General features: G+C 40.2%; 4 protein-coding genes across 6 annotated transcripts; 3 read left to right on the top strand and 1 right to left on the bottom strand.

Annotated features, from left to right (window-relative positions):
- The first annotated feature begins 802 nt into the window (after positions 1–802).
- Positions 803–20,497, top strand: LOC308148363 (arf-GAP with dual PH domain-containing protein 1). The gene is made up of 11 exons (XM_080520273.1): positions 803–1,227; positions 3,006–3,136; positions 4,384–4,475; positions 8,153–8,235; positions 8,305–8,417; positions 11,155–11,301; positions 11,952–12,035; positions 12,131–12,193; positions 15,822–15,893; positions 18,290–18,521; positions 19,481–20,497. The coding sequence occupies exons 1-11, from the start codon at positions 1,140–1,142 to the stop codon at positions 19,507–19,509; spliced, it is 1,134 nt and encodes a 377-aa protein (XP_080376399.1). The 5' UTR covers positions 803–1,139; the 3' UTR covers positions 19,510–20,497.
- A 2,104-nt stretch (positions 20,498–22,601) lies between these two features.
- uts2r4 (urotensin-2 receptor 4) lies at positions 22,602–23,675 on the top strand (the record flags this gene model as incomplete). The annotated part of the gene is made up of 1 exon (XM_080518728.1): positions 22,602–23,675. The coding sequence occupies one exon, from the start codon at positions 22,602–22,604 to the stop codon at positions 23,673–23,675; it is 1,074 nt and encodes a 357-aa protein (XP_080374854.1).
- A 4,718-nt stretch (positions 23,676–28,393) lies between these two features.
- On the bottom strand, positions 28,394–29,861 carry lgals2b (lectin, galactoside-binding, soluble, 2b; the record flags this gene model as incomplete). Its single annotated transcript, XM_080515860.1, has 4 exons — positions 28,394–28,540; positions 29,220–29,391; positions 29,477–29,550; positions 29,793–29,861. 4 exons carry the CDS (start codon positions 29,859–29,861, stop codon positions 28,394–28,396), a joined length of 462 nt encoding a protein of 153 aa, XP_080371986.1.
- A 2,807-nt stretch (positions 29,862–32,668) lies between these two features.
- On the top strand, positions 32,669–46,012 carry gtpbp1l (GTP binding protein 1, like). 3 transcript variants are annotated; one of them, XM_080520504.1, is made up of 15 exons: positions 32,669–32,706; positions 32,936–33,105; positions 33,923–34,034; positions 35,719–35,899; positions 36,441–36,624; positions 38,288–38,452; positions 38,527–38,650; positions 39,166–39,280; positions 40,579–40,723; positions 41,296–41,478; positions 41,720–41,855; positions 41,941–42,119; positions 42,941–43,069; positions 43,424–43,459; positions 45,299–46,012. In XM_080520504.1, the coding sequence occupies exons 2-15, from the start codon at positions 32,938–32,940 to the stop codon at positions 45,416–45,418; spliced, it is 1,977 nt and encodes a 658-aa protein (XP_080376630.1). In that variant the 5' UTR covers positions 32,669–32,706; positions 32,936–32,937; the 3' UTR covers positions 45,419–46,012. The 3 variants fall into 3 exon arrangements, with proteins under 3 accessions (XP_080376630.1, XP_080376632.1, XP_080376631.1); XM_080520506.1 differs by having other exon boundaries at positions 43,419–43,459; positions 45,299–45,428; XM_080520505.1 differs by lacking the exon at positions 43,424–43,459.
- The last annotated feature ends 14,936 nt before the right edge of the window (positions 46,013–60,948 follow it).

Here is a 60,948-nt window from a genome sequence, read left to right as displayed (position 1 = left end):
CAGTTCGACACTGGAACCATATGTTCCAAAGCGTGTGTGTGTGTGTGTGTGTGTGTGTGTGTGTGTGTGTGTGTGTGTGTGTGTGTGTGTGTGTGTGTGTGTGTGTGTGTGTGTGTGTGTGTGTGTGTTTGTGTGTGTGTGTTGCACGGGTTGTTGACCTCAGCTTTAACTTTTCACACCCTCGGAGGAGTGAAATCATAAAAGACGTGAGAAATCATGCAAATGATGAAATACATTTCTTTGTCGTCTGAGTTTTGATGTTTTTAAACAAAGAAAAATGCTAGTGAACAATGACTTTTAAAAGATGCCATTTCAAAACGGAACGTTCATGTTGTAAAATAAGGATTTGATTTAAAAAAAAAAAAGAGCGCATAGTTATTTGCATGAGGGCATCTCACAAAATCCGAATACAACTGAAAAGTTCACATTTTACAGAAATAATTATGTAAAACTGTGAAATTCATTAATGCCAGATAGCCACACAGACATATATATGTATTTATGTTGTAAAGAATTTTCAATTGTTAATTTGTTCAAAATATGTCAAAACCATGGTGTTTGAACACATAAAAAAGGAAAACAAATTACTGACACGAATGCTAGTTATCATGCTCTACTCTGGGAATAATAAAGTCTTCTACTCTATTCCGTATTAAATGTAAGACTATGCTATTCTCATGTTGACCTGCAGGCTCCGCGACTTCTTGCATGTCAATCTAACCTCCACTTATGCGGAAAAGCAAGTTGGAACAACGTGTGGACTCCACTTCCTCCTGTGTGCCTTTGACTGTGGGTGTTTTCTGCCCCTGCGCTGCGTAACGCAGATCGGCACCAGGACCGCAGTGATCAGGCTGAAGAACAACAGAAGCCTCCTCACATACTGTCTGATCGCAAAAAGGACCAACCCGGATGGACTGTTGTTGGAAAACTTTCTAAAAAGGTCTTGATTCTGGGGTTTTTGGAGGGTTATTTTGAGAGCGCGTACCTGTGCGGACTTGCCCGCAGGTGGACCTGCGCAGCCCCGGTCGACACACCCTTTTTTTCACGCTGAGCCCCCACCCACGAAGACTTTTCTTCCTGTCTGTATCTCTCCTTGTTTTTGCCCGAGAAACGGAGGAACACGCGACCTGCACGCTGACATGTCTGCAAACGAGAGATCCACGCGCGCGCTCCGAGAGATCCTGCAGCAGCCTGGGAATGACGCGTGCGCAGACTGCGGCGCGCCTGGTAAGTTCAGTTTCAGTGGCGGACAAAGTCAGACTTTGTAAGACTTCCAGTGTTTCTGTTATTGTCGAATGTAGATTACTAGAGGCGACATGGCCATTAAACCACACCTTCCTGGTTCATCATTCAACACGTGTAACTTGAAATCCTTGATGATACTTTGGAAATGTTTGTAGATTTATGAGGCTCAGTGGGAGGAGTTTCCAGCTCAGGTGAAACTCTGCAGGAGTATGATCGAAGGCTACCAGGAGAAGAAAACTTCATAGCTGAGCAGGTCCTGACTTGTACACATCTTCATCCTTCTGAGCACAGTGGAGGTCCTGTTGACGTGCCTGGAAAATATGGGAACATCTAGGAGGGAAAAGGTGTCATGCAAGCTGAGAAATTAAGATGATAAGTTTGTTGATTAATTTTGTTGGTGTAGTGATAAACACCATTACCTCAGATCCAGAGGTACCCTGTCTCGAGCTCCCTACAAGTCTTAATTAAAGCAGTACTTTTTCATTGTCGAAGTAAGAGATTGTAAGAGTGGTGTTGGAGTAGTAAAACAGTGGAATGTTATCAATTAGCATGAGGGAGATGCTCCACAATCTGGGTATTAACAGGATTAGACAATATAACATGTGGGATAAACAGACAGAGAGGCTTCTGTATGGCTGCTAAAATTCCTGAACTCTAATTTGTTACGATTAAAAGTAACATTACATTTAAATGGAACTAAGCAATTCCCAGTACTTTAAAATGGGTATAAACATGTAATGGATACATTGATGCTGGCAATAAGGAAATTATTTATGATGGGGGAAACCGGTACAACAAAGCAACACCTAATGACTTCATTCCAACCCCCTCTACAAATGTATTTGTAACGGTGTTGAGGCGGCCCTGTGTTCATTCAGGGAACCACCGTTATGCTCGGATGACCAAGGAAAATTTGATTCAACCTTTTTCCTCAATTTTATTGTTATTACAAGCTTCTTGTCTTTTAAAAGACATTTCTTTGACTAAACATGGTAAACTAAGCATAGTAAAGATTGTTGTCACTGCAATGTTGATTTTCTTGTTGTTCAAGCCCCTCATGTGCCTTTTAGTTGATCAAATCAGGACCAGATGTCAAACACACAGAAGATCAGTGGTTTGTCTAAAGTCCTCAGTGAAAGATGTTGGACGGCATTCTCTTTAGGTTTGTCATTGTTGAGCATTTACAGAAGTGACCTTGTGTGCCCACTGGCATGTCTAAATCACTGCATTGTCATCCTCTCTAATGCTACCAATGAATTTAGGCATGAGCTGCAACCAGCCGTGCACATCAGAATCTGCCTTTTACGGTTTGGGAAATTCACAAAAGCACTGAGATTTGAAGTGATAAAGCAGACTCTCTGTCTGCCGCACACATAAACATGATGACTGTCTTCCTGGTACGCTGTTTAGGAGGTCACCAGGAAGATAAGACAGGTGTGGTTAAAGCCTCAACCACGTTTTTTGTACTGGAGGACGAAGGAGACGGATAAGTTAACCTGGAAGATTTGTGACAGTGATCCCGGTGAAGCCTGGAGCTTTGCACATAAGGCTTATATTGATTGGGGTTAATTGCTTTTTCTCTCTCGAGTAATTACTTTGAGTTGCCATTATCCAAAGTACAGCATTGTAAAATGTTCCCACGCAGGTGCAGGCTTTGAATGCGTTGATCTCGAAGATGTCGAATTGTCTTTATGTCCACATTGTAGTCTTCCCCCACTGTTTTGTCACTCGCTTAATCTCTCAATCCATTCCCTCTGCAGATCCCGACTGGGGTTCCTGCACCTTGGGGGTCTTCATCTGTCTGGCCTGTTCTGGGATCCACCGTAACATCCCCAATGTCAGCAAGGTCAAGTCCTTGAGCCTGTCCCGCTGGGAGGACCACGAGATCCAGGTGAGAAGTCAGAACCAGCACCAACACCTTCTACCAAGATTTAACGTCCTTCCCTTTCAAGTGTCAGGATCTGTTGTGTGGCTCTGTCCAAATTAGAGTAGATCAAACTTTATCATCCAAATCACAGAGACCCAGAATCAATTACAAAACCCACATCAACTGACCTTTTTGGCCTCAGAGATTACAGCGATAACAGTTTCTTTCTTGGTTACAAGAACTCCTTTAACTTTAAGTAACTGTGTGTTCTGTTCTATACTGAGACACCACTGTCAAAATCTTGATAGAACAAAAATACGATTAAGGCCTCGTTTTTAGTTTGAGTTATGAGTGGTTTTTGTGCTTTCATTTCAGAAAAGTGTCGTTAGGAAAACGATGTTCATCTGTACGGAAATGACAGAGATGCTGAAAATGATGTCGTTAGGGTACCAAGCCACGAATTGACTGCTGTTGGTTGTTTTTGTGACGAGACCACACACACACACATGCACGCAGAGAACAATATGCTTACAAACATCAACAACATGGCGAGTACACAGACATCAGTTTGGACAGACGATGAAGTTGGATTGTTGTGACAGTGACTTAGCTATAAAACTACCAAGTCCCAGGAGAGTATGGACTGGGAGTCATGACACGCTGGAGGCCGCCATTGTTTTTTTAATTGTTTTATCTACCTGCACATGTGAAGAAGGAATATTTACTGCGGCTGTGGTGCGTATGCACAGTAGCAGCGTTTCAGAAAAGTTTTCTCCCATTTCCATGTTGATGGAGCATTTTCAAAAAGTTTCAACATTTCCACGGAAATGGAGTGGAAGCAACTTTTGTGTGACACTCATGAAGAAATAGTGCTTACAGTGGAACATTTTAACTGCAGACAGAAGAATATTAAAACCTTTTAAGGCGTGAACTCTCAGTATTTCAGTGGAGGGAAATTTTGAATTAAGAAATCCTTCCTGATCAAAGGCCTAAAAATGACAGAATTTTTCCTCTGAGGGAAACATATTTGAAACATTAGGCCAGCTCATCCGTGCCTGGTACTTTACTCTCCCACCTTAGGAGACATGGAAATCAGATGATACGTGATATGGGTTCTTTGCACACCTTTGTCTTCAAATATTTGTTGTGTATTTATTATCTTGACTCAAGATTTCTTTCTCCAAATTCTCTCCTCCGCATGAAGAAATTCCACCGTAAAGCTGTCCTCCACTGAGCCAAGGTGTAATGTTTGATTTCATGTGTTACATTAGTTCATGGCTGATAACGGAAACGAGCTGATGAAGAGTAAATTCGAGGCTGCTGTTCCATTCTACTACTACAAACCAACCCACAAAGACTGCCAGTGAGTAATCATATCTTCTTACATGGCCAGGTTTTATGTACCCACTCCAATATTTTGCAAAGTCTACCTGTTTATTGCATGCATTGTTGTTACCTGAAAAGTAAACTGTTTCAGATATTTCACATAATTCAAGGTTTTTGCAATGCAGCATTGAAGTCGGGTTGAATATCAAACTCTCCAATCCAAAATATGAGCATTCTGAATGATTATCCTTTCATGAAACCATAATTTAAAATCATTGTAATAGTGCAGGAATTCCAGATGGGTCCAAGATTACACTTGTATGAGGTATTAAACAGTGTGCTATGTCACACGAGTGCTCGTGTATTTTTCAGTGAAGTCATTTTTTGTATCGTTTGCCTGTCTGTTGTGTGGTCAGGCAGACTGAGGGAAGTTGCTGGGGAGTGCTGTTGACGAAGGCTGCACAATATATGGTAAATTGATCAACATGCCCAATATGAATATCACGAAAGACTGACTGAACTGCGAGAAATAGTGTTTTCCGTGGACTCTGTACGAGAGAATCACGAGAGAATAAAAAGTTTCCCACTGTCATGTATGCCTCAATACAGGCCCTGTCTGAAAACTTGTTCTAAATTATCACTGCAGTTATTTAATGGTTCATTTACTGGAAGTGAAGCCTAATCATTTCACCTGACCTCTTGCTGATCCTTGGGGATTTAGTGTTTGATTGGAGTTTGTGGAATACCTCCAAGGTGAGCAGGCTGAAAGCTTCTTCTGCTCACCGATTCAAAAGGCTCCACCATGAAAAACACGCGCATTCAGTCCCCGTCACGCCTTTGGCAGGACTTCACTTGTGTTTCTTTTCAGCTGCGCCACCTGGCAGGTTCTGCTCAAGCTAGGTCAAGTCAATAAGGGCGTGTCTGTGATAGAGGGGATGTCAAGCCTGGGCTTTGAGCTTTTGATTTCTGGCTCCGAAGTGATTTCTGCTGGGTTAAGTGTTAATTGCTCTGCATTCTGTTGCATCATATATTCATATCTGTAGTTTAATCATTTACTCTTGAATGATTCAATGAATGGGGGAAAAAACACACACACACATTATACCCATGTCATTGCCCTTAGTTGTATTTATAACAGAAGCTTGGTGTGTGAATGTTTTTAATTTGTGTTTATTGTTTTACTCACCACTGAAATAACATGATGGATTAAAAAAAAAAAAAAAAGAAGATTGTATCAGTCTCCCTGGGGAAACTACTTCCTGTATTCAAAGTTAACCGTATATGCTGGCAGCAGTGGGCTGACACAGTGCAGTTCCTGGGGAGTTGTTGTGGGTCAAGGGTCATACTCAACGACTCCCAGTGGAAAACAAGGAGATACTGAGTGGACTATAAAATAATGAAGAAAGACTGTTTAAATGCACTTTGCTTGCCTGCAGCTATAGTTGGTTTTATTACATTAAAACAGCTCCCACTGCTGGACATACAGGAAAACTATATTGTTTTCCACATTTCTGCTATTTCCATACAAACGGACATTGTTTTTAAAATGTTGCAGTGTAAATGCGCCACTTTTCTGAAACAAAAAACCAAAACTGATGAGCTTTCACTGTAAACATCATGCTGCTGGGCCGAAGCCTCTGACTTTCTAAGGTCTCAAACCCTAAATTCCTCCCCATGCTGCTCCTCAGCTGTCGAGTTTGTTTGCTCCTTTTCAAGTTAGAATACACTTTAATTGGTCAGTCAGTGGTGCATCAGGTAATGGTAGTGAATTTGTAGACTGCCCTCTGGTGCATCACAATGCAAACTACATCAGATTGTCTGTAGCAAAGTGAGTGATTGCCGACTTCTTTCAGACTTTGGACACAGCTGTTTCGTTCCATAGTGAGTCCTGTTTGATTTTGTAAATGTTGATTTTTTTTTTCTCCTCCCCCTCAAAGCACTGTTTTAAAATGTTTTAAAATCCATTTTTGCAGAGAGATCATCCTGAAAGCTCTGAAGGTTGAAAATTGATGATGCAAAAATTTTCTGACATGATGCTTTTTTCATAATTTAGCTATTGATGAGTTGTTGTTTTTTTTAAACTCTTCAATCTATTCAATGTAAAATTTTAAGTTTGTGTCAAAGATTTTTTTTTAAAGGAGAGCAGCACACACTTCTTGTATCCCAGTCTGTGGTAATGTGCCAGGTCGCTTCCGCACAAGAACGCAAAGAATGTTAAGAATGTGAGGAAAGAAATATTCCATGAAGAGAGAGTCATCTTGGGTTGCGCAGAAAATGAAGTAGGACCTTTTAAATGCTTTTGTTGAGAAACCGGGATACCGCTCACGCTCCTGTTGTAGTCAAACAGAAGAACAACAAATGTCACAAATATAAAATGCTTACTCTTTCTTCAGTCTTTACCCAGGTGGTTTCTGGCCTCTTTTCCTCCTTCTCGTTCTTTCTCTCCATTTCATGGCAACATTTGGGATCCTGTCATTCAGCATCCTTAAAAAGCCATGAAGTCATCGCAGCCTGTGATTCTTAATTTCAAGAGACATATTCATACGGTCCGTCTTTTTATACGGCTCCTCATTTGTGATCTTGTTTTGCCAGTAGATATCGCAGAACTTAAGGACTTATGAAAGACGTTGACCTTTCTCTCAAGATCCTAATTGGGGTGAAAAGGGATTTAAAAGCTCAGTTCGGATTGATAATGAAACCTGCAAGCATGATAAGTGGATTAAACAGTTAACACTCAGTGAACAAAGATAAAGTATTGAAATGTCAAAAACTGTCAAACTGATGGCAAACACATGATAAAATAAATTTGAAACACATACGAATTATGATAAGAGAATAATATCAGAAAGGATAAGTACAAATTATATTTGAAAACAAAATTCAGCACACTAATACAATGATGAAAGTGGAAGTAGTTTGATGAAATTATAATATAGCTAAAACTAAAAATAAGATGACTGAAAAATGAAAAAAGTAAAGAAAAATAAATACATTTACATAAATTAATAAACATGTTCTAGCATCTTTGCAGTATATTTATATTTCGTATGTAAAACATTAACATGACTTTAGGGACGTTCACATTTTTGGACAATATTAAGTATGCAAATAAATTAAGAATAATTGTTTTTGTTTAAATCCTGGTTGCTAATGGCTAAACCTCAAAAGCAAAGTGATGTTTTTCCTTTCTTTCTCTTTTTTTCTGTTTTATTTTATTATTAATTTGACACTTTTTGAAATAGAAGCGTAATAAGTTTAGAGTGCTGGTTGTGTAATTTATTTAACATGATCCAGATTTTATCTGACAAACGTTTGGATCAAACAAATCTGAAAACTTTTGTTCAACTGTTTGTATAGAGAGAGGAGTAATTAAGAATTAGGCTTTACCATGAGTCGTAAATAACAGCAGCGATCGATATCCTTTGAGGCTGCATAATAAATGACAAATTATCAACATGAGTAGTCTACAAATTGTAAAAGATTGACAGAACTGCAATACGGTTCCATTCTCTGCTAGTTCAAAAGAGCAGAATTTTTAATGTTGAAATGAAGGAAATAGCTGCAAAGCCGCTTCAGCAGAGGTGTTTCCTGCTCAAATTCCATCCTAATTAATCACCTTTTACTGCATGCACGGCCCAGCCTCTCTCAAAGTCAACACTTGTAGCATCTTACCCCACTGCTCTGTTGACATTTCAACTACCTGTGTGTGTTCAGGGTTTTGCGAGAGCAGTGGATCAGAGCAAAGTACGAGAGGAAGGAGTTCTCCGAGCTCGGGAAGCGCTTCACATATGAGGAAGGTGAGCACGCACACACGCACGCACGCACACACGCATGCGGCGAACTAACACTTCTACCCTATCCTGCAGGAACTCGAGACGGCATGTTGCTGAAGAGGGGGCGGGACAATGGGCAGTTCCTGAGCAGGCGGTTCGTCCTCTCGGAGAGGGAGGGGACCCTGAAGTATTTCACCAAATATGACGTGAGCGGCATTTAAATTGACTTTTCATGCATCTCAATGCACACTTAAGTGACATGACACTCAGGAGGCCACCATTATTGTTTTTGATCATCTACTTTCAGATAAACTATTTACTACATCATTGTTGCACATGTGCAGTAGAAACTTTGCAGAAGAGCTGCATTTTACCCTGTTTCCATGGAGATGGAGTTTTAGCATTTTTGAAAAGTTTCTTTTTCCCCCTTGTTGTTTTCCCCAACAAAAGTTGTGTTCTCCCCCATTTCCATGGTAACATGAGTGGTCATTTTCAAAAAGTTGCGCTTTCCCCTGGTTCCAAGGAGACACAAGTGCCTGTGTTTTCATAAAGTGTTTTTTCCACTGTATCCATTGAGATGGAATCATAGCATTTTTTGAAAGTTCCGTTTTCCCCTTAGCACTGTTATTGTTTAAATGGACCCCTATAACACAACGCAAATTTGTCTGTTTTCACTTGTGAACAATGTTGTGTAAACAAGGTTTTAATCAAAGTGCGCTGAAGACTTTACGCATGTACACAGAAACTGAGCTTTGTAATCAACGTACCTGCCAAGAGACAACAGAGTAAATGCTTGCTCCCCGTGCAGCGCTCGAGCGTGCTCAGACAAGCTTAACCAGCAGTCTGTTCTGTGGATTCACTCGGAGCCCCACCACCCAAACCAATTAGGCCTGGAAGTGCTGGGAGTGCTTTGTTAGTCACAGTAAAACCAGCTCAGGGAAACTGGGAATAGCATATTTAAAGAAAAACTCTGTCACTCTGCTTTGTGAAATATGCATTTTCGAAGCGTTTCCCCTCACAGGTGAATGTTTCTCTTTCTACTTTGTATTCTCCGCATGATTCTTCCAGCAAACAGGCAAAAACAGAACCAAACCTGCATGCCAGTGTCGTCAGGGCTGTGATAAAAGTGACAAAACATAAACAGTGTCACCCGCTGCCGCTCGGGTGCTCCAGGCTCTCGAAGCCTCTCGAAGCCTCTGAGTTCGCTGGATTCAGAAGAGCCAGGATGCGCGTGAAGTACCGGGTACAAGTCAAAGCCAGAGCCGAACCCCGTCAGCCAGAATCGGCTTCAGCATTGACAGACACGAGTAACTATAATCAGACGTGAAATTTCTTGCAAATTGCCAAATCTGTGGGTGTTTTTCTCTTAAAACTGAGAAAAAGAAGCAACACACAGACATGTACTCAGCTTCCATAGTGGCCCATTCCAATTCAAGTCAGACCGGCTCAAAGCGTGGCAGTTCGCTGGGATTAGTGTCGCTTCTCAGAAATGATGGCTATCGCTGATGTGCAGATAAAAGCCCCTGATGTTATTTTCATGGCTACTGAGCTGGATTTTCTGTGGCTGGAAGCTGCAGTGGCTGAAGAATCAATCACTGTTTTATTAAAATGTAATTTTTATTGCCGTGACTCTCGAAGAAGTGATGACGGAGAGAAATACTTATTGACGTCGAAGTCCCCGTGAGAGAAGTGTACAGTATATTACTTCAGCTTTGAGTGTGAGAGACCTCCACTCTGAAGGCCTTGTTTACACATTTTCAGTTACAAACACAGATTTTTTTTGTTGTGTTTTGAGTGCTAATTACACGGCAACAGTATTCAGAGCCACTGAAAACGCAACCTTTTGAAAGCGCTCTGACTCCACCTCCATGTAAACTGGGGAAAACGCAACTTTGAAATTGCCGAGGCTCCATCTCTGTGTGGACAACAGAAGTGCACATGGTTGTCGCGGTTCTAATGAATTGTTCCGAAAAGATGAAATTAGAACATTAACGACAATGGCGGCCTCCAGATTGGCATGAATCCGAGACCATATTCTCCTGGGATATCACGCATTTCCTTGTGGATCACAAGGGAAATCAATATCCCAATGTTATCACATGTTAAAAGACAAATGATGAAAGGATGATCAAGAAATTGTAAATCATCAGTTATTATTGATCATATGGCTACAGACTGAATGTCAGGTATATCATCTCCTACAACAATTCCCAACTGTGTTAACTTTTAACAAGACCTGCTTCTATTCATGTAAGAAAACCTTTGTACGGAGGAAGAAAGGTCAAAAATACAAACAACCCTAAATAACTTGGTGAAATGGATTTCAGATAACCCCAAGTCAGTCCTGCTGTTGGTCCACACAACCAAGTGAACATAGCGTAGTGGACTTCAACATACTTAAAGCATCATTAGTTCTCAGGACTCTTGTGGTCCCAGTTTACACAACAACGCTTTCACGTTAAAACGAAAAAACTATTTTCCTGTGCGCTTACGCGGAAATTCAATTCAATCATCTTGAAAATAGTTCCCAAGGTGGAACTTTTTGAAAATGCTCCACCTCCATCTCTGTGGACACTGAATCGCTGCTACTGCACATGTGCAGCACGGTCCACAACTTTGTCGTCTGTCCATGCAAATATCCGTTTACTCGCCATTGTTTATCTTTATAGCGCGCTGTTTGTTATCTGTGCATGTGTGTGTGTGCACGCCATACGAAATCCGTGCTGTCTTTGGCCTCTTCACAAGTTGTTGAGATTGTCTGAAAGCACTGTGTTTATGTTCATCCTGTGGAAATGTTTTGCCAATCTGATTGACCACTAAGGCCAGTTTGGGTTTTTTTTGCAGTGAGTCTTAAAATGCTTGCATGTATTTCTCCACAAGTGGATATAAATAGATGGAGATATTTCACTTGACCTTTCCTTTTCCTCATCCATTTTCTTTCAGGCTAAGGAACCCAAAGCCGTGATGAAGTTGAACACCATCAATGCAACTTTCCAGCCGGAGAAGATCGGAAACCCCAACGGCCTGCAGATCACCTACCTCAAAGACTACAGCACCCGGAACATCTTTGTCTATCACGACAGCGGCAAGGTCGGCCTCTCTGTCAGGTTGTCAGTGTTTGCAAGACTAATTCTTTGCTGTTTGAACCGACGCTGTGTGGGACTGCGAGATTGAATTCAGACGCTCAGGTCGTTTTATAGGACTAGTCACCTTCTTCTTCACAGGTAACTAATTTAAACAGCTTTAGTTGCCGTCCCCATCAGATACTGCCACTGATTAAAAATACAGCAGAGCTTGTTGTTGTGGGCGAGTCTGAAAACCTTTGCAAAACCATCTGTGCCTGCCGGTAGAATCCATTAGCAGATGACATTGATGCACAACACCCATCACTCTGTGTCACTTGTAAACATGCTGAAATATATGAAGCAGTTCAGTGTTGCCATCAGGGGGAAGGATTTATTTGTGCCGTTCTGACTTCTGAGACTTGAGAGTCTGTTGGGAAAAATTGAGTCACAGTCATAGAATAGTATCTCATTTGGGAGGTTGCTTTTCTGAAAGAAATATTTTATACTTTTCTTTCTTAAAAAGTTTGCACTTTGGATCATAAGAAGGAAGAAACTCGGTTGTTTGTTAAAAGCATATAAATGTTAAATCAAACTGCTAATAATGTATAAATCCTGTCTAAATGACTAGAAGTCACCAAAACATGAAGAAAACACTGTCTTTTTTTCCCACCTCAGGAGATCGTAGACTGGTTTAATTCAATCCGAGCAGTTCAGCTTCACTATCTGAAAGTTGCCTTTCCTGGGGCAACCGATGTCGAGGTAAACAAACACTCAGTGTTTCTATTTGTTTTTTCCCAAACAGATGCTTCTCAGATATCAAAAAGTGACCTCATTTTATTGCTCGTTGTTTTCAGCTGGTACCCAAACTTACCAGGAATTTTCTCAAGGAAGGATACATGGAAAAGACAGGACCGAGGGTAGGTAAACCTTCATCTAAAGATAGACCATATACATCAGTGGTGTCAAGCACATTTTAGTTCAGAAGCTATATATAGCCAAATTGCATCTTGAGTGGACCGAACTGTAGGGTGGTCCTTATGCAATGGGAAAAAATAAAAATTGGAAACTTCTTGCTCTGACCCCCCCAGATTATCCAATTATTCCAATTCCAATTATCCTTTTGATAAAAAAAATGAGGTCTGCAAAGTTTCACACAAATCTATGCATATTTAGAGGTAGCTCAAAGGCCTTCAAGTATATCTCATTGTTGCTGTCAGTCATCAAATGATTGCAAAAGACCAAATATACTGCCAATACTTAGTAACATCTTTGCAGCATGTACAAAACCACCAGTCACATGCATTTCTTGTGAAAGTATTCTTTAGAAAAGAGCCATGTACTATTTGACAGAAAAATATTTTATTGATATCAGTTATCATGTGTACTACACATTGCACCGAGGACATCCAGGGATAGGTTCATCAGAGTCAGAATCTCCAGCTTCAGAGGAACAACTGTTACTTTCTAGAGTGACCTTTTCATTTAACAGCGCAACATTGGCTTCTGACTTTTGCTGACGTTGCATTTCCTTCATCTGGTCTTCCTCTCGCTTCCTTTCTTTTCTATCCAAGACCTTATCAACACTAATCATTGAACCTCGTCGCCCCTTTTCTCTTTGAGCAAGCAGGAATTCTCTATCTTCAGGAATTTCAATAAGAGTCATTGCATCTCTGTGTGCAATATCAAAAAGATCATTGAAGTCGGAGGTGAAATTTTCCTCTTTTAAGATTTGTGTTTTCGATCTTCGTTTTGCATTTTTCTTCAATGCTTGCCACTCTGCATAAAGCTTTTCAACCTTCTTGATCACATCTTGATTATGTCTTGTGGGTATTCTTGCCCTGTTCCAAAATTCTTCAATTTTCAATACAGTAAGAGTTGCTGCTTGCCTTACAGTCTCCTTGCGCTGAAGGTGATAGTAGAGAAAGTGACCCAAAACGTGCTGTTTCGAGGGTAATTTGGCACCACAAATGTCATCTTGTGTTGACAGCAAAAACAGTTTTCTTGTTGTTGAGGTCATTTTGGCCAGAGACACTGAAGAACAGCCAAATGAGTGAAGCTTGTCACTGAGAGAAGTCTCTGACAACCTGATTCATTGATCGTGCGCTCATCGATGGTACATGCTTACTGCATCAAATCCATCTCTGTACTTAAGAAATTTATCTCAGCACAGCCAATATTAGTTTTGATTGCAGTTGTTCTGATACAGGAAGACAAATATGTGACTGAAGCTCCTTGACAAGGCCATGTATGGTGTATGCACATTAGGAGCAAATGATACATCCGGCAGATAACGCCTAAATTGCTTCAACTAAGCAAACTTCAAGTCCATTGAGCTACCTCTAAATATTAATATATTTTGATGAAACTTTGCAGATCACATTTTTTGGTCAATTGGAGGATTTTAGGGGGGTCAGACCATAAGTTTTCAAAACTTCATAAATAAGGACCACCCTACCGAACTGGTAAAATAGTGCCCTTCGAGCTTTTGAATTTAAACTTTGAAGTTTTTCGTGGTTGTGGGGTGATGAAAATGTCTACAATTTTACAAAAACCATTACTTCAGGAAATGACTACAATTTCAACATGGAGCCAATTTTTATGAAACTTTCTGGTGGAAAAATACAGTCAAATGTTCAAAAAATGTATATATCTGTTGCATTACAGCATTATGCAATGTCGGTTATTAAAGGGTGGCTTTTCTTCAGCATTTTATCTAGCCGTGGCTACCCGCTGACTTGACGAATATAAACGTTGAACCCATCTGATTTACAAATGGCCTCTGTATTTCATTTGAAATCTCCAGGTTGCGTTGCTCCGCGTTGTGGATCACAAGGCAGAGCCCCTGCAGCCGGGAGCATTACAGTTTAAAGCATTACAGTTCAGCTTCGTTCAGCTGCAGCATTCACATATGCATTTTTGTCCTGAAACGCAAACCTCTCGCTATTAAAATTTTTTTGTGTGAGCAAAGGACCGCTATGCTATGCCAACAATGAGAGACAGTTCTTGCGGCCAATCAACACGCACCAAACATCTGCCTAACAAGTTTGCATGTGCTCTTGTGAGAGAATCTTGCGGTATGAAAAAGGGTCAGAAAAAAGTCTGTATTAGATTTTTTAAGCCCACCTGTCAGTTTTATTAATTGATTATTGGCCTTTACTCTTTTGTGTGTGTGTGTGTGTGTGTGTGTGTGTGTGTGATCAATGAGCACTACGTGCAGTATCGGGCCAGATGCGTGATACTAGTATCTGTGCATCCCTACTTGAGGTTCTTGTATTTCCAATTCTCAAGTTTCAAAGGCAAACACACAAAGACACAGTCATTCAAAGGCACACTGGTATTTTGGTATCAGCTTACATATAGGAGAACCGTCACAGGTTCTGCATTCAGACACACACGGATTGCTGGTTTAATCTCTCTGTCAGGCTGAGAGATGAGAGATCTCACAACCTTTCTTGAAGGACTCGTCTGCTAAATGGGTGTCGTAATTCATTTCCTTTACATACGAGTGAGACATATTTGTGGAAGGGGCGAACTGGCAAAATGAGAAAAGCAACAGTCAGTCGTTCCGTCTTATGGTATAATGAGAGTATCAGACACTTTCATGAGGACGATTTGGCAGCAGTCGGGGACCTGAGCGTCCTCATTATTTGACTCAGCGAGGAGCTCAAGCTGCTTTGTGCAACTACAGTAAATTCTCTGAAGGCACCGTGTCACTTTCTTGGATAGTTGCTGTTGCGGTGGGTTTTGAAATGCCATGCTGTTGGAAACTTTTCACTGTGACAAGTTTCCAAATGATATGCCTGTATTATAAAAATGAAGCAATAAACATTTAAAAGAGGGCTCCCAAATCGAAAATAATGTGACAGCATTGTGTACTGACATAAGAATAGTCTTACTGACAGACGAGATGAAGTGAAAATCTTTCAATAGTTTGCAAGTTATGATCTATAGCAGGTGTGTTAAACTCATTTTAGTTCAGAAGCTACATAAAGCCCAATTTCTCGAGTGGTCTGGACTGGCAAAATAGTGTCATAATAACCTTCAAATATCAACTTTTAAGTTTCTCTTCTTGGTGGCGTGGAGTATACTTGATGAAAGAAGTTGTAATACTAGACATGTATAAATACAATGAAACCTTTTTACCATGAGGGTATGAACAAGTCGCTATTGTCAGGAGCACCTTGGAAGGCGTCACCACCAGTACATGGAAATGTACCATCAGGTACAATGACGCCCCCTATTTTCTGAGTGTCGGATCAGATTTATTGTACCTTCATTGTGATCTCACAGAGCATAAGTAAGAAAAGGTACGATCTGCCCCCTTACATTTGACAGTCTCAGATGAGCTGTCAGTAAATTGATGTGTGAATTTCTGACGCACATCATTAACCTCAGCAAAACATGACTCACTTCTTGATGAAAACCCCAGATGTACACCATGTTTCACACAGGCACAATGGCGCTCTGTGTTTCACTGTACAGATTCTCTCTCTCCCTGTGTCTCACTGGCCACACCTCTGACTGTGTTTCCTTCTCTCTACGCAGCAAACGGAAGGTTTCAAGAAGCGCTGGTTCACCCTGGACCACAGACGACTCATGTACTTCAAAGACCCGTTGGTAGGGCTTCTTTTTACGCATGTCTGCACACATCAGAGAGACTTTGATGTTTCAGGCCTGTAGTTTCTGTGTTGAATGTCTTAACCACACATTACCAAACGGGGATTTCGAAAGTGCCTTGATGGGATGCTTGTGCTCTAAACAGATCTAAATGAGCACCACACAGAGTGGGGGAGGGTGTTTTTTCATCAAGTGAATTAGATTAAGCAGGCGATGTCGGGAACATGAAGTCGTGACTCAGAAGGGAGAAGAAATATATGGTCCTTTCATTCCTGGTTTAACTTAATTACACATATGGCATTTATTGCCATGGCCTCACAGAATATATTTTCTTAGAGTAAAGAAGAATTGCCAACCATATGTGCAACCTTAATTTCATCTATACTCTCTGCTGTTGAGAGCTTCCTGCCAGAAAAGGATTCTTCCCATTTCCTGAAATGATTACCATGTAGACTTCGCCAGAGGCTCGAACAATGAGGAGACACAGATTGCCTAATTATGGGATAGACACACATCAGATTAGCTCATTGTTTCGGCTGATGTAAAAGTTTAATAATAAATGCAATGATCAAAGGTGCTGAGTGACTGAAATGTCCAACTTTTCCCGAGAGTGTCAGGAGGATGAAAGGGAGAGGAAGTGTTGATATACAGTGTGGATTGGGAGTGTGTAGAGGAGGTCACTCAAAGCTGTGGGATAATAACTAATTTATGCGTCTGTCTGTCTGTCTGTCTGTCTGTCTGTCTGTCTGTCTGTGTCATTAAAATACGTACATAAACACAAAATCTCTAAGTATAGGCCTATCTATTCAAACATATTTACTTGCGCATTTACATCTCAGCGGCTGTGGCCCTGTTGGTCCGATTCCACTTCTCCACCTGTCTACATGTCAAAGTGTCCTTTGACACTGATCCCCATATGGCTCTCAATGGATGGATTAGACGCTTTGCATGACAGCTGCCTCCATTGTGTGTGCGTGTGATTAAAATATGCTCTTTAGGACCATTCAAGCAGTTGAAAAGTGCTATTGAAGTAAAACCATTTACATACAGATATTTAGTACTTAAATCCAGTTCAACATGTCTGGAAAGGGGTAGGAAGAAATAAAACTGCAAAACTTTTTTGAAACATAACTGCGAAATGATGCATTTTGTTTTTGTCGTGTAAACATGTCGTCATGTAAACGGGCCCTACCAATCCATTAGGTGATCACACACAAAGACACACAAAGGTCCATGCACACATTGAACACATGTGGCCAACCCAGAGGCACTAAATCAAACTAGCATGTCTTTGTTTTGAGAGGGAAGCACAGAAACCAATAAAGGAACAGGAAGAACAATCACACATGTCTCAAAACGGATCTTTTTTCTTTGTTAAAGAACTACACCACTGTGCTGAGGTCATTGACCTGATATCATAGACTAATTTGGGAATTATTGCTTCTTGTCAAACACCGATGAAAAATGTAACACATCTAATACTTTCATACACTCTGGGTCATAAATTTTCAGACAATGTGGTTTTACAATAATTTATTGCAGTTCAAGTTGTTAAAGTCCAATGAATAGCTTGAAATAGTACAAAGGTAAATGGTGAACTGCCAGAGGTTACTCAAAAGTGAAATTTAATAAACTTTTTAGGCCATTGAAAGCTTTTCTGTGGCAGTGAAGGTTGATCAAACCATGAAAGTTAGTGCTATTAATTCCTACAGATGTTCCAACATTTCAGGATTACTTACAGCCTACATAGAAGAAGCACAGCAACACACTATGGCACCATATCCTCGTGAGAATCAGTTGATCAGTATTGTACTGCAGAAAGTTGTGTGTTGCTGTAAAATTGGAAAGAAAAAAGCAACAGAAGACAGACCATCATTACTCTTAAAAATGTCAGTCTTTTCTCTGGGGAAAGTTCAAAGAAAGTGAAGGCGTCAATGAATACAGTTTCACAATCAAAAAACACTCGAACTGAAACTGTGACAGGAAGAGGTATGGCCGGCCCGAAGCCACAATGGAATCGACAGACGACAGCCTGGGTTGATAGGTAACTCACAGGATAACAGCTTCAAGCACAACAAAGCAGTGTTTGTATTGAGCACTTCTCGGTTACAAACTCCAGATGAAAACTTTGTAAACGGGGCCTAACTTCTAAGTCGCCCAGAGATTTTGTTTTGGTGCATTTTCTTTTGTTTTTGTTTTTTGTCTGAGACATTATTATAATCCTCTGTATTCACTGTAATCTGTCTTCTCTCTCTCTTTTTTTTTTTTTTTTAACTCTACTGTGATGTAACTAAAGCATGACTATAGCAATGCAAAATTTGAACTTTGATACGATAGCTTTCTTTATCTCCAAAAGAAGAGGTGACATCTGTCCTTCATGTCCTCCATGTTTGAAGGACGCCTTTGCAAAAGGTGAAGCTTTCTTGGGGAACCGAGATCACGGTTACAATGCCTCTCCCGGGTTGCCCGCTGGCACCCACTGCAACGGAGCCTGGCTGTACGGCATCACCATACAGACGCCCGAGCGCTACTTCCTGTTCACCTGCGAGTCAGAGAGCGACCAGCAGGACTGGCTGAAACATTTCAATGATGTCATGAGTGCTCCGATGTCCCCTCAGGAGTACACAAGTAAGAATTTAGAACTTTTGAATGAATGAATTTTGAATATTTTATATTTCACACCATCTCTTCAGATCCGTGTTTTCGAGGGAAACGCTGAACCAGACGCCGAGGCTAATATTCCATCGTATAGTGGAAATTTATGAGAGCTCTCCCTGAGGCATGAACTCGATTCTATTAAATTTCCACCAATGCAAAACTGGTTCTGGTCCGTAAAACCCAAGTAGGGATCGTTACTTGTCTTTTCCCAAAACAAAAAGAAAGTCTCAAAAAACTTTCTTCTGTTAGAAACTCACAATCCTCATGACCCGAAGAACGAATTCAGATCCACAGATGTACCTCGAGCACCAATGACGGGATCAAAGTTTAGATGCGTATTACAGCCAGGGTTTTGAGTAAAGTTTGTAATGGAATCAAGATCATGAACAGAGAAAATATTATGAATACCCCATCATTTCAGGTGAAATGACTATGGAGAGAGTTGAAACGTGGAAATTGTCAGTGGTGTAGCCCAATGTATACCTGGGTGTACAAGGTGTATATATATATATATTTTTTTTTTTTATCTAGGATGATTGAGCCATGAACCACCCTACTCTGCCTCTGACTTGGCGTCATGACACTCTGGAGGCTGCCATCTACTCGTGCATGTGCGCAACATTTGCTGCGCAGTAGCAGCGTTTCAGAGAAGCTACGATTTCCTCTGTTTACACGGAGACGGAGTCGAAGCAGTTTTGAAAAACTTCATTCTTCCATTTCCACAGTGATATCAATTTTGAAAAAAATCTTTTTTCAAAAAGTTGCCTTGCGACGGCGGATTTGGAACCTATAGTTGCGTGAACGGACACTCAAAACATGAGGTTTCCATTTTCTCTTGGAAACGTCAAGTAAACGAGGTCTAGATAACATCACACGTCTGTAGAAGGAATTTTTCTGTCTCTAACTTTTCTGTCTCTTTTGTTTTAAAGTGGAGGCATTGTTCAAGCACAGGCCTTGATGGGATCGGCAGCCTGCAGGACCATTTCCTCACCTCAAGTCTGACATACGACCCAACTCTGCCACCATAAACCTGAACACCGTCACTAATACGCTCACACTGGAACTGTACAATGCACAGAGGAGAGCCAGTTCAACAATGATTGTTCTTCAGCAATACTGTTATGTCACAATCTAGTTTTGTATGGTGACAGATTTAGAATTGATTATTATGTGCTGTATAAGCACAACACATTCAGAACAAAAAGTTTTTCCTTTGTGTATTTTATAGTCTGGATAATACTCTATGGTGTCATTTATTTGTTGACAATGTTAAATATGACCTAAAACAACTGACAAATTCAAAATAAAAGCAGGCTTTCTTTCAATGATGTGATCTCAATTCTACTAGGAAACTTGCCGTAAAAGCCATGCCGTCAGGGTGAGTTTGTAAAGACATGGACATTTCACTGTAATTTACGCGAGATGGTATCTTTAAAATTGGCTTTATGTTGAAATTGTTGTGATTTTTGGTATTACGGTAATTGTTTGGATTTTGTGCAAATAGAGACATTTTCATCACTTATACCCTACGCCACAACAAAGAAAAACATAAAAGTTTCAAATTATTATGGTACTATTTTACCATTCCAGCCCACTCAAGATGTTTGTGGCCCCTGAACAAAATGTGTTTGACACTCCTGGTCTAACATAATTTTTTTTTCTTTTTTTTATTTCTGAGGAATCCTGTCAATGACGCACTTGAAAATTTGAACTACAGACTGGATAGAAAAGCTGGAAACACTACAAGCCTGCAGGCTCTTGGATGGTGTGACAGCACCTCCCTGTGGCAGGATGTTGGCCAAGTTAATCGCAGACGTTTAAATATTTTAGAGATCTGTGATTATTTTAATTTTTTCCTCATCTTCTTTTTCTTTCTTTATTTGGCTAGAAAAGTAGTGTTTTGTATTAATTTGTGCATCTTCAAGTCATTCCTATTCTTGATCATTGCTGACTGACATAGAATATGAAATTGTTAATAACCATGAATAAATATATTCTGCCAATTGCTGACTGGCTCTTTCCCTTGATTATTTGATTTGATCTAATTGATAGAGATTCTATTCTCTAATTGTGATCTGGAAAGCGGATGTCATTTAGTCAATAAGTCATGTCTAATGTCACTGTACTGTAGTTTTAATAAATTCAGTTTCCACGATGTCATACTGCTAAACATCTCTGGAACTTTATGGACAAATCACTTAAAATACTTTCTTCTTTGGCCCTTTTTAAGGCTATGTTATGAAATGAAATGTTATACATTATTTTGTACTGATTATTGAAGAAATTGATTACAGATTATAAAGAACAGAAGACTATAAATGACTTGAGCCACAGCAATCATAAATAAATACCATAAGCTATATATAGATATACGTATATAAACAAAGAGTCCAAACTTTCATAACTCATTCTTTCAGTGTTATTCAAATTGAAGCAGTTCAAGTTAAAGTCCAAATCATTGACTCACGTTCTTATGTGATCAAATTATTCCAATATCTGGGGGAAAATATATTTTCCTGCCTCATAATGTAATACTTAAAGTGTTGTGCTGAATGTCTTGTTACATTATTGACCAGTTGTTATATTTTGGGTTTTATTACATTATATTTCATAATAATTCATTTGGATCGTTGTTACACATCTGGCTCTAACAAGCCTTACAGCCAGCAATATGCATAATGTAGGGTGTAGTGGACCAAGGCACCAAGCGTGCTATGTACCACACACTTGTTCCACATCACAGTTAATGAGTATCAGTCATACTTTAATCATGTGTAGCATTGCTGGTGTGTGAGGCTCTTTAGCATGTAGCATGGCTCAGAGTTAGCCCCTTTAGCTTCTTTCCAACCCTGCACAGTTTGGATTAATTTCTAGCAATTATGTATTAGATTCTTATTCTGTGCTTATAAAGAATAAGTAAGAACTGTTCTCACTCAAACAAAACTGAACGATATACTTGCTTAACCATTATTCTGGAATCAACCTTGGTGCACATGTTAAATGTGTTTGGGTACTATACATGTGTTGTGTGTAGTGACAGACAGTTTCCCCTGCCAGCCTTCTCTTGGTGTCTAAAACTGCACCTTGGTGCTCAAAGACCGCAGGATGAGGCCCGGGAGGAATACCTCATAAATCTGTGGGCTTGTGCTAGTTTTTCACCCTGGTGTGAAAGAGGGAGGTTGGAGGAAAGAAGGGAGGAGAGGACTGTGACCAAGAATACCCCAGGTGCATATCCGAGGGAAAAACCAAGAGTTGATCGGCCACCAAGGGAGCCCATCGAGGTGGAGAAAGAACTTCATCGGAAGTATCATGGATGATTTGGACAAAACAAAGGATTTGTACCTTCATACTTTGAGAGCCCACTTGAGGAACAGCAACATAATGAACGGTGACCTACTGTCTTAGCTCTGCAGAGTCAATCCCTCTTTGACTAACTGAGATAGGATGTTGAAGATTTAAAAGATATCCAAGGAAGCAGTGCTTTTTCCCCCATCTCGATCTGTGGAGACTGCTTAGTTTTGGGCAAGTGAAATCTTTTTAAACACATTTTGGCACTCCTGGAGTTTATCAGTTTCAACAACAGTTTGTCCCGTTGACAGGCAGTTCAAATCCCTGCTGCTTCCAAATGTCCCATGTCAGATGAACTCCAGCCCAGTAGGTAAATCCACGTTCCCTTCCTAAAAGTGAGACATTTTATGTCCTGATGGCTTAAACCTCTGCTGGAGGCTCTGTTTAAGAAGCACGTGCCCCATAAGGGGTAAGAAGGTCTTGTTTTGGGGAATAATGTTACAAGCCACTCAATAGACACCTTTCCTCTCTATGGATTAATGGAGCTGTTGATATACCCCATACTTGAACTTACTTCTTCGATTTAGCATGAAACACTAAAATCTGTGAACCTGACGATGTTACACTTGGAATTTTTGACAAATCTTGTTTTGACTATTTTTACGATATTCTACAAAATGCGGATACAGACTTACTTCAGATGTTTTTCAAGACCCACCCACTGAGGAGCCTAATCTCTGATCTCAGATCTGTGGACTTGCAATGAACTGCACCCCTAATGCCACAATCATTCCCCAACTGGGACTAGGCCTGAGCCCAGTGGCTGAAGATGGTGAGTCGCAACAAAACGCTAATAATGCAGGAGGCAGCGGAGGCCTTTGGGTGACTTCGCTGCTCGGCACCACATTGATGATTATGTGCGCCATGGGTGTAGCGGGAAACACCTACACGCTGGTCATCACACGCTCTGCAGCCTTGCGCCGGACTGGCTCCATGTACGTTTATATCATTAACTTGGCTTTAGCTGACCTGCTCTACCTATCCACCATCCCCTTCGTCGTCTGCACCTACTTCGCTCATGACTGGCTGTTCGGGGAAGCCGGCTGCCGCATCTTGCTGAGTCTCGACCTTCTCACTATGCACGCCAGCGTCTTCATTTTGGTTGCCATGAGCCTGGAGCGCTACCGTGCCGTCGCCAGGCCATTCAGCGCGCACAGGTCCTCGTCCCGCAGCCGGCGGCTCGCCGCAGGGATTATTTGGGGTTTAGCCTTTGTGCTGACGCTCCCCATGATGGTGATGATCCGCCTCAGGGAAGGCAAACCCACAGTGGCTGGTTTGGTGAAAAGAATCTGTTTTCCGACTTGGACCCCTGAGGCCTTCAAGGCTTATATTACCGTCTTGTTTTTCACAAGCGTCTTAGTCCCTGGGTTGGTAATCGTTGGATTGTACGCAGGGCTAGCAAGGCGCTACTGGGCAGCACAGACGAGCTTAGGAGGAAGCAGCCGTTCGGATCGGAGGAGAGGACTGAAACAAAAAGTGGTGACAATGATATTCAGCATTGTTGTCGCTTATTGGGCTTGTTTTTTACCGTTTTGGGGATGGCAGCTAGCCAAACTCTTCTCTCTGGAGTCCCTCAAGGCTTTGTCTCCAGCTGCTCATAACTACGTCAATTTCTTCGTCACATGTCTCACGTATGGGAACAGCTGCATCAATCCCTTTCTTTACACTCTTCTGACTCGAAACTACAAGGATTACTTAGCCCAGAAAGGTCAGTCAGGAGGATCAAGCAGAGTCGATCCTGGGTCAGTTGTAACTACACCCCTCCAAGACCTTTAATGGACATACAAGCAATCAAGGCATTAACTGGTTTGGATTTGACTGTTTTAACTTCTCAAGTTAATTCAGCTAAATTTGAAATATCTGACTGCCTTAAAATAAAAAAAACAGTTTCTGTCATTTATGTAAAGTAGTCTATTCAAACGTTTGTATTTAGAAATAAAGGGCAAGGTAAGGCAACTAAAATTCAGAAAGTTTTTCCTCAAAAGGGTTATCTTTGTCTGAAAGAGATTTTCAGCCTTTTCCTATACATCTTAGTAGATTTAGTAAACTTGTTTGGTTGTCTTTTTTTCTTTTTGTGATGTGATTTGCTATATTGTTAAGATTCCCATGGTGTTACAAGAATTGATTAGATATTCCAATAGAAGTAACATTTATAATTTTCTTAAGAACTTCATTATGAAAAATAAATTGCCATCTTTCAATGATCATTTTACAGGAGTTGGTCAATTCACATCATTGATGTTGTGTTTTTTTATTCCAGCTTTGTATGAGCCAATTAATGCTGTGTGTGTGTGTGTGTGTGTGTGTGTGTGTGTGTGTGTGTGTGTGTGTGTGTGTGTGTGTGTGTGTGTGTGTGTGTGTGTGTGTGTGTGTGTGTGTGTGGTCACTGTTTAAGGGTCTTGGACCAAAATGGCAGAACAGACATGTTAAAACATTAAAGCAGTTCATACAGTATTTTAATGATGGCGACTCTTATGCTGTGATTGTGAAAATTATGTCATGTTTACACAGTGTGCACATCGGTTTTATGTCACTGAAAAGTAAAGTGAATGAAGCTGGGTTATTTCATGGAAAGGATTACTTATTTACTTAATTGCGTGATAATTAGGGCCATCAGATTGGAACTTCATGGACCCGGACAAAAAACAGGCAAAACATGACTCGATCACTGGCTATCTCTCTCCATCCACCGACAACATCAACAACTCCAATGACCCATTGTCAGTTGTTTTGGACTTTCCCTTTCTGGTAGGTTGCATCTGAAAATCAATTTCACCACTTGTGAATTTGTATCGGTAAAAATGTTTCTTGTTAATTTGTTTTCTGAAATGTAATTTGATTATATGATATGTAAAAATGTTTTACCAAAATGGAAATTTGTCTCAAGATTCATAAAAGTATTTCACATTTTGTAATGCTGGTTTGTACCTCCAGGCCCCCATGTTTAACTCTGACTCGCTTATGTTTTCCAACCTGACAATTAAAACCCACATTTAAGTATAAGTAGTTAAGTATATACTGTGTTTATGTAAAGTTAGCTCATACTGATCAGATGACTTTATTTTACAATGTTTTGTATGAATTTGAAAATGTACTATATTTGTGCGAAATCTTTGTTCCGTAGAAGCACTTTTCTCTTTTAAAAGAGATGGTAAAACACAGTGTGATGTGACTCTTTTCTTGGGAAAGCAGCTGTTGAGAACAGAAAATCAGCAGGTGTGTGGACATTAAAGTGTGACTGCAGGTTCTCTGTTTGGAGAGCAAACAGCACGAATAACTGTGTTTGAGTATTGTTCTTTGCAGAATAAAAGACCAACTGTCTGATTTTATCGTTGTAACAGATTTGAAACTGATGTTCGGATCAAGTATGAAAAAGACCTTCTCCAAGAAAGTGTTTTTGGTTTTTTTCCCCAATTTTACATCACATAAAGTTTGTCTGGAGCCACAAAACATATTTCAGCTCCAAAATGGAGAGAACACACCTTATACGTATCACAATCTTCTGGGATTATTTTAAGAGTTACCTTACCAAGAGTTGTGGCTCAGGACTGAATATATTGGACTTCTTTTTCTGTTTTCCTCACCTCAAAGTGTCCTTCTATAATATTCCTCCATTGATGTTGGTGAAAATTACTGGGAGCTAATGCAGAATGCAGAGGGGAAAACAGACACATGCAATTCCAGAAGTAAACATTGCTGATCTTTGCAGTAGATTATTTTTATTATTATTATTATTATTATTTAAATTTCAAAATGTCTCTTTTTCTTTCTTTTTCCCTCACACACGGAGGATATTCCCTCTCCCTCCAGAGAATTTGTTAGCATTGTGCTACATTCCTCAGCCTCCAGACACAGATCTTTTGCGTCCTCCTGTAAATTGTTCGTGAAAGACTGCTCCACATCTCACCTCTCCTTTATAGAGTCCCTCACATTGCATCATCGTCTTTAATCCTCTATTGCCTTGATACTAACATAAATCCTGTTTGCACACTGCAGAGTTAGTATCAGCAATGAAGTCAAGCTTACTTTAAGGTTTTCATAAACTTATTTCATTAATTTCAATGCTGCTCATACTTTAAGCATCAGCTTAAAAAGTGTGATGTGAAAATACCAATCAGTTATTTAAAAAAACAATTCATTAAAAAATCAAGTTGGAATTAGCTATTTTTTGACTGCAACATAACCCAGATGCTATAGAAAATGCCAGAGCAGGATGTTCTTGAGGACACTCAGACCTCGTTTACACAACAGCGTTTCAAGCAAAAACGCATTGCTTTTTGCATTTTCAGAAAAGTTTTGCGTTTACACGTCAAGGTTTGGACAGTGATTTTGTGAGTGAAAATATCAGAAATGCTGAACACGATGTAGTTAGCATGCCAGGCCACAAGTTAGTGCTGTTGTTTTTGTAATGAAACCACACACGTGTGCACAGAGAACAATATGCTGTAAACATTAACAATGGGAGTTCACGGACATTTGTATAGACAGATAACCAAGACTTGGAGTCACATTCACATTTGAGACCCGGCCCAACCGCCTGGAAAATGTCACACAATCACAACAGCTGCTTGTTTGGGGGCGCTGTCACCCAAAACAAACACTGTCGCCTTGGTTACCCGGCTGAAACTGAGCAGCCATGTTGGCGCTGTGTAAACCACAACAGAGTGCAAATAAACACCTGCTAGCTGAATTGATCGATTCCTGGTAATCGTTGTGTATTTATTGTTGACAATTCACTAATTTGTAACAGTCTGTGCTTGACTCACACCTTTCCTTTTACTCAAGATTGTTATATTTACACAGAAATATTAACTAATGTAAATAAACCTTTTTCTTTTACAAACAAGACTGAAATTTGGGTATTCACTATTTCCAGTTTGGCTGGTGGCTTTTCACATTTAACCCATTTAATCAACTCATGTATTACCGTTGTATGTTGCCCATTCTGAGCCCATAAAGGAAATGCACATTAGTGAACCAACATCAGATTGCTTTCGCATTTTGCCCATTTGGGTCCAAAGTAGGTTGTTCTTTATTAGCCCATTGCCAGTTTGGGTTGAGCGACAATACATCCAGCTCTGAAGTGAGTTATTTGCATGTGTTAGTTCATATTCCTACTTTGAGGTATTCATAAGCTATAGCTTCATTTTGTGTGCTTGAACCACTCGAGGGACAGTGGTGGGTAAAATTGAGAGAAATTGAAGTTTCATCTTGCTGGTTTGAATCAGCACTTTGTGGAACCTGAAACCCCAACTGCTCAGACTGTCAAGAAAACTTGTGCCAGATCAACCATGCAGATCACATGATCCACTCTAAATGTGCTAGGGTTTCTCACTCGTTTACAACAGGCAATGTCACATCACCCCAATTTTAGCTTCTCTCCACCGGCGGCCTGTGCATCAGGATGATTCACTACCCTTAATGGAACGGCACTCAGAGCAGGTTTCTGAATATAAATATGTGGGTGCCTGACTCAGACAGCACTCTGTCTTTGTCACAGCGTATCAGTCAGTGACAGCTCTCCACAAGCTTGATTTTCTTTTTCACTCTGTACCAATAATGAAATTCACTGGTTCATGCACATCTGAAAAAAAAAAAAAAAAAATCCACATTCCTTCTGTCACAGTTTGTTTCAACTGACAACTGCTGCCTACTAAACCTGCTCTCCTCATCTTCAATCAGTCTGCTTTATTTTTTCATTTTGATGAAATAATTTGCTTTTTTGAATTAAGCATTGATAATTATGTTTAAAGCCAATAACAATTTCACCAGAAAACCTGTGAAAGGTATTTGTGTCTACTTTAGAAGATGCAAATAACAGAGGATTTGATTTTAACATCAAGTTACAAGTTTACAAGGTTGTACAGCTATCCATTGTTTACAAAGTGTAGATGCAGAAAATATTATCATGTACTCAAAATTTAAACTGGATGTTAAGGAACTGGATGTTTTTGAGCTTGTAAACTTGTACTGCATGGCTTTTTGTTTGTTTTGTTGTTTTATCATTGTGTTGCGGCTACTGAAAATCAACTGTATATAATATCAGACCACCTTTTTTAATTTTTCAGGTCAGAAGCAGATAAATTAAAAAAAATGTCTTCTTACTGCTTTTGTCCAATCATGTAGGCAGTAGTTTAAAAATAAAAAGTGCATTCATGGACAGATTCTGCTTCCACTTTCCAGTCGATGACAACAAATGTGTAAACATCCTTTATGAAGACTGGGGAATGTGTGTGTTGATGAAGAGAAAGAAACCAAACAACCTGTTTTCCTTCAGTTTTTATAAACAAACCCACTGACTGATGATTGGTTGAGCAGAGCCAGCAATGTAAGATGCTGTGGCGCCACCGTCAGTTGGTTTCCTGCCACTACAACACCAGCCGATCCAGACAGGTTGAGTCACTGGATCTGAAGGCCAGTACTCAGTAATGTAAAAACAGATTAGAAGAAAGAGGAAGGAAGCCAACAATCAGGGGTCAGCAGAAGGTCACCCTCTACTTTATCTTGATGCCGACGATCCTGGCATCACCGGTGACATCAAAGAACTTATACTTGACATCTCCCAGGCGGTTGGAGAAGTTCATCATGGTGCCGTCGGGAAGTTTGATGTAAAACTGCTCATTATTGAAGTTGATGTAGAACTAGGACACACAACGCAAAAGATGGAGAGAGGAAGACTGGTCAAAAGCTGAAAACATAATGATTGAAGTAACATTATGGAGATCTAGAGCAGAGGTGTCAAATTAATTTTAGTTCCAGGGCCACATACAGCCCAATATCATTCTGAGTGGGTTGGACTGTGGAAATAGTGCCATAATAAACTTTAAAGCTTTTCACTATTGAAACTGAGTATAGCTTTTGAGAGAGTCAAAATTTTTACAAAATGTTTCACAATTAGAAGCAAATGACTACAATCTCAATGTAAATCCAATTTGAATGATGATTTCACTGAAACGTCAGTCAAATGTCCAAAGATCTCCTCTAACCCCTGCATTTTGCATCTTTTTCCAGTACCGGGTACATATTTTTACAAGGCCGACAAACAGCAGGCCCTCAAGTGGCTTCAATCCTCTTACAGGCTGGTTCTGGCCAGACATAAAAACTACGGGCAATTCATCTTTCTCAGCAGCTATTATGTTTTATGAGCCTGTAAACCTGATTTTTGACTTATCAGTGTTACAACCCAGATACTACTCTACTGGTGAAATCATGATGGGCCCAGATTGATCCTAGATATCAAGCTCAGCACTTTGCTGACAGGTAGTCACACGTGGTTTAAAGCCTTGTCGGAGCTTTGAACTTTGGCTACCAATAACACACCTTGCATTCCTCCCCACGTCCAAAAGGGAACGCTCCCTCTCGGCACTCCTCGCCCCAGCATCCCCCAGACAGGGAGTTGCACACGATGGTGTTGGTGTCACCACCGCTGTCGAAGCGAGGGTTGAAGTGCAAGGCGATGTTGTCAGGATCATGACCGATGTTGATGGCGAAGCTAAAACGGAAGACGTGAGACATGAAGGAAACATTGGAGCAAGGGTTGTTTTTGCATGTGTGTGTGTTTTTAAAATTCAACTTACGAGTTGCAATCGTCATCTGGCTTGACGCGGATCTTGAACTCCTGCCCCTCCTTGAATGCCATGTTCTTGACCCTCTATAAACAGGAACACCAAAAGAGATCGTGCCGCTTCCATCAAACTGTTGCACTTGGGAATTTACTGATCAGTCGCTAAACATATACGGACTGCATTGGTTACTCATTGTTCATGCATTTCAGAAATGACCAACAACTGTAGATTTTAGTTCTAAATGGTTATTGTATGGATTTAGAGTAAAAATATGTGCAGCAAAAGTAGAAGTACAATTCAGCTCTTATCTCCACTGTTGATGATCAACCAGGGTGAGCAGAGACCCCAGGTTGTAAATGTGCTCAAACGGGAAGCCGCCATATGTGTCAGTTGACATGTGGCTATCATGTGCTGTGTTGTAAAACCATAAAGATACATACACACACAATGAGATCCTTCTATTTGATGAAAGAAACTGCTTTTTCATCTCTTAAGCAAATGCAGATACATGTACTTCAGCCATGTTATTAAGACTGATGTAAACCATTTATAAACTTGGCCCGAGATGCCAATTACTGTCTCCAAAATTCATTTTCCTTTTCTGTCCAGTCACCCTTCTCGGATCAGCACCGGTTTATCATTGACTTCAAATGAGAAGCAAACATTTTAGTCCAAGAATGCTTGCTCTGTTCCTCATGACCGTCTGCAAACATTATGAAACATATTGACCCAGAACCAAGGCAGGCAGGCCTTTTCACTTGGTCAGAAATTAATGAGTTATTCAAAATTGATACTCATTAAACAAGGACATTTTAGGCTCCCCGTGTCTCTCCCATGCTTTGTTTGACAGAACTTTTTGGCAACACACACAGGATATCAAAAAATCTAAATAGATCAACTCTATAACAATCAATGAAGGTTGAAGATTTTTTTTCTTGGTAAGCTAGGTGAAACTTGTACAAAATGAATAGTCTTTATTATTATCTCGGCAACGACTTTTCAATTTGACCTCCTAAACATTCATCATTATATGAAATATGTGAATGCTGGTCTATCATCCTGAATGAAATGGATGAATGAAACTTTATTTTGAACATACAAAAAAAAACAAAAAAAAGAAAGACAGGAAAAGAGAGACATTTACAGTTAAAATTGGTAAAACCAAAAAAAACAAAACAACAATGTCGAAAAAGAGTAGAAAGAAGTAAAACAAACGTCTTAATTCCTGACCCTCTAACACTCAGTGATTAAAGTCCCTCATAATTTAACATCACAATTGCACAGAAGATAACTAAGATAAACTGCTGTACTTTTGAAGTATATCTTTGTTTAAATTGAATTATATTTGATGATTGTTTTATCTGGATGCTTAATCTGTTCCACCCCTTTACGCCACAGATAGACAGAAATCTTTAAGAACAAATCAAAAATAACACTGAGATAACACTGAAAATGATATAACCCTTAATAAATGGAGCTTCTGACATAACTTACCATCTTGGCTGCCTTTAGGTGGGTTGCAGTTGGAGTGACAAAACTCTGCAGGCAGGTCAGTGGTTTATATACAGCACTGGAGCAGGTGGGTTCAGGTAGCAGCCAATCGGAATGAAGCGGGGGTACTGACCTTCCTTTATTGGGCAGGAAGGATGTGAAGAAGGAACTGACATGCATGTTTTTTTGTTTAAAAAAAAAAAAGATCAAATATTGTACAATAGAGGAAGTTACATAACATAATTTCTCTCACAAATGAGCATTAACTGCCTCCAACATTTTACACTGTTGCCTAGATCTAAATATAGTATATACTGTATCTATTATACTGATACAAGGTCAACGACGTGTCAATGTTCTTAAAAGTCAGGAGTGTCAAACACATTTTAGTTCAGGGGCCACATACATGCACAATTACTTTTTTAATGGACTGAACTTGGAAAATAGTGCCATAGTAACTGTTAACTTTTGGAGAACATGTCATTTAAATATCTACACTTTCCAAAAACCAAACAATTACCACCAAAAATGGCTGCAGTCTCAAGATAAAAATAATTTTAATGAAAGATCTGTGTGCAAAATACACTGAAATGTCAAGAAAAAAACCCTTCTCCTATAATTATTCTATTATGCATGTTTTTGTGACCATGACAACATGGCTTTGAGGCTAATGCTAGATTTCAAGCTTTCATGTCAGAATTATCCATATCTCAGCTCGGGTCTTAATATGGTGTCCTCTAGTCATAAGAAAGTAGTTATTAAAAAATGTATGTTTTCTTTGACATTTTTACCATTTGCTCAGCAGTTTGGTGGGCCAAATTTGACCCACAGGCCTTATGTTAATGGTTTTGTATATAACATGATACAAAAACATATCTTATCTCTAATACATTTATATCACAAAATGGGTTATTGGACTTGAAGTATCTTCATAGACTAAACAAATTACTCACAATAAGATTGGTTTAAAAGTCTTGACCATACCTCTGAGCCTTTTTGCTGTAAAGGGTCTCGAAGTTGCATGTGAAGGGATGGTGAACTATTGTCAAATGAAATAATAAAATATCAGTAATTATTAATGTTTATAAGGCTGAAGGGAGAAAAGACACAACTGTAGGCAGTTTTGCAAAAGTGGGTGTATCAAAAGTTAACTTAACTGTTACAGTTAATATATTTAAGGACTCACTTGCTTCTTCCAGAAACTTTCATTGATTTTGCACATCTCATGTAAGTTACACTAGTGTGCCTGTTGAATGTACATCAACAAATATAAGAACTACATATTTTGGAGGTCTTTGGCACGTCTTCATGCTGCAAGGCTTTTATCTATTGGTTAAATCAGAGAACTGAAATCCACAACTTTTGGAGATGTTTGTCTTATAACTGGAGTTACATATTTCAGGTAATTTAAGGATCATCTTGAATCTTTGCTAGACTCAAGTTTTATGTTTCTTCAGAATACCTTTATTATCTCTATAGATTTAGATGATTACAGTGCACACTTCGATGGTTAAGAATTCATTCATTCATTCATTCGTCCATTCATTCATTCATTCATTCATCACGTAAATTTAAAAAAAGAAAACACAGATCTCACGTAAAGGTTTAATATCCAGTTGTTCCAGGTGCAGTTCCACTGGAGTCCAGCAGGGCAGCGTTAAAGCACCTTCGTGTTGTTTACCCACATCCATTAAAGCAAAACACACGAAGAAGTAAAACAAAGTTAGCTTGTAGCTACCTAGCAACTCCCGGTATGCCCTCATTTTATTATTTATTTAGTTACAAAGTTTCGTTTTAACAGTCTATATGTACAGAGGTTTGAACATGTAATAAATCTATTATGGTCACAGAGATGCTGTTACCTCTAATATCTTCGACGTTTAGTTTGCATGGGCGAGCTTTCAATCTACTAGTATATTAACGTTAGCTCGTCGAGATCATTTTGTGCTGTTTTGCTTTATTTTTTAATTGTTCTGCTAGATATGGCGTCGGTAACGACGACAGAGCCTCCACCGGAGCCCGTGGTGGTGCCCGCCTGCATGTTCGCACCGGAGCGGGGATGCGGAGAGGATCCGTGCGGGGAAGAGTGCTCCGATGACGGCGAGGACACGAACGGAGAGTCCGCGGATGTTTTAGACTTAAGCAGCAAGGTGGGCCTCGTTTAAAAACAAAAAAACACTCCAACTGAGTGCATTTGAAGTTTTAAGGAGTCCTGCTCCGACTTGTTGGTGCACCAAAGTTGCACACGTTGCATTTTTATTTTGTTGACTGTGCAAGACGGTGACACGTATGACGGTCCAGCTGGCAGGACGCGACGTGTCGTAAGGTTTGTTTACATCGTCCCACTAACATTTAGCGTAAAGATCACCACCAGTACTTCAGAAATAGCACAGTTTATCTTGTTAATGTTTCACCCGAGCTTGAATCTTTGCACTGGCTGTCTGTATCAAAGGATTTACTTCAAAATCTTATCTCTAAAGCTTTGAAAAGTCTGGCAGGTTTCTGCAACTTTATGACCAAAAGAAACATTTTCCGTATTTTCCACCAAATTAAATATACATGTTAAATTTGTGAAATTAAAGGGAATTAAAAAAACAAACAAAAAATGGCTTATACATGCAAAAAAAGAGGTTGCATTCATGAAGTTTCACAGATTCAACTTGGATATGTTTTATTATATTTCAAGCTTTTATGGCCATTTTTAGACATTTTTTCTTGGACTCCCCCATTTTAGCTTTATTATGTCTTTCTTAATTGCTTAGTTCATAATCCTAATCTCTTCCGATTAAGATTCTCTTTTTCCTTGTGAAATTCCTTCTGTCTGACTTGTAATCTAGAAATACAGTCATTATACCTATTATGATTTTCATGATCCGACGAGCTTAAATAGCAGAATATATTTCTTTAATGTCATAGCACCTGTAATTTGGACCTTTTTCTGTTTGTTCCTCTCTGTGTGTTCCTCAGCTTGTCCTCGTCAGCCCCACAGGTGAACAATACGACTGTCTACTCCGACATCTGAGGGAGCGGATAGATGAAGGCTGTGGCGAGACCATCTATGTGGTCGGAATGGGCTCCGGTAAGAGTAAATAACTTCTAAACGTCTATGTGAGAACACAGCTTCCTTGACAAGGTTTTGTGGTACTGATGCAACAACAACATACTTTCAATACAACCAGTTAAAATCAACAGTCAGTCAGACTTATTGTAGTTCAAGTGGTTTCTGTATGTTTACTGTGATCCGGGTGTCTGCAACCTCTTTCATCTAAAGAGACATTTTTCTCACGTTCCCCCAAATAAATTTCTTCTGGGGCCACAAAAGAACTTTAATCACAGAAAATAACACTGCTTTGGCAGAATTTCAGATGAAATCCTGAATTGTAACGTCACATATGGAGCAAAAAGTCCTTAAGCATTTAAACCTTGTTTGATAATTCGTATGCTTCAGTTCAGTCTTGGTTCTGAAGAATAATGTTTGATAATCCATGAGCGATCATCAGAATTGAAAGATGTGTTAATAACATGGAGCAGTTCAACCTTGTTTTGAGTGACGTGAGACATCCCCACTACAAGAACATTGGTCCTGGAAAAACCTCAGCTCTCAGCCGTTATTTGATCCTCAGCAGCAGTGAAACCTGCTCACGTTTCAATACAGCACTTTTAGCTGCTCCTGTCCGAGCGTCTGCAGGAACCAATGAAGATCTGGTAGAAACTATTGGAAACGTGGAATTTTGTGGGATTTTTTTTTACAGCAAAGAGTTGAGTTCCAGACTTATGTTGCAGGTGGTGAAAAGAACCTGTAGATGGCGCCAAATACTTGTGGCACTTTTTCAAAAGATATCCACTTTTATGTTGTGCATAGCCTGTGTTTACTTTCAGATTTATTTCTTCTGGCTCGAAGAAAATGGTTATCGCGGTGTTTCTAACCAGAAATACACACGCTGATGTTTTTTTTCTATCCCGAGAGGAAACCCTGTGGAGCCGTCACTCCAGACAGCTAATCCCATTTGTTTGTCCTTGTAGTTTACACGCACGCACGCACGCACGCACGCACGCACGCACGCACGCACGCACGCACGCACGCACGCACACACACACACACACACACACACACACACACACACACACACACACACACACACACACACACACACACACACACACACACACACACACACACACACACACACACACACACCCCTGAACCGATGACCGTGTGCTGAGTGGCAACAAACGACATGCTTGCAGATGTGGATGACAACAAGGGTGACAACTGTGTGTGTGTGTGTGTGTGTGTGTGTGTGTGTGTGTGTGTGTGTGTGTGTGTGTGTGTGTGTGTGTGTGTGTGTGTGTGTGTGTGTGTGTGTGTGTGTGTGTGTGTGTGTGTGTACACAGTCTTGCTGACCTAATTGTTTCTTTGTACGGTACAACCACACAACTTTATATGTATCGAACAAATAAAGGCGTGTCTCCCAAGGTTTTTCACACACGGTTTGTTATATAGATTTCAATCCACCCTCAAAATGAGATGGAAGAAAATGAAAGCGTTGTTCAGCATCACCAGTCATGGACTGAGTTTACTGCAATAAACTGTTTTGTTGAAATTGTTATGTCAACTTATTTGACCAATGACTTGCAGCTTTACTGCCAGAAACTGTTGATGAATCAATAATTCGTATTGAAAAATACACAAACCTTCCCTTAAGTGCTCAGTAACGGTATCACGTATATAATATCCTGTTTGTCTTCTTCTTTCCATGCAGACGGAGGTGACTATGGCCTGGACGACAAGGACATGGAGGCGTCGGTGGCCACCGTGAGGTCACTCTGCGAGCAGATCGAAGCCGACCTCATCTTCCTGAGAGAGAGGACGGACACAGGCGGGAAGATTCAGGACTACCTCATAAGACGGCGTGTCGGGGAGCAGGACTTCCTAGAGGTCAGGTAAGAAGAATGAGACTTAAATTAGTAAGCAACAATAACAACCGAAACAATACCAACCTTTTTGCAAAGACATAATATAGCTTAACTTTTGAATAAATACAGTTTGTTTACTCTCTTGAGACAGATTCGCTTCTGCTTCTGTGACCCAAACTCCAATAAGATGCATCTCAATCAATGTTAAGTGCAATTTTTAACGGCAGGTTACGTTGTTACAATGCCTTCTGGGTTGGCATTTGGGTTTGAGCGACTTTGTTGCTCCACTCGCTGGTTAGTAGCAGAGAAAATGTCAAGAGGTTTCAAAGTTACACAGTTTTTTTATAGTTTGAAGGCAGCGTCGTAACAAGTAGTGTCTCAGCGGTTGAAATCATTGGTGTCTTGTTATGGCAATAAGATATATTTATACAATGGTTAAACAGTCAGGCGATGGCATTTCAAGTGAAAACGCATTGTTTTTGTGTTTTCGTTCGGGAAAACGGCAGCGTTTTGAAAAATGATGTCTGATTGAATTAAACCGTGTCCCTTCCCCCCCCCCCGTGTCCAGGGTGGCGGTTGTGGGGAATGTGGACGCCGGGAAGAGCACCCTGCTGGGAGTGCTGACCCACGGGGAGCTGGACAACGGCAGAGGCTTCGCGCGCCAGAAGCTCTTCAGACACAAACACGAGATGGAGAGCGGCAGGACCAGCAGCGTGGGCAACGACATCCTGGGCTTTGACCAGGAGGGGCAGGTTAGTGGATGCGGGGCACCCGGAGCCCATTTAATGACATCCGAATCTCTTCATTCAGAATACACACAAAACATGGCGCCATGGCTCATATTTCGATACTACTTGGTGATTTCTGAGATTCACCAACAATGTTTATTGAGTGTCTGGTCACTCATGATCTTTTTTATGAATAACCTCAGTCATACATGTGGTTTTGTAGTTGTGTTTCCCTTTTTAAAACCAGCCTCGGAGAGTATCATACCAACTTGTTAAACCCCATGTATTTATTTTAATTAAGACAGTTATAGACATTATACCGATTGAAAAACGTTACAAAAAGTGAAGTGCGAATGGTGATAATTTGCAATCAAGCGATGATATGTTAATCGACACCTACACTTATTAACCAGATTAAAATAACACACACTTGGCCTCGCATCTTTACTTTACAGGCAGAGAATTAAACATGCAGACTGAGATATAGAATGTGGTGAATACATTCCCACATACAGCTGAAAGCATCCATTATCAATCTGAAATGTCTGATTTCTATTCAGAAGAACACATTAAAAGATGTTATCCCCTCTTTCAGAGGTGGAACACGTCTATAAAACCCCCGAAAGTCACTCTTTGAGGTTGTTTCCCTCTCTGTTTTTTTATCTTCTCTTGTACCGTAGATGTTATGTTATGTACCAATGGCTGTGAAACACCTGTTTCCCCTCAATAATGAGCCACAAAATCGAGAAAAATATTCAAGTTTTCAGGTTGATTGAATTGATTTAATCTGCGATAGTCAAATGGAAAATTACAGTACACACACACACACACACACACACACACACACACACACACACACACACACACACACACACACACACACACACACACACAAAGCATGTGCACACGTGTGGGAGTGATACGCATCAAAATGACAAATGTGTTTTCATGAATGGATATGAAATGAAATTGCTTTCTTCTGAGTCTGGCTTCAACATAAAACACATTGGAAATCCGTATTGGCTAATTTACAGCAGTGACTCCCAACCTTTGTAGATAAACCTTGAACAAATGGGAGCAGCAAAAGAAAGCAACTGAATAGAAAATGAAAGCCCATATGAACAGTCTATACAGCACAATGCTCAGCTAGTGTAGATATACTCAGTTGCACCCAGGTCGATAATAGGTACTGTATACAGTCTCTATTTTCTTGCAGGACCCAAATGTTTGCCATTGTAAAACCGGGCGACCCACCCCCCACCACAACTTGTACATTTATTTAAAAAATACACACACTATATGTGAAATACAATTTCCTTGTAATATTGTGTAACAATGACTTCCTTTTCTCTGAGGACTAATGTTGGGTTTACGCGCCATATCAGAGTATTTGGAGGATACATTAATCTCAAGAGGGCAGGTTGAGATTGGAGTCATGTTTTGTGGTAATTGTTTGGTTTTTGTGAAAATGTAGACATTTCCATCACGTTTACTCTGCACTACAACAAAGAAAAACTATTACGTTTAAATTCAAAGGTTATTATTGTGTTATTTTACCAGTCCGGGTCCGCTCAAGGAGGAATTGTCCTGTTTGTGTTTCACACCCCTACTATAGACTAATGCCTCATCAGTTTTTTTTATCTTAACATATTGCGATCGCCACGTCTCTCCGTGTGTCTGGTTCAAGGTGGTGAATAAGCCCGACAGCCACGGCGGCGGTCTGGACTGGACCAAAATCTGTGAGAAGTCTTCCAAGGTGATCACCTTCATCGACCTGGCCGGCCACGAGAAGTACCTGAAGACAACCGTGTTCGGCATGACGGGACACCTGCCGGACTTCTGCATGCTCATGGTAGCGGAACAGGAGAGGAGCAAAACTGTGTCAAGTAACGGATTCATTCATCAATAACCAGTGCCTCCTCTCAGGTGGGCAGCAACGCCGGCATCGTGGGCATGACCAAAGAGCACCTGGGTCTGGCACTGGCCCTCAACGTCCCCGTGTTTGTGGTGGTCACCAAGATAGACATGTGTCCTGCTAACATCCTGCAAGGTAGAGAAACCGCAACGTTTAATTGACGTGGGGATCTATTAGCGTGAGATCTCACCGTCTGTAGAGCTCTTCCGGAGTTAGTGGAGAGGCGAGAGGGGAATCCAGCATCTTTTCTCACATTAATTAGCTTCCAATCTGGAGGGTTTTTTTTGTTTGTTTTTGGAGTCGTAGTCTTCCGTACACTCGTCGCTTTAATGATGTGAAACTGTTCGTGAAAGTCTGTGTTTTAAAAAAAAATTAAGATAAGGTGTTTTATCACGTAAACTGCCGGGAATAAAGGGGAATGAGGAGCGTTTGCATGAAGCCAATGGAAGAGTAAATAAACAAATCAAGTGGGGATAATTAAGAAAACAGCAAGCCTCCTTTGCAGAGTAAGATTAAATGTGCTTAAAAACCAAGAAAGGAGTACCTCTAATGAAGTTTCGCTTCTTTCAGCTCGTTGTGAAAACACACACGCTGTCGTCGTGCTTTGAGGAAACGCAGGTCTCATGTGTTTTTTTTCTGTTTATCCGCAGAGACGCTGAAGTTATTGCAGAGGTTATTAAAGTCGCCCGGCTGCAGGAAAATCCCCGTGCTGGTGCAGAACAAGGACGACGTCATCGTCACAGCCTCCAACTTCAGCTCGGAGAGGTGAGCCTGCAGGACGAGGTCGGAGCGCGAGGGGGGAGTAAAGAAAAGAGGAACAGCCACACAAAGAGGAGAGAACACACTGACGAGGATTCTTTAATTACCCTCCCTGTACTGAACCACTATCAAGTTTACAGTTTGTTTAGTCTGTTCTTTGAGATCTTTAGGCTTTCATTGGGCAGTGCGTAAGATTTCAGCAAATGCAGCCTTTTGGAAATATTCCGTCTCCTTGGAAATGGAGGAAAAGGCAACTTTAAAAAAAAACAACAACTCTCCAACTCCCATCTCCATGCAAATGTAAAAAAAGGCAACTTTTTGAAAGTGCTTTGTCTCCATATAAACAAAGGACATGCAGCTTTTTGCAAACACTCCAACTCGATATCTGTGGAAATGGGGAAAACACAACTTTTCCAAAATGCTGCGACTGCACACACCCTCCACCGCGGTAGTAAATAGTTTTTCTTCACATGCTCGGTAAATGTAGAGTAGAGGCCGTCATGACTCTCAGTACATAGCTCTAGTTTCAACAGATTTAGATTATTTTGTTTCATATATTCTATGTGTTACTTCCGCCATAGTCTTTCATCTCCAATGTATGTATGATGTATTTCCATGTACTTCCTTGCTTTCAACTTCACATTAAGGCAGTTTAACTCCATCATTAATGTACCCCCATGCAATATACATTTAGTTTTATTTAAATTCAAAGATATTTATGAATATCAAACCATTTTTCAACACAACCAATTTCTACTCTTATGACTAATTATTTCATATCATTTCCTGAATAATCCCAAAGATATTGATACACATACAGGGATGTCTCAGCATCATTCAAGGAGACGTTTGTAGAAAAATAGACAGAAAAAGGTCTGGTCAACAGTTATGTTACTTTTCCTCAACATGTACAAACTGTCTTTTCACATGTCAGCCAGTTTTAATCTATTAAATCTTGATCCTGCCCCCTGGTGGAACAGATCATGCACTACAGGTTGTCCCATCTGGACTGCCTTGTGTCACTGAACTTTACATTTGAGACTTTTTTTTTTTTTCCCTTAAATATTTCTCCACCTCATTTCCTCCTGTGGTGCGTCATTCTGCAGCTTCCCTCTGGGAGTCTGCCGTCCCCCCTGCTGGGATGTTGGAAGTTTTAATAACCGTATCCCTGAAGCTACTGAAGCTTCAGAGTCTCCCTCAACCCCATTAAATCATTCAAGTTGAAGATTTCTCGGCCGCTTCTTGCCTCAAAATGTTTTTCCATGTATTGGTTTGAACAGCTGCCGCTCTCTTCCTCTCTGCAGAATGTGTCCCATTTTCCAGATCTCCAACGTGACTGGAGAGAACATGGACCTGCTGAAGATGTTCCTGAACCTGCTGTCGCCGAGAACGACCTTCAACAACGACGAGCCCGCCGAGTTCCAGATCGACGACACTTACTCAGTACCGGTGAGAAACACCCTGAAACGATCTGATTCTGTGTTGACCTTAAGGTCGACAACTGTCGTTCCCAAAAACACCATCTGATTTGATTAGAAAACAGTTGATGGACATGTTAATTATTATAAATGAAACTATGTAACAAAGTAATAATGTACAAATGGAATATATTCTGCAAATAAATGAAAAGACAAGACAAACAAGTGCCAAACAATGACATTATTGTAAATAGTAGTCAAGTTAATTATGAAACGTGATTATTGAATATTGGAGAAGTGGTCGAATTACATTGGTTTTTACTCCTTTCTATTTAAGATATTAAATTTGCTATATGGAAATGGAATTCTAATCTATTCTGAAGTCAAAACATTCAGATTTTTCCAGCTCAGGAGGAGAGAACATCACAACAAGAACATTCTATACGTTTCCAGTTTGAATCGCAGTGAAAATAGAGTAGAAGAAGCAGAGTATGTAAAGAAGCCCGTGGGCGTCGTGTGAAACTGTCTTATTGAGTTGTGAAATCCTCTCGACTATTTCCAGAGATGCAACACTTCATCTTAACCTGAACTTTTTCCCTTCAGGGCGTGGGCACAGTGGTCTCAGGCACTACGTTACGTGGATTGATACGACTCAACGACACGCTGCTGTTAGGCCCCGACCCGCTCGGCACCTTCATTCCCATCGCCGTCAAGTCCATCCACCGCAAGAGGATGCCGGTCCGGGAGGTCCGCGGGGGCCAGACGGCCTCCTTCGCACTCAAGAAGGTGCGCTTGTTCGTTTGTTTAACTAAAAATCTCCACGAAGACAACTTGGTGGAAGTGTTTGTAATTATTCCCAAACTTTTCTAAGCAGCGAGAGTTTTCCTAACTTTGTAATCAGTTTTCTAATAAATGCGAATCCCCATGAGAGGGAGCGCGGGTAGTGTTCCGGATTTAATTCTCTTTCCACCGCTCCACAAATTCAATAGTTTCTTTTTTCTCTCTCGACGCTCTCTGTCCTCCTCAGATCAAGCGCTCGTCCATCAGGAAAGGAATGGTGATGGTTTCCCCGAAGCTCATGCCCCAGGCCACCTGGGAGTTCGAGGCGGAGATCTTAGTGCTGCACCATCCCACCACGATATCGCCGCGGTACCAGGCCATGGGTCGGTGCCAACACGCGTCTCAGAACACCTCTCGGAGCTATTTTTAGTCGCTTCTTTAAGAACCTCCGCCCTCTCTTCTTTAAAGTTCACTGTGGCAGCATCAGGCAGACGGCCACCATCCTGACCATGAACAAAGACTGTCTGAGGACCGGCGACAAGGCCTCAGTCCACTTCCGCTTCATCAAGACCCCCGAGTACCTGCACTGCGACCACAAGCTGGTGTTCAGAGAGGGACGCACCAAAGCTGTGGGCACCATCACCAAGGTACAACAAAAACCTAGAGTGGATTTGATAGACTATATGTCACTTTTTATGCGCCTGGCTGCTTATGCAACTTCTATTAAGAAGGAACTTCAATATCAGACGACAGTGGTATGCACCATCACTGTATGACATTCAAATTCATGGAAGGTTCTGGACCAGCAGCTGAGGGACGTCTGAGCATGGAAAGATAAATGCAACTTGTACATATTTTTTGTTTTTTATGAGCCGTTTTTCAACAATCTGGAGCTGCAAAACTTGCTAATTGTTTGAAAGGAATAAAAAAACGTGAAAGAAAAGCTATACAAAAAAAACCAACTGATGATGTATTCATGAAGAGTCACATTTTCATTTTTGTTTCCATCTTTAAAGATTTTTTTCCCCATGTATTTCTCCAGTTTATCATTTTATGCATATGATCTATTTTAGCCTCTCTCGCTGTTTGTTTATAGCTGCTGTCCGTTTCCCAATGGTTAGAGAAGTTTTAGATATTCTAGCAATAATCCTCCCTTTTTTTCTTGTCAATTTCTTTCTTTATTTTCATCAATCTTTTCATTCTGTGCCCCCCTTTCATTTATGTATCTTTTTTTGGCTTTTTCATCTTTTTTTCTCCCCCTCTTCATTTTTTCAACTTCTGAAAATCAGTGTGGTGTGCACATACATCTTCAAACCAAATGTTTATTTACATATACTGTAATTTGCAGAAAGCTTCATGGAGCCGCTCCAGAGGGGCTGCCCAACTGTTACATCTTGTTTACAGAAAAAAAAAAAAAAAGAGTTGATTGAGGCTTAATGGAGCTTAATGGATGTGTTTGCGATTTCAGCTCCTGCAGGCAAAGTCCCATCAGTCCAAAACCGCGGCCGGTAAGAAGAGCTTTAAAGAAGGCAGCGCCACCGGAGAGGAGGCGGGGTCGACGGCGCGGCCGCCCAGTCCCTCCACAGCGCAGCTACCAGTGAGTGACCACAGCTTAGAGTTAAAACTACTCTCTCTCAGTAATCTGAGACTTTCCTGTTTCGACTGCTGCTCGCATGTTTACTTCTGTCGCTGTCCTCTCTCCTCTCCATCGTGTCATCCCTCAATCACACACCGACATGCCTTCTTCTCCTACCTACGCGCACGCACACACACACACACACACACACACACACACACACACACACACACACACACACACACACACACACACACACACACACACACACACACACACACACACACACACACTTCGACTCTCCTCCCTGCCATTGCTACACACCACGCTGCTCCTTGTGCTTCCTCTCTGTGTCGGCATGCTGCGGTAGAGGAGGAGGCTCTGTGTATTGACAGCAACAAAGAAAACAAGGTAAACACGTTGGATGTGGTCGTGCCAGTGTCGTCCCTGCTGCCCGTGCATGGAAACTCCCGTTTCTTGTTTTTCTGACGAACTTCACTAATCAATCTCGTTTTACTTGAGTATAATTTGATTTCAAGTTGGTCTGACGGGTGAATGACACCATTTTAATCTATAGATAACCAGAGATCTAAATATGTCTTTGTTTTAGTGCAACAAATTATAAATATATAATTTGGAAATTTTACAACACTTGCGCTACCTTAAATAAATGCAGTTTCAACTGTAGTTTCAACATTATTTGGCCTCAGTTCACTGTGTGCTTGTCAAATTACAGATGACAGTGGATTGTTGTTGTTTTGTTTTTGTTTTTGTTTTTTTATACTATTTACATCTTCTAAGGCAAAAAACTGCCACATGTAGCTGGAACTCAAATATATTTAACATATATTTTAAAGTCTATTTTTATTTTACCAGAAAGTGAAAACAGACCGTGCAAAGTTATAATAAAGACATAAAACATGTATGTAAGGTGATTAAGTTTTCCTGTTCAGTATTTTATCTTTAGAAGTCTGAAAGCAAGCCAATATTTTATATTTTTCTCACATCTTTTACAGACCCGTTGACTTCAGGTTTGAGATAAGAGACGCTTTTATGGATAAAAGTTTGAGCAGAAACTATACGTGCCAAAACTAATAACAGAAACTTCTCAGAGTAAATGAACAGGAGAATGTGTGCAATATGGGAAGGAGAGAGAGAGAGAGAGAGAGAGAGAGAGAGAGAGAGAGAGAGACTTTATTCACGCCCAAGGGGAAATTCAAGGTGTCCAGCAGCTCACGAAATAATATTAATAAAACATTCACAGTTAGTCGTGTTTGAAAAACACATTAATATATGGTAAGAAGGAGCTAATTACCACTGTGGGTTTTTCTTGTGTAGATAAGCTTTTAATAACTTTTTATTTCTCTCCTTTTTGACTCGCATACGTTCACGTCTTACTGACATGAAAAAAAAAAAAATGGAAATGACTTTCCACGCTCACCCTGCACAACTGCAGAAAATGAAGGCTCCTTTCACTTAACTGTTGCACACGTAGTCTGATGTCGGGGTGACAAACAAAAGACCAACACCGGCCTGCATCTGGCCAAACCACCGAGCAAATGCAAAAATATCATCAGCGTAGTGGAAACAACATTGAGACCTGGTTGCTATCAAGCCAGCCTCAAAGCTGTCAGGGTGAAATTTTTGAAACACTTTTCACTCTGATGAAAGAGTAAAAAATCTCACATTTAAAAAAAATATTTTAAAAAGTTTCTCCGTCCCCCCCCCCACACATAAATTATTTTTTTTAATAATTTGTATTTTGATTTTCTAAAAGCTCACTTTATTGCTGAAGTTGTGATTTTTAAACAACGGCAAAAGAAGAAGTTTTAGAAAGTGTGGCAAAATGCAACATCTTGAATATCTCAGTGGAAATGGGGAAAAATGCAACTTTTTGAAAACGCTCTGGTTCAATAATGTCAAAAACAACAGCACCCATTAGTGGCCCGGCATGCTAACTGCATAATTTTTTTTAGCGCTTCTGCCGTTTCATTGGAAACAAACTTTTAACATTGCAGGGTAAACTTTTCTGAAACGACGACACAAAATATATGCGTTTTTACTTGAAACGGTGTGTCAATGTGACATAACTTTTCGGTGTAAATAAAAACAATTTTCAATTGTTACGGTTTATTTAAAAAAAAATTTGTGCCCCAAATGAAATTAAGATTTTGCAATGAACAGAACAAGAACCTCGAGAGACATCCTGAAAACAAACTGACTTTTCGTCACTGCGATGTTTTTATCCAGCTGAAGTCTGGAGGCGGCGGGCGCCGGAGAGGTGGTCAGAGACACCGAGGGAAAGGCCTGAACGCCACCGCCGCCGCCATCTCCACAGCGCTGCCTGCAGGAGCAGCAGGCACCGCCTGAAACTCTTCATCCTCATCATCTTCATCACTGTTTCCTCCTCACGCAGGGACTGACTGACTCCAACCTGCCTGGAAGAGTTTTGTTCGAACACAAACATTTGGTTTCAAACTAAATAAAGCTGTAACGTTTTCGTAACAATGTTATTTTCTGGAGATTTCAGTTTCTCGCACAGCTTCAAGGAGGATTTTTTTCACCTGTCAATATTTGAAATGTGTTCCCTATATTCGACCTTCATTTGGCCTTCATCCTCAACATTTTGATTTCTGCTGCTTCGCCCATTTCCAATAACGTTTTCACTTTTCTCAAAATGTCACAGCTAAAGATACCAACAAGTGTAAACTTTTTCTATTTTATATAATCGTGCAATTTCAACATCATTTTGTGTTCCATTCTCAGAATTTTTTTTTAAAGCTTTTTATAAAACCAGATACATACAATATTTACCTTGGATTTTGGAAATTTTCAACTTTATTCAGAGAATAAACCTTTCTAAAACAAATTGCCAAATGTAGTTTTTTTTTAAATATTTTAATAAAAATTGGAATTTTCAGAAACAAAAGTTAAACTTTTAAACTTTCATTCAAAACTTGTAATTTAGCCTAATTCTAATTGGAATGTATCATTTATTTCACATTTTAATTTGATCAAAACCTCAAATTGGGATTTTCTTCTCAATATTTTATACTTCAAAAATGTTCAACTTGTAAAAGTTTGCCTGTTTTTTTAAACTGCTTTCTCTGACTGTGTTTCAACACTAAATGTTATTTTTTTGCACAATTTAATATTCAGAATTGTAATATTTCTAACTAATGTTAAAATGCCGACGGGATGAATGTTTTAAGGACACTAAAAAACAATTTACAATACTTTGCCTTAATTCATTCCTTTAATCCCATCTCTGTAGTAATTTTTTTTTTAAATTTCATTGACTTCAAAAAGGATTTCTTTCTCTCAATATTTTATAGTTCAAAAATTGTCACTTTTCAAAATTGTATACTAAAGAAAAATAACTGCTTTCTCAATCTATTTCAACACATTTTTTTTTTTATTTTTTTTTACAATTTGTACTTAAAATTTCTAAACTTTTGCAAATTTTGTCACAATTTTAGAATTCTTATATGTTGACATTTTGGCTAAATTCTGTTTTATAGAAAGTTTATCCAATTTCTGTACAGTTAATGACATGTTGCTTAGCCGGCAGACATTTTTGTATATTTTACTTTCAATTTTAATCCCGAATGTTTAGTTTGGGGGCAAAAAACCCCCCAGTTTTTCTTCAGTTTGGCTGAAATATTCTGGTTTGTACATCTGTGTTTACCTTCAGCCTCGGTCCTTTCAGGTGTTGAATGTCTGCTTGTTTTGCGGCAGCACAAAACTTCTTCCTTCTCATGAAGTCTCACGCACATAAGAAATAATCACGTGGCTAGAACTGAAAATCCCACGCGGGAATGCCAAGGAAAAACATCTTTCAATCACTGAAATCTGCCCGCACAATATCTTTCTGTGGCAGTAATCCTCACAGATGTTTGCTTCATTTTCGTCTACTTGAATAGAAATCAGCGAGATGTAACGTATCTTGACTGATAAAACTATAGCAAGCAACTCAAAACTAACTAACTTTATACGATTTGTATCTCGTTTGTTTTTGTTTTTTTGTGGGGGGGTAACTTTTGTTATCCATTGTTGCCATTTGAAGGTGTTTGTTTAGTTTTTTGGGAGGATTTCTTTTGTTCATGTACCTCCCATAATTTAAAGCTAAAAAAAAAAAAAAAAGATTTTAAAGTCCAGTTTTACAGGGATCAGACAAAACTGTCAAGTTCTCCTAAATAGTGCATGGATTTATTTTTGAAGAGTTTTTGTGTGTGTATGTATGTACAAAAAGTGCACGTTGCACAGAAGGTTCACAAAAAAAAAGATGCCATTTAAATGAAGTGGTTCCAGTTGGTGTTGTAAATCTTTTTAAATAAAGATGTTCTACAAATGCGGGCGCTTTTTGTTTCATTTATATTCCAAATCGGAGGATTAGACATCCGCTCACTGTCCGACCTCTTTCTATTTGTTTACAACATTAAGCGTCAACATTTCATGATTAAAGATCGGCATAAATATTCATGTGATCTCATAAGATGCCCCCTCTTCTGTTTGAGGAATTTGCTCCCATTCAAAATGTTACCAGCTGAATCGATGTTTGCACACAATGAAAATACCAAGTGATGGAAAAGGTTTGATCGATGAAATCGCTGCAGCTTTGAAAAAGGGCTTTTTCCTTCTTTTTTTTAAGTTCAAAAATGTTTCGCATCAATAAAATATAACAAATACAATGCAAATCAGGAAAACTCAAGTACAGGGAATGCTTGTACGGTGCAAAATTGGGTGCAGAAGGTGAATATGTGATGGGAAGGCATTGATTTTGTTTTTTTGTTTTTTTTACATATTGAAACAAATGACTAATAAAATAAGTTTTAAAAGTTAGAAGTTTATGCTTCTGAATTTTGTTTGAACACAAAAGAGAAAATGTGTGACCCAGTCCAATGAGTACCTGGTAAGAGAAAGACGACAGGTGTGTCAACCATTGAAGCGTCGGCAAAAAATGGTCCACCAATCTGGCCTGCGAATGATCCGGCAAAGAATAAAAGGTAATCGCTCTATTTTTGCGGGGTTTTTTTTCAGAAAAGTTTCACATTTACATGGCAGCGTTTAGAAAACTGTTCATTTGCAGGGAAACGGCAGAAACACTGAAAACTAGTGATGATGGCCAAATTAAGCTTCATGAACCACTTTCTTTAGTTTCTGACTCCACCAGATAGCGGTCTTGGTTTGAAGATAGAGGCGAAAGGACTTGCAATGAAGTATATTTTCAAACACTTGTTTAACAGACAGCGTCATCTAGTGGCCCCCAGAAAATAAAGGCAGTGGTTCATGAAGATTCATTTGGCTGTTGCTAATTTTCTCCAATGGCTTTCCATGAATTATACTGGCAGTCTTTTTTTTTTATTATTTTTGTTGTATCCCAGGTATATTTTTTTCAATCTTTTCTGGTGCTCTTCTTTTTCCTCTCCTTTGGTCTGTTTGATAACTTCCTCCACCAAGATGTTCAACTTCAAGGTATCAAATCTCAATTTTGCTCATGTGAGAGCTCAGCGCTCCATCCAATCATTTCATGGCAAATATAAAACAAACGCGCAAACAATCCAGTTTCCAGCAGATCGATCATATGTACAGTAAGTAGGGCTAAAGGTATGCAAAACCAATATTCGCTCATTTGCTTCTCAAGTCACTCACGGTGTTTATCTTAGTTTGATCACCTGCAAATCGAAAGCACAGTCTATTTCTGTGAACATGCAAATTGGAAGAATTATGAAGGGTCTGACGCACAAAGTTCAGTTCCAGTAACAGGTTTATGGTATTTCAGTGTCTTTACCGGGAAGCGAACGATAGATTGGGGATGACTGTATGAGGATACAATGCAGTTTTTCCCCCAGGCTGGTGTTTTTGTCCCTGCGTTCAGCAGCATGACCTCTGATGCCAACGCCGTCCTCCCCTCAGTTAAATTTCACAGTGCTCTCTCACCCCAGAGCATCGCTCTCTTCATCCAACATTTATATTCTGATGTGCGTATTCCCAACATACGGCAGCACTCAGGAGGGAGTCTGCATACATCCAACTGGCCTTACCTTTTTGTCAACCCCTTCCTGCTTGTTGGTATTGTTGTTTAACTCTTGCTAAACATGCTGTGTACCACTTTATGACTTTATGACTAGTTTTCCAGACAAACGAGTCCAAGATGGTGAGAATATACCTTCAGTTTCTAATATATATGAAGTCACCCACGAAAATGCAGTTTTATTCACTAAACTGTTTCTAGGTTTGAGTCAGGTATTCAGTTCAGCACACTGACTACAATTTAGTGCAGTAATGCTACACTATACTGTGTGTTCCCATACTACCATGGTCACACATGTATAAAATCAAGCACCTCGATGTGCAGACTATTTCTACAAACATTTGTGAAGGACTGTGTCTCTCCAGGGCTCAGTGAATTCCAGTGTTGGAGAGTGATAGGAGTGATAGGCTCCTATGTACTCAGTCCTGCTGGGAAATTTCTTCACCACTAGATATTCTACTGTCGGTATAGTAGTACTATAACAAAGGGAAGCTATTGGGAACGACTCAGCCATGAAAAAAAAAAAAATCACAGAGCGGAGTCGGCGGCTGCTTCAGCATACCAAGACATTGTGGATCATTGTTTGGAGACGGCCCTGACAGTACTAGTGCACAAAGCAAGAACCATAAAGACCTGGATGATCCAGTTTGACTGGCCTGCATAGGGTCCAGACATCAACCCGACAGAACAGCTTTGGGGTGAATTAGACTGGAAACTGCAAGCCAGGCCTTGTCGTCCCACGCCATAAAACCTTGTGGAAAACCTTGCTAGAAGAGTTGACCCACATCATATTAAATCCTCTGGTTTAAGAATGGAATGTCACTCAAGTTCACATGCGTGTGAAGGCAGGCGAGCAAATACTTTCGGCATCATTGTGTATGTGTAACTTGGCAAACAACTGCTTACATGTGGCATCAAACGTGCAGATCGATACCAAACTATTGACGCTTCCAATACCACATCTTTCTTTGTATTCTCATCAACTCAAAGATGTTTGCTTTGGCCCTTTTATCTGTTGTAATTTGAAAGAAAATGTAATTGACTGGTTTCTCCTACAACATGAGCTTAGAGTTACCCTCACATATCACGATAATATTGGTATTAAATTATCACTTGCTATGTTTTGAAATTAATTTTTTTTTTAAAACAGAAGAGCTTCATAATTATCCCCTCCAAAAAGTCAAAAGAATTCTTTTTAAAAATGGAATGAATTCTAAAGTTTTCAATTCTTAAGTGGGTGCGCTACGATCTGAGCTATGCACATTTCAACATTGCAAGAGATGGATGATGGGACACCTGGAACTGTACCTGCAACTGAATTACAAGCCGATTCATCCGAGGATCATTTGCTCGTTTTTAAAATGAGATGGAATAACCACAGTTGTTAAGTCAAATCTGAAATCCCTAATAGTAAAACACTCACATTTTTAATGGCTTTGGCTATTTTGCATTGATGCATGGGACTTCCAATCAAATTTGTTCAACAGTTCAGAAAGAGTCAATCTTCCGGCCACAATCATTTCCCCAACATCCCCGGGGCTTAGTTTAGCAGTTTGAAATGACTAATCATTTTTCAATCAAAGTCCCCGACTGTGTGGACCTGTCGGCTCTGTTTCTCTGCTACTGTTCATCCAAACGACAGAAAAATAGAAATGAAAAAAGGCCCTGGACGTGGAGCCCGAGGTCAGAGAGGGATTCCATTCCAGGCGTCTCTCACAGTTTAAGAAAATATGTAAAAAAAAAAAAAAAAAAAAAAGCCTCTCGTGTAGCGCTTCTCTCTGTTTACTCGCAGTTTTCATTTCCCGTATCCCTTACTCAAGTATGTCACCAAGTGATTTATTGGCTGAGGCGTCGTTCGGCGCGGGAGCTTCGCCGCCAAGTCAGTGGAACTGAATGATCCCCATCACAGGCGGAATGTGCAGACTCATTGTGTCGCTTCGAGCATGACAGGCACAAACGTAATTATATTTTGACTGCAGCTTCGCGATGCAGCCTCACTTGCAAATATTGTGCTTTGCTCAGATTCAAAAGTCAGCAACTCAGATCCATAATTCTCTGATTCATATTTTTGTACGTTTCCTCATTGACAGCTAAGAGGCTGAGGCAGCAAGTTTCCATCCCCCAAATTAAACAAATCTGTGGCCCCTAGGACAGATTTAGCTCTTATCTGCATCCTTGTCAGCCCCTCAGATGAGTCCTAAAATCATGATCCATGGAAGAATGTAGATTAATTCCATTTGAATTAATAACTTGTGGAATCAATTCTAATATATTATCAAGATCAATGCATCTTTAGTGACAAATGATCAAATACAACCATTAAGATTCAATAAGATGAATCTTCGTCTTGGTGGTAAATCAGAACCCTCCGTTATCATGAGTGATAACGGAAGGTTCTTGGTTTTCCTCAGACTGAGGAAAACCAAGTTTGGAAAATTAGATGAAGCTCACACGCATGGACACACCACCACCACCAACCCTTCAGAAAGATAAGAAGGCCCAAGATCATTAAGTCATTGAAAAACTGACAATAAAACTTTAAAATCAACCCTGAAATGCACATGGAGCCAATGCAGTGATTTTAAAACAGGTGTAATTTGATCATGTCTTCTTGTCTTTGTTGTCACTCGTGCTGCTGAACTCTGGAGGAGCAGACGGCCGCTAAACCTTTTCTTTGGAAGACCAGAAAACAGGGCATTACCGTAATCCAACAGGAAAAAAACCCCCACTACTTTCATGACATCTGTCCGTTGTATCATTCCATCAAGGGGCGGTATGGCTCGGTTGGTAGAGCGGTTGTTTCCCAATGGGAAGGTTGCAGATTCGGTTCCCATCTCTGCCTGCCGACATGCCGAAGTGTTCTTGGGCAAGACACTGAAGCCCAAACTGCCTGGGTGAATGCAGTGTGACAGTGAGTGGTTGCTGGTGGCCGGAGGGGCCGATGGTGTAGATTGGCAGCGTCGCCTCCGTCAGTCTGCCCCAGGGCAGCTGTGGCTACATATTTAGTTTGCCACCATTGAGTATGGAGTGAATGAGTAATGTATAAAAAGTCCTGAAAAGTGCTGGTTCTGCAGGTTACCGGTTTTCTGTTGCTTATGTGGAATTGTTGGGTTTCTTTCTGTAAAAGTGCCATTAAATTGACTGCGTTGTATTTGGCACTATTGAAATAAAAGTGTATTGAACTGGAAAGACAGAGAGAAAGTACCTTGTACAGTCAGACAAGGAAACAAAAAGCAGACGTACTGAAGAAGCACTGCAGTTAATAACTCCATCAGTGCACAACTACAGAAATCAGGAGTGGCACTTTGAGTTTCATTTATTCACCATTCAATGTCTGTTATTGGGGTAAGCTAATGGAAATTAAAACCCATCAAAATTCTCAAAAAGGAGATTTTCGGGTTTTGACATGAGCACGTAATGGAAAAGAGAAGCCGACTCCTTTAATTAGTGGAGGCACTGTATTTTTTTTGTAAAAGACAAGAAAGAATCCAATCAGTCATAAAGCAACCATCCCTGCTCAAAGCCGACCTGAACACTCATCCTTTCCAGTGAGCATTTTGAGTTCCAGCTTCTACTTGCCCTCATAACAAAAGCACTCATTCTATTTTTGTCCCTTCAATTAAGTAATAAAAACTAACTTGTTAAAAGATTGATTTGAAACAAAATACCAAGTGATTATAATAGCATTTGACTCATTTAAAGACTTTCTTTAAAAAAAAAAATCCAGTTTGATACGATGAGAAAACTGAGGCATGCTTTATTACTTTGACTTGTCTTCCATTTATCATTAATCACTGACTCCACAAAGGAACTTTGTCATTTAATGAAAAAAGTATCTTCAAAGGTTCTGAGTAACAAAAATAACTGCTAATTAATAATAGAAATGATGAACGGCATGTGGCTTGAAAAATAGGGTGATGAATTGTCTTGCATCATAAATGCTACCCGATTTAAACTGAAGGAAAGAATGAAAGAGTATAAGAAAGTATGTTTTTGGCCTTTCAAAGGGAAAACTCAGGAGTGATGCTCGGACTGGATTTCAGTTCTGAGCGGGTCCTCTGAGGTCACATTTACTCGACAACGTTTCAGGTGAAAATGGATTGTTTTTGTGTGGGCGCTTTGAGAGCCATGTAGTTAACATTTGTCACTTTGTATGCTTTAACTCTCAATCTTCCGTCACTATAATGTTGATGAAGCAGGCAATAAAGCCCAGTCGATCACAGTTTCAAATCCCAAACATTTCCAGCTGTTTAGTATCGTATAAATCCTGATATACGCACTGAGAATGAAAACCCACCTCATGTTAATTTTGGCAAACATATGAACTTAACAGTAAATGCCTTTCACCCGCTGCTTCAAAAGACGTAAGCTTGCATCATGTGGCAAATTAACCACGCTTCAGCTTTATGCTCCAGTCTCAGTAAATCTTGCGAAAACCCACAAATCTTCAGCGATAGCACCTCATCTGCTAATAGTCCCTTCAATGGCAATTGTCTTCTATTGAATTGAAAGTCAAGTCTCCAGCAGTTTCCATTGATCGCCTGATTGATTGCTGTCTCATTAGATCAGATTTGGTTGTTGTTGAAGGAGCTGCTGGAGCTGCACAGATCCGTCTTACCACTGTCAAAACACCAAGTTGGAAACTCAAACCAAATCTCAACTCATTGTGGTTCATATTCTTCCTTCTGTTCAATTGGATCTGATATAACACCCAATATAAAAACAACAACCATGCACAGCCTGCAGCTTCAGGCAGACAGAGTTGTCATTTTTCAACCAGAAAACACATTGATGGTCTGTTTATGCAACAGCATTTCAAGTGAAAACAAATCGTTTTTGCATCATTGTTTCAGAGAAGTTTTGAGTTTCCACTCCAACCTTTTGGTTGTTTTTGTCATAAAAACGCACACACACACACGCACGCACGCACACACACACACACACACACACACACACGCACACGCACACACACACACGCACACACCTGCGTGCAAAGAACAATGACAGATGACAAATGCATGCCATTAAAGTGACTCAACTGTAAAGGGGCGTTAGCTTGTGTTCAATGCAGTTTGACTTTACTTCCAAATTATTATCAACATTGCAGAGCAGTGATGTTCAACCTCCTAACATTGAGATGCTGCTGTTATTTTGGAGAGAAACATTTTCCTCCAATGGCTTTCCATGAGTGTTACTCATTTTTTTTAATTTTGTTGTATCCCATCGTAGGTATATTTTTTTCAATCTTTTTTGGGGGACTTCTTTTTCATCGCATATGTTTTTACTTTTTGCCAAAGTCACATACTGTGATGACTATTGAGCACACTTGAATATAAGCCATACCCACCAAATTTAAAAAGGAAAAAAAGAAAAAGAAAAATCTGAGTTTTGTGATGCACCTGAACGCATTACTCACGTACCAGGCATAAAGCTCTTTAACCCTTAAAAAGCCGAGTTCTTGTGCAGGGTTGAAAAGCATGTAAAACATTTTTTTACAAATTCACAAAATAGCGGCTTATCGTCCTGAAAGTACGGTATATTTTCTGTAAAGCTTTAATTTGTTTAATAACATCCTCCACCAAGATGTTCAACTTTAAGGTATCAAATATCAATTTTGTTCACGTGAGAGCTGCAATTTGGCAGACTTTATAAAAGGTCTGACGGACATAGTGTAGTTCCTGTAACAGGTTTATGGTATTTTAATGTTGTTACCGAGAAGCGAATGATAGATTGGGAATGACTATATGAGGATAGAATCCAGTTTTTCCCCCAGGCTGGTGTTTTTGTTCCTGCGTTCGGCAGCACGACCTCTGATGCCAACGCCGTCCTCCCCTCACAGTTAAAATTCACAGTGCTCTCTCACCCCAGAGCATCGCTCTCTTCAGCCAACATTTATATTCTGATGTGCGTATTCCCAACAGACAGCAGCACTCAGGAGGGAGTCTGCATACATCCAACTGGACTTACCTTTTTGTCAACCCCTTCCTACTATTGTATTGTTGTTTAACTCTTACTAAACATGCTGGGTACGGTATGCAACCACTTTTTGAATTTTAGAGTGTTTTAGAGAAGCCATTTATCTGCCGTCCCCTGTGGACATCCAGGAGGGCATGCGATCACTCATACTGACAGACATTCAGTTAGCTATCGATCGGCATTGTGTACCTTAGGCCATCATAATGTAAGTTATCCGTGGGTAGCTTTAGCAAAGTGCCTGGGGACACAAGTTCTCGGCCCAGGAAATTGAAGCATATGGTTCATTTTAATGAAATTGCTCGCCTCTGCATTCAACTCAGATTCGAGTTTGTCTACAAATTTTACAAGATCTGAGACAGGGGTGTCAAACAGAAGCCCGGTGGTCCAAGACGGCCCCACAAGAGGCTCGCAACCGCCAAGCAAATTGCAAACATTTCAAATGTTAATCTTTTTTAAAAACAAATATCCTAAGAGTAGTAGACACAACACAACGCAACATAAACCCGAGCTGAGACATTGGTGAATTTGCCATGAAAGCTACCTCATTGCTATCAAACTAGCCTCAAAGACATACTGAATGAAAAAGTGTTTGACACCCGTAGTCCCCAAAAAAATTTTCTGGATTTAAAATCTCCTAGAATAAACCAAGCATCACACCTGTTTGAAAGGTTAATATCAACCATCCATCCATCTTTTATACCGCTTAATTCTGTGCAGGGTCGCAGGGTACTAGAGTCAATCCCTGCTAACTGTCGGTGAGGACAGGTTACACCCTGTCCATCACATGGTCTCCAGTCCATCACACAACATTGACTAATTTGACAAATAAATAAGTCAATGAAACAGACAAAACCTCTCATAGTTTACTTGGTCAATGTAGACAAACACAATGAATGGAATAAACCAAGCCAGTCCCAATGTTAACCTCGGTTGCTTTTGTTTGGCATCAGTCCCCTCATTTTGACTTGACTCCATTTATCGTGGTCAAATTCGGCCAACGAAAACATTCCTGGCTTCTACAGGAAGCCGCTTTCACCCAGTGTTTGCATGACAAACACAACAATCTGCCGGAGATGAGCAACAGGGATGGAAGGTGACCAAGCCGACTGTGGTATGTGCTGCACAGAGCGGAAGAACAAACAGATTGATAGACAGATGGAGAGAAATCGGCATGCAGTCGAACAGGCAGTAGGAATAGTGTATTGATTCACAACACGGGTGGGCGAGGAGAGAGACGATCAGAAACTGAATGACTTAAAAAGAGAACAATAAGGAACACTTGACTGAAGGGAAGAAAATAAACAATCATGCCCACACAATATGGCTGTAGACGGGAGTCGAGAGAAAAGGCAGGATGAGAAAGGACTGTAAATTCAAAACACACAACTTTCTTTTTAGGGATAGTTTGTATGACGCACCCACGTTATCATTCCTGGCATGTCAAAGTCATGTTTTGCCACATGATGCACAATGCTGTGTAACAGCAGGCATGGAATCTGGAACAGATTGGATAGTGTGTGAAGGCTGCTGCTTGAAACTTAACATTCCCAAAGCTGAAAGCATTGTTAGATACTTGTAATGATGTTGCTGGCATCACACACACTTTGAATATAACAGTCCAGTTTCATGTGGATTGTGGACCGTATTGGAGCAGATCCAAAGATAATTAAGATGATTTCACTATAAATAAACTGTTTTCGTCATATTATGGCTAGTATTTGCATTTCTCTTCAATGCTGTAAATACGCTCGTCCAAATGTGACTTTATCATGATTGACATTTACAATATTTGCGATGTTGTTGCTCTTAGTATGAAAACCTATGAGGTAACGTTCATAGATGATACTATAATCATTAATATAATCAGAAGTGTATATAGCAAACCGAATGAAAGACTGGTATATTTTGGAATGTGGATATTTGAACTCACCAAAATTTTTCAACTTAAATCATATTTTCTGTCAATCATTGAGAATACCTATGGACAACTGAACTTGATCATTGTAGTGCAAAAGAAAGACATTGTTATCATGACACAGGTATTGTTCGCTGGCATTTAGGCCCCATTAACACGACAACACTTCAAGTGAAAACGCATCATTTTTGTGTTTTTGTTTTAGAAAGGTTATGCATTTCCTGTACATGGCAACATTTTGAAAACAATGTCGGTTTAGCCTGAAATAGCAGAAACCCTGAAAACACAGGAACTGATATGCAGTAGCAACATTTCAGAAAAGTTAAGTTTTCTGTCATTTACATGGAGACTGAGTGGGAGTATTCTTGAAAACTTACATCTTAGTAGTCATCTTCCAAAGGTGGAAGATCAGCCAAAACACAACAAAGGTTCTCCGTTTTCACTTGAAAAATGTGTCAACGTGTGTAAATCCTAGAGCTATATTTTACAAGATGGGAACATGAAAAAAAAGTTTGGAATCAGCGACCATCACATTAAACTCTCAAGCAATTTGACGATTGACTGATTTGGAAAACATGGTTTGGAAAACAGTTGTAATATCATTGATATGTTTGTTCGATCTTGTCCCCTACTACCCCTAATACCATCACACACCCCAACTATCCCTGCAATTGACACTTTGGTCACTCTTTATATCCCAACATATGATTAATCTCAATCAAACGGTTCTACTCAATCAATGAATTTGCAGGTTCCAAAATTTTTAACCAGTTTTTGGACTGGTGTGAATATATTGTTAGCTTTCCATCAAATTCCTAAACATCTTGGAGTCTGATACTCACACTACCATTGTCCTTGTCTGGGTTGTTTTCAGTCAGTAAAGGCTTGTTAGAAGGATCGAAGATACGTTAATGGTATGTGTATCTATAAGTGAGGGGTGTTGCTAATTAAAGGAGATAACCTTTTAGCCTATACATTTGGTACCTTTTATCCCCTATTTCACCTCTGCAATTCAAGTGAAGGAAACGACTGAATTACAATGTTCAATGTTTGACGCCAGACATAGAGGAATCAAGACAATCCCTCCTGGTAATTTGGTGAACACATAAGCATCAGTAATAATACAGAGAACTTTTCTCATTGTTCTTGAAGAAAAGAACATTTTTCTAAATGTCTTTTATGTCAGATAATAGCGATAAGACACTGGGGGATTATGGGTTTCAATCTGTGAGAACGACTTCCTTTAATGTGGAGCTGCGGCGTTGTGTCAGTCAGTGCAGCTAAATTCGCTGATTTGGGAGGAATGGCCTGATGAAAGAAGGGGATAAAGGCTGGCGAAAATAAGCCGCTCAGCACAAAAAGCCAGTGGGAGTCACATTCACACAGTCAAGGACAGCAGACTTGGTTCTGTAACGATGGGGGGGGGGGGGGGAGGATTTCACCACCATTTATTCACTTAAGCACTCTTAACTTGAGGCAGATTTAGTTTTAAATGGAGTCCCCAAGACTTAGAGAGCTCCTAACCTGAACGGAATTTAATTAGTCCGGATTTAAGTTGGTGATACTTTCATCAGAACCCTGTTTTAGAAGCTTTAGCACAAAGTTTTCAGCGTGTATGAAGAGAAAAATCATTGTACAACTTCTTGAAAATTGGACAACTGCTGAATAACCAATCAAGTTCTAGCCAAGGAATAAGGTTATGTTTGTTTATTTGTAACTTCTCACCAAATTGAGGAACCTATTTAATAGTTATCACAACATAGAAGAAGAGGTAGGATCAAATAAGCTTAGCCTCTTCCTTTTATTGAAAGATATATTGCTTTGTGTGCGTGTTTGGTACGAGTGACTGTATATAGCTTTAAAGATGTTGTCACGTGAACCATGTTTATACTTGTATGTAGTAAATCTGTTGAAAATTGTTATTGTTTTTAGTATTCATAACATGATTTATATGTCTGAAATAAAAATCATTATCAAGTCCTATTCATATCAGCCTATCCTTTCAGAAATGATACAATGTTCATGAATAAAATTCCCATTTCCCAAAATTGAAGACAATATTAAATATAAATTAACAAACAGTATTTGTTAAACATGTAGAAACGAATGCAAATACTCATTTCAGGCTCCTTGGTTTCCCCTCTTCGTGTCTGATTGCTGTTCCCCACACCTGTGCCTGAGTCCGTGATTAGCTGCACCTGGTGCTTTTAGTAGCCAACACAGACTCGAGGCCGTGAGCAGGTCTTCAGTTTCTGCCAGTTTAACAAGTTGATAAGGCCAGTACTCGAAGAAGAACTGTTGCTTTAACCGAAAGTTGAGTACATGGATTTTTCATTTGCAACCATTTACAACTCAGGCATCCCCAATGAGGTTCAGGCATTTTCATTTATTCGAAATCAAAATTAATCAGTCGGGATTTGAAGAACGAGGCAAGCAGAAGCTGTGAGACGAAAGTGCATTTACTCCTCGTTAAACCCTTCACATGGTCTTCAGTTCTTCACATGAAGGTTTGCATTAGTGTCACTTGGGGCACAGCTGGGCCAGCAGGTGTCATTGTTGTGTTAGGATTTATTCGAGTCTCAGCCAACAGGACATGTGGTGGTTCTGGGTGTGATTGAGAGTGGAGGCTCGCCTGATTGGCTTGTTTCCATACAATATGATCATCTCCAGCAAAGAGGCTTCTGTAAAAGCAGCTTTTGGGTATAGAAGTGTGTGTGTCTGTGTGCTTTAAGTGCAACAGCTGGTAAAATATGAGTTAGAAACAGATAAAAGGAAACAGATGTAATGCAGTGAAAGGGGAATCATCCAGTCTATTTCTTGGTACTTCATAAGGGTGGTTTTCCCCTTTTGGGACCATTTCTGCCTGATTTGGCTTTTATCGTCCTGTAGCCTGTACCCCCCCCCCCCCCCCCCCCCCCCATGCATACTCTCTCTCTCTCGCTCACTCTCTCTCACACACACACACACCAGTATGCCACCTGCCTCCCCTTATCATCCTGCTACCAGAGTGCATTCATAGAGGCAACAGCAAGGTCCAAGAGCTCTGTACTGAAGCCAAGATGCGACTCTGGCTCCAACTCTGTCCAAAGCCAGAATCTTTCTCTTTCAATTTTGTCTGTTCCTGCATCTGCCAAGTTATGTGTCACTCCGTTCTACAAGTTGTCACATACTCAGTGATTGGTTTTTCCGAACGTACCGATTTCCAATTGATCCTCAATCATTCGATGGACTTTAGAACTGTAAATTAACTCATCAGCCTTTAGCAAGTTAATAAGGGATGGATAGACAGACTATTTCAGAGCTATCACTCTAAGGCAGTGCTTCTCAAATGGTGGGGCGCACCCCCCTGGGGGGGCGTGGTGGGGTGACAGGGGGGGCGCGTGGCGGGCCCGACTTTCAGTATTAGTGTCTTTATTCATGCTTGAACAATAAAAAAAGGGCCTCCAGCCACTAGGTGGCAGCAGTGCTCAAACTAATCAACAGGCTGCCTGTTCAACCAGTAGAGAAGAAGAAGTACTACACATGAACACCAGTGTACAGAGCTGGCGGAGGAGGAGGAGAGGTGGAGAAGTTTCTGACAGGAGTGAAAAGAAAAAAGGATGAGGCGTCAGAGGAAAAGAAAACAGGTGAGAGTAAACATAAACCTAGTCAGAGCAGGAGATATGACGATGCCTACATCGCCCTTAGGTTTACCGTGAACACGTCGGAAACCAGGAAAGACCCGTTTGTGTTTTATGCCTAAAAACTCTGGCAGCGGAGCATGAAACCAAATAAATGAAGACGGCACCTGGAGACCATACACCATACACCTGGAGACCAAACACCATACACCTGGAGACCATACACCATACACCTGGAGACCATACACCATACACCTGGAGACCATACAGCATACACCTGGAGACCATACACCCGTTATGTCAGTAAGCCACTGGAGTTTTTTCATCATAAACTCCATGAGTATGGCCAACAAGC

This window comes from Blennius ocellaris (assembly GCF_963422515.1).
Source record: "Blennius ocellaris genome assembly, chromosome: 3".
Lineage (NCBI taxonomy): Eukaryota > Metazoa > Chordata > Actinopteri > Blenniiformes > Blenniidae > Blennius > Blennius ocellaris.
Note: the sequence above shows the minus strand (reverse complement) of the source record. Positions and strands in the feature narration are given on the sequence as shown.

Excerpts from the sequence above, each read along its gene's own strand:
- LOC308148363 (XM_080520273.1), top strand. The coding sequence starts at position 1,140 with ATGTCTGCAAACGAGAGATCCACGCGCGCGCTCCGAGAGATCCTGCAG. Across the intron at positions 8,418-11,154 it reads AGTATTTCACCAAATATGAC|GCTAAGGAACCCAAAGCCGT; the intron begins GTGAGCGGCATT and ends ATTTTCTTTCAG. Across the intron at positions 18,522-19,480 it reads GTCCCCTCAGGAGTACACAA|TGGAGGCATTGTTCAAGCAC; the intron begins GTAAGAATTTAG and ends TTTGTTTTAAAG.
- gtpbp1l (XM_080520504.1), top strand. The coding sequence starts at position 32,938 with ATGGCGTCGGTAACGACGACAGAGCCTCCACCGGAGCCCGTGGTGGTG. Across the intron at positions 38,453-38,526 it reads CGGACTTCTGCATGCTCATG|GTGGGCAGCAACGCCGGCAT; the intron begins GTAGCGGAACAG and ends GCCTCCTCTCAG. Across the intron at positions 41,856-41,940 it reads GCCGCGGTACCAGGCCATGG|TTCACTGTGGCAGCATCAGG; the intron begins GTCGGTGCCAAC and ends TCTTCTTTAAAG.